Source organism: Giraffa tippelskirchi, chromosome 3, assembly GCF_054371585.1.
Source record: "Giraffa tippelskirchi isolate mGirTip1 chromosome 3, T2T-mGirTip1v1.2.pri, whole genome shotgun sequence".
NCBI lineage: Eukaryota > Metazoa > Chordata > Mammalia > Artiodactyla > Giraffidae > Giraffa > Giraffa tippelskirchi.
This window is the reverse complement of record NC_137277.1, coordinates 129,949,075-130,021,163: the sequence shown is the minus strand read 5'-3', so window position 1 is coordinate 130,021,163 and position 72,089 is coordinate 129,949,075. Positions and strand designations below refer to the sequence as shown.

The 72,089-nt window shown below is 39.7% G+C and overlaps 2 long non-coding RNA genes across 3 annotated transcripts; one reads left to right on the top strand and one right to left on the bottom strand.

The window, feature by feature from the left end:
- Positions 1-29,081: 29,081 nt before the first annotated feature.
- Positions 29,082-37,331, bottom strand: LOC145540957 (uncharacterized). Its single transcript, XR_014078668.1, has 2 exons — positions 35,226-37,331; positions 29,082-32,573 (listed from the first exon to the last, which is right to left on the bottom strand). It is a non-coding gene; the product is annotated as an uncharacterized LOC145540957 (long non-coding RNA).
- LOC145540956 (uncharacterized) lies at positions 36,029-40,121 on the top strand. Of its 2 annotated transcripts, XR_014078667.1 has the most exons (4): positions 36,029-36,133; positions 36,419-36,671; positions 37,988-38,128; positions 39,424-40,121. It is a non-coding gene; the product is annotated as an uncharacterized LOC145540956 (long non-coding RNA). The 2 variants fall into 2 exon arrangements; XR_014078666.1 differs by lacking the exon at positions 39,424-40,121 and having other exon boundaries at positions 36,035-36,133; positions 36,419-36,492; positions 37,988-39,070.
- The last annotated feature ends 31,968 nt before the right edge of the window (positions 40,122-72,089 follow it).

Here is a 72,089-nt window from a genome sequence, read left to right as displayed (position 1 = left end):
GACCTGTCCCTGATCTTCCTTTGGAGAACAGATTGGAAGCTCATAACACATAGCTTGCAAGTAAGTACAGATTCCTCTTGTGGATGGGGTTCTCAGTTAATCTCAATTGTCACTCTAGCCCACACTTGGCCTTAAGAATGTATTAAGTTAATGGAGGCCATCTCTTTCTCTTTCTCTCCTGTCTTGTTGAATGCAGTTTCTGTGACACATCGCCCTTCAAAGAGGTTTTACACTTCTTGGAACTTAATTCATTTGTTGTCTTATAACCTCAGTCTCTCACAGACTCAAGGAAAATTTTATTTTGTCTATTATCCAGTTTTGTTTTTTTTTTATTGATAGGTTAGGAGGTATGTTTTTGTGTGTGTGATTTCCTACTTTTTTAGAATGAGCACACACTTTGTGCAAGCTCTCTTTTGGAAAATACTGGCAAGGCCCATCTTTTTTAGGAATTTATATTCTAGTAGAGAGACAGACAATAAGCACATAGATAGGTAAATAAGCAAACAGGGAGTATTTGCTTATTTATAAGATATAGATAAATTCAATCCATGAAAAGAATTATAAGGAAAAACAAAGCACAATAAAATGACTGAAGATAACTTTGAAACGTTACTTTCCAGTAAATACTAAGAGACTTGAGAATTGACCAATTATGCACAGATGTGGGAGAATATTCCTGGCATAGGGCATAGTATACTAGGAAGTAAAAAAAGTGCATGAGGCATGGACTTAATATTTTCAAAGAAACAACAGAGAACTGATCTGGGTAGAACATAGAGAGTGATGGGGAGAATAGCAAGAGATGAGATAAGAAAAATGTATGATGTAGGGCTTTATGACCCACAGTAAGGAGTCTGACTTTTATTCACTGGAATGTTCTTGTTGTTCTTCAGTCATCAAGTCATGTCCGGCTCTTCCTAACCCCATGAACTACAGCACACCAAGCTACCCTGTCCACTACCATCTCCTGGTGATTTCCCAAGTTCACACACATTGCATTGGGCATGAGTATGACTTTCATTCAGTGGACTGGTTTAAGACAATTATGTCATGATGATCAGTCACTTGCTTGGTTATAGTAATCTTAGTCATCAGGGACTACATGAGATTGATTTCTTACTAAGACTAAAATCCCTAGTGTATTTGACCATTATTTCATATACTACTCAGATTTGTTGAGGTGGAAAGGATGGTAGAGATCACCCGGTCTCACCTCATTAGTAAGATTTCTTATCTTGCTCCCTCCTGGTTTCTTCATTCTACTCATGCACTTTTATGCATTTCTTTTGAAAAGGAAAAAATATAAAAATTCAGTCTGCAACCTTGAATTCAAAATTCTTAGACATCTGGATGAATCTCATATCCCAAGAAGAAATGCCTCTAGTGGAATTGCAGCACTTTCCAGATTAACTTCACAATATGGTTCCCACAAGATTAGTGCTCAAAGTTCAATGGTATGTATCAAATTTAAAATGGTAATATGCATTTTTGCCCTAATCCAACCTATAGTCTTTCCTTAAATGTGCATTTTCCATGGGACTGTCCCACTTTTCCATCCTTCAAATGAGGAAGAAAGACATAAGTATTTATAAATCTGATTTTCAAAGCCTCTGAGACTCAAATGCCAACCATCTCACCTTTTAAATGTAGCTAACAGCATTAGAAGCCACTTACTAGCTATACACTAAACTCTTAGAAAATATGAGTCACAGATTTTCAGAGAAGGCATGCTTTTGAAATACCATAGTACCCACTGTAGTCACTGAAGGCCAAAAATTTCAGTGCTGGGGTTCCTCTAAGAGAATATCTTGCTTTTCATTCTGTTCATTATCTTATTTATTCTTTTAGTAAGTGTTTATTGAGCATATACTACAAAATCACCATTTGAGTTTCTATGGGGCCACAAAAAACATGCAACACAGCTCCTACACTGAAGGAGCTCACACAATCTAAAACAGGGGATAAATCAGGCAGAAATAGTTATAGCTATACTAGAGGAGTCACTTCTATGCTGTTAAAAAGCTACAGAGAAAGAAAGATTCTTAGTTTTGGATCACTGCTTAAGTAAGAGGGCTCAGTTCTTTTGCTGTATGCAGCATTAGAAAATTCAAGGCTACTTCTTATTTTTAATATTTATTTGAGTGTTTTGGGTCTTAGTTGTGGCATATGGGCTCTTCATTGCAGCACACGGGCCTTTCTAGTTGCAGCGTGTGGACTTAGTTGTCCCACAGCATGTGGGAACTTAGTTCCCTGACCAGGGATCAAACCTGTGTTCCCTGAACTGGAAGCACACAATCTTAACCACTGTACCACCAAATAAGTCCCCATGGCTACTTTTTATTGAATGAGTTTTCTTAATGTGAGGATACCTTCCTCCTTTAAAGGCACCATTTCCAAAGATAAGAAGGTAGAAAGGGAAAAGGAGTTTTAGGTGTTGGAGAGAGTTGTGTGCTTGGGTAGTTGAGACAGTGGGTACATGGTAGGCACCTCACCTGAGTCTTTGAATCAGTGATCCAAATATAGCAAAAGGTGGAAAATACAGCTCCAAAAGGTTGCTCATATTGGGATGGTAATTAAAGGCACCAGGCCAGATATGTTCTCAAAAGGAGAGGGTATAGAATGAGAACCCTGAGAGCTGATCCTGGGGCTTTGGGGAATACTCATTCTTTCATGAAGTCTGCAGCCATGGCAGAGCTCTGCCTGGGTGGAAATCACATCCAGAGCCCTTGAGTCATTAACACACTTCTAACTAACTGCACCTTTGCCTGCTACAAAGCACCATGCAAAGCAATTATGTACCACTTACTCCAGACTGGATGTTTATGTGAAAACTAACCATGGATTCCAAGCTATTTAACTTGACCTCTTGTGTATAAAATCACTTCAGTCAAAGGTTGCCTGTTCCTTTTTATTTCATGTAAAGCAGAGCCCCCATTGTAAAGACCTCTCCTTCTTACTTTTCACTCCTAGGTAACTTTACCCTCCTGGTCCTCTGGGGAATTACCCAGGTAGATTGACAAAGCACATAAACCCAAATTGCCTGGGTCAAGTTTTGGTTTCTGTTCCTTCTTTGATTATAAGTATTTCTCTTTGTGGGGGCCTGGGGCTCAGAAGACAGATAGAATTTATCTAACTGCTGCCAGAATGTAATTTAAAATGAGTCCAAGAGGAAAAGAGCCTTCCCAAATATTCCCACTGTGTGAGAAGGAGTGGGCGGGTGCTTGATGGAGCCCAGTGGGAGAGAGGTGGAAGCTCGTAAGCTGTTTCTGCTGACAGCCTTTCAGGGACTTTAGAAAAGCAGCTAACATGACTGGCTATATCTTCTGCCCTTCTTCCTTGAAGAGTGGATGTTCTGTCCAAAAATGACTCTATCTGATGTATATTTAATTCGAATCTTGCAAGATTTTTCAATTTACAGACACATCCAGCATGGTTGTAGTGCAATTCTTTGCAAAATAGATTTGCTAAATATAGACTTCCCAGCTGTTTTGTGACCAAGCCAGGACTTAAATTCAGGCTTTGCACCTTTTCCAATGCTCTGCAATTTAATATTCTGTGCAACTGGAAGCATTTGATGTAGAGCATGAAAAATTGCTGGTACGAGAGTAGCTAAAATGTCATTCATTATTTGTGTAGGCCATCGATAGGAGAGGGAAAGGAAACGGAAATTAGCAAGCCAGGAGGACGGCAGAAAGCTGAGGAGAGAACAGAAGGAGAAAGCAGGAGGAGAGGAGTAATCCTAAGTGAGTGAACAGTCAGGGTGAAGGGACCCAGGAGGGTGTTAAACCCTGAACATTTGTGTTCTCCACAGTAGAGCAGGATTTGTACATCGTGGAGCATGAGGCCAAGTGATGCTGTAGAGGAGTCAAGGGGCTCCTCCTCTGTTCACTGAGGAATTTATTAAGCCAGAGTTGCTCAGAAAGGAGGAGTCGACAATGAGATTTGCCTACCTCATTCTGTCTCACACTGGAGGGAATCCAAATGGGGAGGAGGAAAAGGAGAAGAATCATCTTAATGGCTTGCTGGAAAAGAAGAGGAGGTCAGAGTATCTAACAGACAAATAAAACCTGCACTCAAGACTTCACTCTAAGGCCGAAGATTGCTTATACCAGCCAAGATGGAACTCAGAGAACACAGAGGGTGAGCAATGACAACATACTTTGAAGCCTCTCTCAAAAGTTCTTCCCAGAATTGCATGATTTGAGCACACACATCCCTTCAGACCACGAGGGCCACCCACAGGTGCTCCCTAGGCAGATTGCTTCCATGACAAACAGGGTGACCTTGGTCTATAGAGACCTAATGAGAGGAGGGAAGCACAGAGAAGGCAAACATGACCAGCAGTGATTCTCACTTAGAGCAATTCTCATTCAAAGGCGAATTCATGTTTATAAATATTTTGTCTTTTTTTTTCCCGTGAAACATATGCAGTGATCGCTTACCTAGAAAGTGAGTGTTCATTCTGTTTTTAAGGAGAGACACTTTCCAGTTGAAAGTGATTGACACAGGAAACTGTTTGCACTTATATATAATCCATAAATTTGACTACAGGTGGCAAAGTTTTTAAAAAATGATGGTTGACCTCTATTATATTTAGAAATAATTCATAAGAAAACCTATGAAAATTATCTTTGAAACAAAAAAAAGAGGGAGGAATTATATAGAAAGTAAATAAGTTTGCTAATTGTTTTATAGATATTAACTGGGAGTAGAATTCTGCTGTGAGGGAAAAGAGAGGTGTTAAATATTATTTATTGATTTATTTTAATATTGTTGATAGTTAGAAACCAAAGAGAAGTATCTAAAAAAGAGGGAATTAAAAGTAATGTATATTTTAAAAAAAAGTATTGTATAAAGATATTCACTGAAAAGTAATGAGAAAAAATGAGCCTTCTCAGCAAGAGAAATATCAATAAGAAAGGAAGAAAGCAAATGAACAGACCACATAGTATAATACATGTGCACACAGTGCAAGCTAAAATGTAGTTATTGGTGTGGGGGGGTACCTTTTACAATCCTATGGACAGAGGAGCATGGTGGGCTACAGTCCATGGATTGCAAAGAGTTGGACAAGACTGAAGCAACTGAGCACACATGCACACATTTTATAAATGCTAAAGTCTGTAATTCACCATAAACATATAATTATATATATGTATCCAATAAAAGAACAACTCAAAACAGAAACTACAGGAGAAACAAGGAAAAATGCATTAATACAGGATGATTTTAACACATTTCTTACAGTAAAAAGACAAACAAAAAAAAATTGTCAGCACAAAAGACCTAGGTAACACAATCAGCAATGTAGACCTTATGGCCAAATATCAAATTCTTAATTTCAATAGCAGAGAATAAATCTTTTGCATGCACATAAGAAGTGTTTTAATTTAAAAGAAAAAAAGGGAAGTTATCTGCTGACTCATGTTCCTAAGAAGTTTAGGGGTTAACCTCATTCAGGTGCCCAAACAATGTCAACAATCTTTCTTTAATTTAAACGCATTTATTTATTTTAATTGGAGGATAATTACTTTACAATATTGTAATGGTTTCTGTCATACATCAATAGGAATCAGCCATAGGTATACACATGTCCCTCCATCCTGAATCCTTCCTTCTTTATCACTTGGTCCTGCTTTGCTTTCTTTTGATTCTCAGGCAGACTTTTTCTAAGAGGTGACAAAGATGACCACCAGACTCTCTAGCTGGTGTTACTCCAACAGTTAAACATTGTGACTCCATCCTCTAATATCCATATCAATATCTTAAAAAAAAAAAACTCCTATAGGTCATTTAATTCATGTATCCATCACAGTCCAATCACTACAGACAAAGTACTCCATTGTTCAACATGAGTCATAAGTCAATTTCAAGAACAAGGAGATAAATCCCTGTGACTGGAAGCCTCTCTCGGTTCAGTTCAGTCGCTCAGTCGTGTCCAACTCTCTGTGACCCCATGGACTGCAGAACGTCAGGCATCCTTGTCCATCACCAACTCCTGGAGCCTGCTCAAACTCATGTCCATCAAGTTGGTGATTCCATCTAACCATCTCATCCTCTGTCGTCCCCTTCTCCTCCCGCTTTCAATCTTTCTCAGCATCAGGATCTTCTCCAATGAGTCAGATCTTCACATCAGGTGGCCAAATGATTGGAGTTTCAGCTTCAGCATTAGTCCTTCCAAAGAATATTCAGGACTGATTTCCTTTAGGATAGACTGGTTGGATCTTCTTACTGTCCAAGGTACTCTCAAGATTCTTCTCCAACACCACAATTCAAAAGCATCAATTCTTCAATGCTCAGCTTTCTTTATAGTCCAACTCTCACATTCATACATGACTACTGGAAAAACCAAAGCTTTGACTAGACAGACCTTTGTCAGCAAAGTAATGTCTCTGCTTTTTAATATGCTATTTAGGTAGCATAGCATAGCTATGTCATAGCTTTTCTTCCAAGGAGCAAGTGTCTTAATTTCATGGTTGCAGTCACCATCTGCAGTGATTTTGGAGCCTAAGAAAATAAAGTCTGTCACTGTCTCCATTGTTTCCCCATCTGTTTGCTATGAAGTGATGGGACCAGATGTCATGATCTTAGTTTTTTGAATGTTGAGTGTTAAGCCAGCTTTTTCACTCTCCTCTTCCACTTTCATCAAGAGGCTCTTTAGTTCCTCTTCACTTTCTGTCTCTCTAGCATCAGGAGGACAGGAGGAGAGAAGCCTCCCAAAAGAAAACTGGGGGCCTTCTTATCATAAGAGAGAAAAAAGTTGGGTAGTTCAATTGCTCAGTCATGTCCAACTCTTTGTGACCCCATGGACTGCAACATGACAGGCTTCCCTGTCCATCACCAACAGGGAACTCAAACTCATGACCATCAAGTTGGTGATGCCATCCAACCATCTCATCCTCTGTCGTTCCCTTCTCCACAAAACTAAAATTTATCTGCTTCACCTTGAATGCAAAGTGAAGAATATTATAACAGAGAAACGCGATGTAGGGGTAGAACATATAAAGACCTGATTAACTCATTTTGGAGCAATGTAAGGAACACTTAAACATAGAAGATAGTGAGGTGAGTTTTGAAAAATAAGTGTTAATTCTCTAGTGCTATCAAGGGAGAACATTATAAGTGGAAGGACCATTCACCAACAATGAAAGAAAATGTTACATTTGGAGAATTCTGAAGAGTTCAGTACAAATAGGGGGAGAGGAGCGGTTGAGGGAATGTTTTTAAAAGCATTTTGTATCTGGACCATTTTAAAGTTTTTATTGAATCTGTTACAACATTGTTTCTATTGGTTATATTCTGGTTTTTTGGCCATGAGGCATGTGGGACCTTAGTTCCCAAACCAAGGATCCAACCTGCACCCCCTGTGTTGGAAGGTGAAGTCTTAGCCACTGGACCTCCAGTGCTCATTTGTCTCTTGCTCTTCATCAAGTGGCCTTCCCAGTATCAGCCCCTTATCTCTGTGGCTGAAGCTCCTGCTGGAACTCCCTCTCAAAGAAATCAGCCCCACCTCTACACCCACCTGCTCCTTGCTAATGTCTGCATTTCCTTAGCATCCTCCATTTGGTCTTTTTGCTCTTCTATTAGCTATGAAAACAGTTTCCTCTATTAAGCTCCATCTATTTGAAAACCTAAAATAATTGCTCTTTTCCTCACTGGATTATGACTAATATAGTAATACTACAGAATTTTCACTTTATCCTGTGCCCAATAAGAAGGGTCTTATTCACGGAAATGATGTCTAATTTATGCTTTAGAAAAACCCTTGAGGCAACAGTTGGGGAGAAATTGGAAGAAAGAAGATGTTATGTAAGACAGAGATTATGAGAGTCTGAGAGAATGAATTAGATTAATAATATATTTAGGAGGTGGCATTGTTAAGTTCTCATGACTAATTAGATAAGAGTATTTGCACATAAGCATTGGCCATTTTAATATAAGCCTGTGAGGACTATAAGGGAATAGCACATTTTCTCTCTCATCCCCATCTTTCAGTTCACATCGAAGTCTAGTATCAAATGTTTTGTATCTGGCTCACTTGGTGAGTAGCCTGACAGTGCAATTAATAGAAAGGTCCTAGAGCTGATGAAGAAGGAAATGGCAACCCACTCCAGTGTTCTGCCTGGAGAATCCCAGGAATGGGGGAGCCTGATGGGCTGCCATCTATGAGGTCACACAGAGTCGGACACGACTGAAGCGACTTAGCAGCAGCAGCAGCAGAGCTGATGAAAGTGAAAGAGGAGAGTGAAAAAGTTGACTTAAAACTCAACATTCAGAAAACAAAGATCATGGCATCCGGTCCCATCACTTCATGACAAATAGATGGGAAAGCAATGGAAACAGTGAGAGACTTTATTTTGGGGGGCTCCAAAATTATTGCAGATGATAACTGCAGCCATGAAATTAAAAGACGCTTGCTCCTTGGAAGAAAAGCTATAATCAACCTAGACAGTATATTAAAAAGCAGAGACACTATTTGCCAACAAACGTCCATCTAGAAAACTATGATTTTTCCAGTAGTCATATATGGATGTGAGAGTTGGACTATAAAGAAAGCTGAGCACCGAAGAATGGATGCTTTTGAACTTGGAGAAGACTCTTGAGAGTCCCTTGGACAGCAAGGAGGTCCAACCAGTCTATCCTAAAGGAAATCAGTCCTGAATATTCATTGGAAGGACTGATGCTGAAGCTGAAACTCCAATTTGGCCACCTGATGCAAAGAACTGACTCACTAGAAAAGACCCTGATGCTGGGTAAGATTGAAGGTGGGAGGAGAAGGGGACAACAGAGGATTAGATGGTTGGATGGTATCACTGACTCCATGGACATGAGTTTGAGCAAGCTCCGGGAGTTGGTGATGGACAGGGAAGCCTGGCGTGCAGTTCATGGGATCACAAAGAGTCAGACATGACTGAGCGACTAAACTGAACTGAAAGCTGATCAAGGGAGGAACTCATTCCTGGTGAATATATTCTTGGAAACAGCAACATCTCTGGAACATCATACCTTACCTTGTATATAGGTGTGCTGCCTGGTGTATGGATGTTCTACGCTGAGACAGAGCAATCACCTTTGCTGCCTGGACCTAAATCCTCTGATGTAGACATGAAAGAGTCAACCACACTCTCCTACCACAAAGGCACATGTATGTATTCATGTACTTGTACATGAATATGTGTACAGAGAGAAGAACCTAGATGAATAAACTAGGAAACTAGTCAGAGGCAAAAAAGAGATAATGGATTATTAGAATACCACTGAATGGCCCAGAGTACACTGAGTGCAGAATCTTAGAAAATGGGTCAAGACATTTGGATCTTATACCTCTCAATTTGTGATAATCCTGTTCTCTTTTCCATTAGCACCGATAATTGAGCTTTAACAGGAAGACAGAGTGATAAGCTTTCTAAATACAACAGTTGAGCACTGACCAGTGATCAATCATAACTACTCTGACCCTTCTAGACATGAATATCCTCCTACTGTTACTCCTTTTCTCCTCATAGGCATAAGAACATCAGAGTCTTCTCCATGTTTCACCCAACCCATGAATTTATCTCTGACAGAGACATCAAGGCCTTTGTGGTAGGAGAGTGTGGTTGACTCTTTCATGTCTACATCAAAAGATTTAGCTCCAGGCATCAAAGGTGATTGCTCTCTCTGTCTCAGCCTAGCACATCCATACACCAGTCAACACACCCATATACAAGGTAAAGTATGATATTCCAGAAATGTTGCAGTTTCCAGCTTGGTCTTGTTGTGATCATACTTTTCCTTAATATTAAACTGATGACTGTATTTATCAAACCTGATCAAAGTGCCGATCCTTGGGTATTCCCTGACTCCAAGCTTTCCCTAATGGGCTTGGGCCTTTCTAGTTTTGGAGTGTCTCAGAGAAGGTATTCAGGCTTCTCAACCACATCTAGGAATTCAACCATCCCTGTTTAAGTTATCCATCTCTATATAACAAACTAACCCAAAACTTAGAGGTTTAAGCAACAAGTAATTTACTATTTCTCATCATTTTGTAGGTTAGGGATTGAATCAGAACTCAGCTGGGAGATCATTCCATTCTACATGACATCAATTGACATTGGCTGGAATGTTAACTTGGTACATAAGCTGGGTCTGGTGGATCCAAGATGACTGGACCCTTCTACAGAGTGGCTAACAAGATGTCTTAGTTGTTAATCAATATGCCTACATGCAGACTTGTCATCATGGAAGTTGTGGGATATGACATCTAACTAGATGTCATACTTAGTAGCTTAGGACTCCAAATGTGATGTGGCTAAAGCTATTTGGGCATGCATGATTTACTCAGAGCATGCTTCTATTGTATTCTATTGATTGAAGCCAACCAGATTCAAGAGGAGTAGACATAAACTATGAAGCCATGTTTTAAAACTACCATACTTCCTTTGGATACAAATCCACTATCTAAGTGCAGTTCTAGAAATAACTGTTGAACATCTGTGCCAAACATCACTTGGAGGGAACATGAGTTTGGCAAAAATGTAGTTATACAATGTTAAACAGTTTTCTTAACTACACAGGATTCTCAGAACCTTTAAAAGGCTAATATGCATTGGGAATATCCAAGAGTAGAATAAGGTGTCATCTTGCTCAAAATGCTTATGAGCAAAGTATTTTGACATTGAAATGTCCTAGAATTAGTCTTCTGCATTAGACATCTCAAAAACACTGACTTAAGACAATGACTGAAACAATGAGACAAGAAAGACATGTAAGTACAGACATGTAAGAAATGTAAGAACATTTTATAAATTTGAGGAGAACAAAAGCAAGAATAAAAATTGACATGCTTTTCTAAGATGACTTAAGTAACTATAAGGATTTAAAGATGAATGGCCAACAAAATGGTTATCATGAGTTAAAGAAGCAAGCTCATAGATGCTCCCAGTAACTGTGGAGATTAAAAAATTAGTGCCTGCTTAAAGAAATATTAGTCATAAACTACCCAGAACATTTTACAGGCTTTTTTATTCTTCCTGAACATCTTAATTAAAATTTAAAATGACTGACAATGTTAGCTTCCTTGAGAACTGAAGGAGCATCCATAGAAGTCCATGGAATGTGCAAAGTCTTGCAGTACTCACTGAGGGCAAAGCAACCCCATAAAACAGTAACATATTAATTATTTATTATAGGGCTATGGAAGAAGCCAAGGTATAGGGCCTCTTTTACTTTGGGGATTTGGGTTTGCAAGTTACAAGACAGAAGGGAAATAACTTCAAAATTACAGGAAATCAGAGACAGGAAATTTTAGTTTTGGTCAAAAGCCATAATGTCTTTTGGTGAGCTCCATTCGATGAACTTCAATAATAACTGAAGGGGGTGGGGGAGTCTATTAAGCTGTTTCAGGACCTGGATATATTTTTCTGGAAAGATATATGGCTTCATATTACTTTCAGCATATTAAGGTGCCATTCACAAACAAGATGATCTACGGTATTCATCATTCACAACTCACTTCCATATAGACTGGGAACAGTACCCTGAAGAGATCCCACCATGTAGCCAAAATGCAAAATACAAAGATATGAGCGGTCTGGTTTTAATTTGGGAACAGGATGGGGCTGCAGGAAGCTGCCCCAACACTGAGAGGACCTCTGGGCTCTTATTGCATCTTGGTGGGGACAGGCATGGAAGGTGAGGAAAGAGCCAGGACCACTGCAGGGGCAGATATCAGCAGCTTTGGCCCCTTTCTGTCTTTATCCTGGTGACGTGGTCAGCATCGTGTTGCTGCTTCCACTGAAACAATGAGGGAAAGGAAAGAAGAGACTCAGGGACAAGTGACCAGTTGACACTTGCAAAGCAAAGTGTTTGTCTCACATTTTTCCCTTTGCCAAAGGGAGTGACTTCTACAAACTCTTTTCTTCCACTTCCCTACCACTTGCTAGCCGAGTTCTAAAGAATCAGTGGGCAAGTTTCCACAGTGATACAGTAGCCCCCCCAAGGGTTATAAGGGTAATTCTAGGTGGTGTTCAGGCAAGGCATGAAACTGCAGTGGCTTGCACCATGACAAAATGAGTCCCTTTCAAATGTTCTGTAAGGCTTCTGATTATATCAGTGAGATCTCTAGCATTGGCTACTCTCTTTTGCTTTCCACACTCAGTAGGATCTAGCCAGAATATACCACAGAAACGCTGAGCTGGAAGAAACACAAGCTGGAATCAAGATTGCTGGAAGAAATATCAATAACCTCAGATATGCGGATGACACCACCCTTATGGCAGAGAGTGAAGAAGAACTAAAGAGCCTCTTGATGAAGGTGAAGGAGGAGAGTGAAAAAGTTGGCTTAAAGCTCAACGTTCAGAAAACTAAGATCATGGCATCTGGTCCCATCACTCCATGGGAAATAGATGGGGAAACAGTGGAAACAGTGTCAGACTTTATTTTTTGGGGCTCCAGAATCACTGCTGATGGTGACTGCAGCCATGAAATTAAAAGACGCTTACTCCTTGCAAGGAAGGTTATGGCCAACCTAGGTAGCATGTTTAAAAACAGAGACATTACTTTGCCAACAAAAGTCCATCTAGTCAAGACTATGGTTTTTCCAGTGGTCATGTATGGATGTGAGAGTTGGACGGTGAAGAAAGCTGAGCGCCGCAGAATTGATGCTTTTGAACTGTGGTGTTGGAGAAGACTCTTGAGAGTCCCTTGGACTGCAAGGAGATCCAATCAATCCATCCTAAAAGAGATCAATCCTGGGTGTTCATTGGAAGGTCTGATGTTGAAGCTGAAACTCCAATACTTTGGCCACCTCATGGGAAGGGTTGAATCATTGGAAAAGACCCTAATTCTGGGTAGGATTGGGGGCGGGAGGAGAAGGGGACGACAGAGGATGAGATGGTTGGATGGCATCACAGACTCGATGAACATGGGTTTGGGTAGACTCCGGGAGTTGGTGATGGACAGAGAGGCCTGGCGTGCTGCAGTTCATGGGGTCGCAAAGAGTCGGACACGACTGAGCGACTGAACTGATAACTAAACTGGTATATTTTTGTTGACATTGTATTTACGTCACCGTTTTCTTCTTTATGTTGTAAGTGATTCTGGTTTTTGTTTGGAGTAATGATATAGCTGCAGCTTATGAAGTAAATTTAAGTTGTAAAAGGGGAACCCATTTAAATACAAAGTACTTAGTGAAGTTCAGGTGGCATGAAAATATGGTAAAAATCAAAAAGATAGGAAGTAAATACTGAAATGTGAGAATACTAAACTGGTGTGACCCTCAAAGTTAACAATAAGAAAATTGAAGCTCAAAGAGTTTAAACTCCTTGATTACCACCCCTTGTAGAAGGAGATTAAGAACAGGCAGTGTCTTCTGCTATTTCTATGAACTACAACATGCATGTTGGAATGCCTACTGCTGCAGGTTAACAAAAGAAACAACTAAAATTAACTTAATATAGGGTTATTATTCTGTCACTTAACAAAAAGGTAAATATTGACCCAAATCAGATGCTGCTGCTGCTGCTGCTAAGTCGCGTCAGTCGTGTCCGACTCTGTGCGACCCCATAGACGGTAGGCCACCACGTTCCTCCGTCCCTGGGATTCTCCAGGCAAGAATACTGGAGTGGGTTGCCATTTCCTCCTCCAGTGCATGAAAGTGAAAAGTGAAAGTGAAGTCGCTCAGTCGTGTCCGACTCTTGCCTGCAGCCTACCAGGCTCCTCTGTCCATGGGGTTTCCCAGGCAAGAGTACTGGAGTGGGGTGCCATGGCCTTGTCCACCAAATCAGATAATAAGCTTTAAAAACATTCTAAGTAAGATCTTAAGTGAGAGATCATCTGTGGTATCTTAGGCATTAAGCGAAATAAGGTAGAAACAAAAAAATATTTCCCCTTTATGTTCCAGTGACATTGCGCACTAGACTCAGGGGAAGGGTATTGTATTTGGTGCGGACAGGAAGTGAGGTGAGACAAGAAGTTGGAATGAGGGACAGACACTGTGAGAATCTCAGGTGGTAGTCAGAGCCTGTGATCTAGACAGAGGCAGCTGGGCAGGAGAGAATACAGAACAAAGCAGCAAGGATGGGGCCAGATTGCCAAGTGGTACTTAAGGTATGCAGTCAGTCCCAATTTTCTGGGTCAGGGGCATAAGCAGAATGGAGTTCAAAACCTACAGACCTATAATGTCGCTACTTCTCTGCCTAGTCTTATATTCTGAACTTTTGATTGAAGTATAGCATTCATAAATTAAAGGTCATATATTTTAAGTGTGTAGCTTAATATGACCCAGATGATCACGATGGTGTGATCACTCTCCTAGAGTCAGACACCCTGGAATGTGAAGTAAAGTGGGCCTTAAGAAGCATCACTACAAACAAAGCTAGTGGAGGTGATGGAATTCCAGTTGAGCTCTTTCAAATCCTTAAAGATAATGCCGTGAAAATGCTGCACTCAATATGCCAGCAAATTTGGAAAACTCAGCAGTGGCCACAGGACTGGAAAAGGTCAGTCTTCGTTCCAATCCCAAAGAAAGGCAATGCCAAAGAATGCTCAAACTACCGCACAATTGCACTCATCTCACATGCTAGTAAAGTAATGCTCAAAATTCTCCAAGCCAGGCTTCAGCAATACGTGAACTGTGAACTTCCAGATGTTCAAGCTGGTTTTAGAAAAGGCAGAGGAACCAGAGATCAAATTTCCAACATCCGCTGGACCATCAAAAAAGCAAGAGAGTTCCAGAAAAACACTTATTTCTGCTTTATTGACTATGCCAAAGCCTTTGACTGTGTGGATCACAATAAACTGTGGAAAATTCTTAAAGAGATGGAAATACCAGACCACCTGCCCTGCCTCTTGAGAAACCTGTATGCAGATCAGGAAGCAACAGTTAGAACTGGACATGGAACAGCAGACTGGTTCCAAAGAGGAAAAGGAGTACATCAAGGCTGTATATTGTTACCCTGCTTAATTAACTTATAGGCAGAGTACATCATGAGAAACTCTGAGCTGGATGAAGCACAAGCTGAAATCAAGATTGCCGGGAGAAATATCAATAACCTCAGATATGCAGATGACACCACCCTTATGACAGAAAGTGAAGAAGAACTAAAGGGCCTCTTGATGAAAGTGAAAGAGGAGAGTGGAAAAGTTCCTTAAAGCTCAGCATTCAGAAAACTAAGATCATGGCATCTGGTCCCATCACTTCATGGCAAATAGATGGGGAAACAGTGTCAGACTGTATTTTGGGGGGCTCCAAAATCACGGCAGATGGTGACTGCAGCCATGAAATTAAAAGAGGCTTACTCCTTGGAAGGAAATTTATGATAAACCTAGACAGCATATTAAAAAGCAGAGACATTACCTTGCCAACAGAGGTCCGTCTAGTCAAGGCTATGGTTTTTCCAGTAGTCACTTATGGATGCAAGAGTTGGACTATAAAGTAAGATGAGTGCCAAAGAATTGATGCTTTTGAACTGTGGTGTTGGAGAAGACTTTTGAGAGTCCCTTGGACTGCAAGGAGATCAAACCAGTCCATCCTAAAGGAGATCAGTCCTGAGTGTTCATTAGAAGGACTGATGTTGAAGCTGAAACTCCAATATTTTGGCCACCTAATGCAAAGGGCTGACTCATTTGAAAAGGCCCTGATGCTGGGAAAGATTGAAGATGGGAGGAGAAGGGGACAACAGAGGATGAGATGGTTGGATGGCATCATCGAGTCAATCGACATGAGTTTGAATAAACTCCGGGAGTTGGTGATGGACAGGGAGGCCTGGCATGCTACAGTCCACGGGGTCTCAAAGAGTCAGACACAACTGAGCGACTGAAGTGAACTGAACTGAACTCAGCTTAATAAATGTTCCCAGACTAAACGCATCCAAGTAACCAGTACCCAGATCATGAAACAGAATATTGCCAGCATCCTAGAAGCCTCCTCATAACCACCTTCTGGTCATTAACCCTGCAAAGGAGAACCACTACTCAGCTTTTGCACCTTCTATAAGCACAATCATACACTGTACCCACTTTTTCTCTCACCCAACATTTTGTTTGTAAAACTCCACCATATTGTTGTGCACAGTTGTGGTTCATTTGCATTCTGAGTAGTTTTCCACTGTGAATGTACCACATTTCGTTTATTCATCCTTCTGTTGATATGCACCTGGGTAGCTTCCAGTTTGGGGATATTACCAACACTGACTGCTGTTATGAACATTTGCATACAAATTTTTGGTGCACAGTGTATGGTTTTCTGTGAAGTGTATACCTAGGAGGAAAATGGCTGGGTCATACAATCTAGCCTAATTTTAAACTATTCTGACCCATGCTCATTTTACTTCCCTCCTCAGGGTGTTCCCATACATGCCATTTTCTCTTTCTGGTGCATATTCCCCCTCATCCTTCACCTGGCTAATCCCCACTTGTCAATTGACGGGGCAAATAAAGCTGTTCAGAGGAACCTTCCAATTCCCTCGATATGACAAGCCCTATGTTGATCTGCTATTTCCTAAAATCCCACTGATAATGAACAGGTTTGTTTTCAGGGCTTGGGATGGAGCTAGATCTACAGGCAGGAGTCAAGTAGCACTTGTATGAGCTCTTGTCTATGGAGAGGGGAGAGCGGACTTGGCTCGTGGGTTTTACAAATAATCTTCAAAGAAGAACCTATTTCTAAATGAGTCAAACCAGATTTTCTCTAAGGAAGGTGGTCTCCAAGCTCTTTCCTCTACCTTTTTCCTTTTTCTCTTAGAACATTTTTCTTTCTTCTTTTCATCCTTTCTTTGAATTGTAACAGCTGTGGCCCCCATCAAGCCTGTGAGTATTGGCAGCCAGATCAGGGCCAGCTTCCGTTCCATCTTGGCCTGAGGACACTAATCCATAAAAAGATATTAATGTTGAAATAGTTCTTTTATGTATATGGGAAACAAAATGCAATTTCAGAAATGTCTTTTCAGAATTATACCCCCAACTTCATTTTTAATAGATGTCAGCGTGTTTGTGCTAGGTCAATTCAATCATATCCGACTCTTTGCAACCCTGTGGACTGTAGCCCACCAGGCTCCTCTGTCCAAGGGATTTTCCAGGCAAGAATACTGTAGTGGGCTGCCATACCCTCCTCCAGGGAATCTTCCTGACTCAGGGGTCAAACTCATGTCTTTTATATCTCCTGCATTGGCAGGCAGGTTCTTTACCACTAGAGCCACCTCGGAAGCCCTAGATGTCAGTGATTGGTATATAAAAACACACCATACAAATGTCAAATAAAATATGGTTACTACTTAGCATGTTATATGTCCCTAGATAATCACAGCAATTATTATGACTCTCCATGGGTGCTTGGAAGCTGACAGCACCACAGAGCACTGGAAGAGGAACCGTAAGATAGTGGTTGTTAGTTTGAGACACTGTTCTCATTGACACCCCAAAGCCTGGAAATGTGGACAGAGACAGATGCTGGGGGTTAAAGAGTTTCATGAGTGGGAATTTGTATATTTCATGTATGGGAAGTTGTGTATTTTCTCCAGAAATTCTTCCATGTTTGACTGGGGCTGCTGCTCAGATCCTCCTGAGGACTGAAGTGACTTAGCACAAATGCACTGACATCTTTAAAAATGAAGTTGGGGGTATAATTCTGAAAAGACAATATGAAACATATGGAAATATGAAATATATGGACGGTATTGCTTTTCTAAAACCTAAAGCTGATTTCTGAAACATATCAGACTCAAAGAAGTCCAGACAAGGGACTGTTTATGAGTCTCTCTACATTCAGGAGCCAAGGAACCAAAGTCCAGTAGATGCCCAAAGAGGTTCCAAGTAGAATTGATGGAAAATCTCAGACTATCTCAAGAGGTAAATGTCAGGAGAGAAAGCAGGACATAGAAGCCCCAAACCAGAACCCTTCCCTCCTGTAGACTAGATTCCATCCCAGGGGACATGGGTGCATGTCTCTGGATTTCCCTAGATCACTAACAAGAAATAGTTGTCCCCATATCCTGGCTTCCAGGTGACCACCATGGCTGGTTCCCTGTATGGCTCCACACTTTCATCACCAATGTTAGACTTGCTGGCCTTCTTAGCTTATTATTAATCATAACAGCAAAAGCCATGCCCTATGAGGCTTTCAGTGTGAACTCTATCTTAACTGTCCATTACCCACAGTGCCTCACTCAGGGTCTAAAGTAGAATAAACACTCAATAAATGGGCTCAATAAATTTTTAATGAATGTGTACAATATCTTACTCTTCATAATATGTTTTTATATGCATTATCTCATTTAATTCTCAAAATGACCCTGTGAGTCAGCCAAGTGAAATGAGTCCCAGGGAAGTTAAGGGACTTGCTCAAGATGACAGCAAGCAAACAGTTCTGCTGGGACTTGCACCAAAGTTGTCTGGTAAAAATTCTCCTCTTTTTTGGGCATCATTGTGCTTCCTTCCTATGTCAACTGAACCCTCAGAAAAAGATGGTCTGCTCTGCTAAAATACTTGGTCTCAGGAAAGACATGGGAATAAGAGAAACAGCTGGTGTAGGTGTCTCATGGACTTTAGGTAGGGCCATTGAGAGATAATGGCCTGGGGGGCCTGGTGTGCTGCAGTCCATAGGGTTGCAAAGAGTCAGACACAACTGAGCAACTGAACTGGACTGAACTGATTGGGAGATAATGCCCTTACCTGTGTCTGTGCTCTTGGGAAGTTAATTTGGTGAGAAATCCAGGACTGCCAAGAGAAGGGGTACTATGAAAGCACAGATAGAGGTCACAGAAGGGCCAAAGCCTGTTCAGGGCATCCCAGATCCCAGCACTGCTGCACCCCTTGTTTGCTCACATCTGAAACTGACCTGGGGACCAATGAAGGGATGGGGACTTTTGAAGGTTAATGGAGAAAACAGGAACTACGTGACAAGTAGACAGATGGTACCAGTGCCCACCTCAGGTAATAACTTGCTGCAAAACAAGAATTTCACAAACATCTTTGTTAGAAAAACTGTCCAAGGTAAGGATGCCATCTTCTTGTGTGAGAACAAGTCTGCAAAGGAGGTCCTAACCTTACATAAAATCATTCCAATGTTCCTCCAAGGGAAAGATGATTCAGCCTGGTACCCTCCTCTGTGGCCTCTGCCTGATATCTGGAGAACAGACACTGAGCTTGAAGGGAAAAAAGTGTGGTGGGCAGGGAGGGGCTCAGTGTCCTGAGGCCTTGTACATTCCTTAGCAGTAATCAGTGTCCTTGGAGGCACCCCTGCCCTGTGATTCCCCACCAAAGAAGGGAGAAGGTAATCTACACTCATTATGGTTCTTTTTCCAGTGACATCACTTGGGCTCCTTTCTGTCCTCCCTCTGAGCAACACAAAAGCTATGTGCTCTGTGAATTCCAGGCCAGTCTTCTAACTCGCTGATGGTAGAGAAGCCAGAAAACTGAGAAACCAGGTCCAGGTTAGGTCTCGGCCTTGATCTCATCTTTTACTCCTGTCCTGGCTCAGGCCATCCATCAGAAGACACTTCATGGGATCTTATTGTCTTCCCTCTATTTACAGATTCTTGTCCTCTTTATCCTGAAATTCTGGATTTTGTTTGCTTCTGGTGCCATGTTCACCACAGGGCTGTGTGCTTTAGAGTGGCAGTAGGCTTTGTGAAGGACACTGTAAAATTATAAAGATATCAATGCAAGAAGAAGATGTTACACTTGTTAACATACATGCATTCAATACAGGAGCATTTAAATATATAGAGCAAATTCTAACAGATGTAAAGGGAGCAATTGACAATAATACAATAATAGTTAGGGGCTTTAACACATCCCACTGACATCAATGAACATATCATCCAGACAGAAAATCAATAAGGCAACAATAGTCTTAAATAATAATAAGAGAACTGTTGGACTTAATAGATATCCACAGGACACTATATACAAAAACAGCAGAATACACTTTTTTTTTAAGTGCATAAGGGACATTCTCGAGGATAGATCATGTACTAGACCACAAAATTAAAGTGAAGTGAAAGTGTTAGTCACTCAGTCATGTCTGACTCTTTGTGCCCCCATGGACTGGGGCTTGCCAGACTCCTCTGTCCATAGAACAAGAATACTGGAGTGGATAACCATCCCCTTCTCCCAGGAATTTTCCCAAGCCAGGGATCAAACCCAGATTTCCTACATTACAGGCAGATTCTTTACCATCTGCACTACCAGGGAAGCTCACAAAATAAACCTCAACAAATTTAAGAGACTAGGAATTATGAGTAAGTCAATGTTGGAATCACCTACACTTCCAGGGAGTTGTTAAATGCAGCTTCTTTGATCCATTATAGACTCACTAAATCAGGATGTTTGGATGGGAAACTGATTCCAGGAATCTGCATTTTAACAAGCCCCTCTAGAAAATTTGATGCAGACACATAAAACATTCTTTGAGAAACACCTTTATGGGCTTTGGGAGTCAGGCCTAAATTAAGCCTTAGCCCCATCAGGTAACCTTGGAAAAAATGATTGCTCTGAGTCTCAGGTTCCTGGGGTAAAATGAGGCTAACAAGATTAAATGCTTGTGTGGATTAAATAGAATATGTATATAAATTGTCCAACAGATAACTGACAATAAAGAGCAACTATAACAATCCTGAGCTGTGGACCAGTTTGCCTGGCCAAATGGCCTTCTTCATTCCCTCAGCCTTGCAGTGGATCCCAAGTGCTTAACTCTGCTTCCACATTTTAACTCAGTGAGCAGAGTTCATATATTAATACCTGCAGTAGGCAGAATAATGCCTCCTCCCTAAATGTCCATGTCCTAGTCCATAAAACTGAGGGAATTAAGGGTTCAGATGGAATCAAAGGCTAGTCAGCCAATCTTAAGATAGGAAATTATCCTGAGTTGTCCCAATGTAATCACAGGGTCATTAAAACTGGAGGAAGGGGACAAAAGAGGTCAGGGTGATACAATGTGAGAAGGACTCAGCCCACTGTTGCTAGCTTTGATGACAAAGGAAGGTAGCCAGAAATTGCAGGTCCCTCTAAAAACTGGAAAAGGCAAGGAAACCATTCTCCCTGGAGCCTCCAGGAAAGAATATAGCCTTGCCAACATCTGGATTTTAGTCCAGTGAGGCCCACATCAGGTTTCTGACCTACAGAAGTGTGAGATAGTAAATCTATGTTGTTTTGAGCTACTAAGTTTGTGGCAGAGACACAGGTAACTAACATTATACCAAAAATTGGGCTGCCAGGTTCTGGAAACCTCACTCAGTTCCATGCTTAGGGGGTTTTCTGACTTTGTGGTGGCAAAATCACTGTTTTTTTTTACCATTTTGTGGTCCAAATGACTAAGGCCAAAGACATGAATGGGGTCTCTAGATGAATTTCCGTCCCACCAGGTAATAATACTACTAATAATCATAATGGCTATGATGCATTGAGTGTTTCCTCTGTGCTGAGTGCTTTATATCTCATTTAATTATCAAAACCATCTCTGTATCTACTATCAAACTAATTTTACATGGGGAAATGGGCTAGGCAAACTTTTCAGTTCAAAGTCACACATCAGTAAGAATTAGAGCCTGGATTTAAAGCCAGGTTTGCTGTTCCCAGAGCCTAAGCCCTTAACTGTATCATTAAACAGCCTGGTTCTGTCCTGGGGCCAATGGAGGAAGGAGTGTGTTCTCACAAAATCTCAGGTTGAACCATCTGTTAAATTTACCCATATTTGAAAAGATGCATCCTGCTAGCCAGGCAGCTTCCTGGTAAAAGATGGGAGGGTTCGATGGCCTGGGAGAGTGCCTGGAGTCATGCTCTTGTCATGGCTGATGGTATTGGTAGGAGAGAAAAATTCAGAGACCCAACCTTAGAATTCCACAGCCAGGCACAGCAGCAGTCATGTTAATTAGTCCCAAGTGTTCTGGAAGAGAAGTGGAGCTATTAAGGCTGGGGCCCAGACTCCACCACCCACTGATAGGCTGTGAGACCTTGAGCAAGACTATAGACCTCTTTCCATCTCTTCTGAAAATGGGGCCAATTGCACCAATGCTTCCCCATCACACCTGGCTGCTGTGGCAATCCTATGAGATCATGTTTGTGGGCACACTCTGGGAATTACAGAAGCATCACACCCTTACAGTCTTATAAAGGCTATCATTTAATTTTTATAACTTGAGGTGAATGTGGCTCATTATTGCTGTCATTAGTAATAATCATTGTACTAAACCACACCAGAGAAGAGAATGTTCTCTCACTGGTTTCTTCAGTAGAATCTGTGGAGTAAGCATTTAAAAAAAATATGTTTTTAAAAATCTACGAAACTGTAATGTTCTGGCACATTGTTATGCAGAATGTGCTTTGTTTTTCTCATTTTTAAAAGAGAAAGTTTGAATGGATGACACCTTGAATATTAGGTTAAGATCTGCTTCTTTAGGCTTCCCTGGTGGGTCTGAGGGTAAAGTGTCTGCCTGCAATGTGGGAGACCGGGTTTGATCCCTGGGTCAGAAAGATCCCCTGGAGAAGGAAATGGCAACTTACTCCGGTACCCTTGCCTGGAAAATCCCATGGACGGAGAAGCCTGGTAGGCTACAGTCCGTGGGGTCTCAAAGAGTTGAACATGACTGAGCGACTTCACTTTCACTTTCTTTGTAAAAAGAATTTTCAGTGAAAATGCCCTTTCCAAAAACACTTTAAAAAAAATTATTTATTTAACTGGAGGATAATTACAATATTGTGGTGGTTTTTGCCATACATCAACATGAATCAGCCATTGGCATACATGTGTCCCCTCCCTCCTGTACACCCCTCCCACATTCCTCCCCACCCATCCCTCCAGGTTGTCACAGAGCACAGACTTTGGGTTCCCTGCGTCATACATCAAACTCCCACTGGCTATCTATTTTACATATGGTAATATATATGTTTCAGTGTTAGTATCTCAAACCATCCCACCCTCTCCTCCCACTGAGTCCAAAAATCTGTTCTTTATTTCTGTGTCTCCTTTGCTGCCCTCCATGTAGCATCATTTGTACCATCTTTCTAGATTCCAAATATATGCATTAATATATGATGCTTGTTTTTCTCTTTCTGACTTATTTCACTCTGTATAATAGACTCTAGGTTTATCCACCTCATTAGAACTGATTCAAATGCATTCCTTTTTATAGTTGAGTAATATTCCATTGTGTATATGGACCACAACTTCCTTATCCATTCATCTTATTTATTCATCTGCCAATGGACATCTAGGTTGCTTCCATGTCCTAGCTTGTGTAACTAGTGCTGCAATGAACACTGAGGTACATGTGTCTTTTTCAATCCTGGTTTCCTCAGGGTATCTGCCCACTAGTGGTAGTTTTATTCCTAGTTTTTAAGAAATCTCCATACTGTTCTCCATAATGGTTGTATCAGTTTGCATTCCCACCAACAATGCAAGAGGGTTCCCTTTTCTCCCCACACTCTCCAGCATTTACAGCTTGTAGACTTTTTGATGATGGCCATTCTGACTGGTGTGAGATGATACCACATCGTGATTTTCATTTCTCTAATAATGAGCAATGTCAAACATATTTTCTTATGTTTATTAGCCATCTGTATGTCTTTGGAGAAATGTCTGTTTAGGTTTTCTGCTCACTTTTTGATTGGGTTGTTTGTTTTTCTGGTATTGAGATGTATGAGCTACGTGTACATTTTGGAGATTCTTTGTCAGTTGTTTCATTTGCTATTATAACAGATGGAAAGATATATCATGTTCTTGGATTAGAAGAATCAGTATAGTGAAAATGACTGTATTACCCAAAGCAGTCTATAGATTCAATAGAATCCCTATCAAACTACCAACAGTATTTTTTACAGAACTAGAAAAAAATAATTTCACAATGTGTATGGAAACACAAAAGACCCCGAGTAGCCAAAGAAATTTTGAGAAAGAAAAATGGAGCTGGAGGAATCAACCTTCCTGACTTCAGACAATACTACAAAACTACAGTCATCAAAACCATAGTGTATTGGCACAAAAATAGAAATAGAGATCAACGGAACTAAATAGAAAGCCTGGAGATAAATCTACATACCTATGGACAACTTATCTTTGACAAAGGAGGCAAAAATATACAATGGAGAAAAGACGGTCTCTTCAACAAGTGGTTCTGGGGAAACAAGTCAACTACGTGTAAAAGAATGAAATTAGAACACTTTCTAACACCATACACAAAAATAAACTCAAAATGGATTAAAGACCAAAAACACTTTTTCGTCAGGACCTGGAAGCAAGCTCAGCCATGAGTCCTGTGGCAATTTCAATGAGAAGTGAAATGCAGGCACACCTTAAAGACTAAACTAAAAGATACCCAGGGAACACCCCACCTAGAAGAGAGAGCACCACTATCAAGAGGGCACAGGGTCACTGCCAACAGTCCTAGAGTTACCAGGAGTCCCTGAGATCCACTGCAAAGCTCCAAACCCAGGAAAGGGTGGTCTTCTACCCGGAGATGGAGTCACTCCTCACCAAGGTCAGTCTTCCCAGGAGATTGACTCTGCTCAACTCTACCACCACTATTACTTCAGAACTGCAGGTAAATCATCTGCTTCTCACAGGCCGTTATATGGGAGCATTAACACACTGGGTCACAGTGGTTTTCAAGGCCCCGGGGCAAATTATAGGACCAGATTCAAGTCAATTTTTCCTTCCTTCCTTCACTCATTTCTTCCCCCTCCCTCTCCTCATCACCTCTCTCCTTTTCTACTTTTCTTTTGTTAGCTGGCAACATTTAATGAAAACATCATAATGGTTATAATACCAGAAGCTCAGAACAGATTAGTTAAGCATCATTCTAACTGTCAAGGAATTCTCAGACTAGAGACTGGCATGCAAACATACAGTACCATTTAATGACTCCATTGCTGCCACTGTGGCAGGTGCTGAGTACAATATGATCAGAAGAGAAGGAGGCACTGTGCCAGCCAGCCCAGTTGTGGAGCAGGGGAGCAGACCTCAACAATTTTGTGGAATATGTGCAAAAGCAGGGGTAGGCAAAACATAAGCATTGGGTCAGACTCATCAGACTCAAGCCTTGGGTCTACCCACTCACTCACTTGCTATGTGATCTGGAGTCTCAAAGATGACAGTAACATGGTTATGCACATGTCATGATGCTGTTGTAAAGGGCCTAAACGGTGCCTTGTACAGCACAGCAACACCAGTTAGCATCTATCCAAGTAGTGAGACCCAGGTGGCACACAGTGCACTAACAGATTCAAAATCACATGACTGTGACTGACAAGCCTCAAAGGCTTGCCCCAGTTCTTTCACAACCCTTGCAATAATGCAACCCCACATTAGATTATATTGGGTGTAGATGACTTCACCTCTAGCACTGTCACTGCCAGGAATGGTAGTAATAATGGTAGAATAGTAGTGAAAAATGTTCCTTAGCCTCAACTGTTACAAACTAATATTTGGAGGCAACTGTCTCCTACGTCTCTCTACTTAGCCAATACAGCACCTGGACAAATGTTACATTACCTATGTGTCCTTAGACTCAAGAACTTTGTGAACATTTTTAATGAGCGTGTGCCTAATTTTCACCAAGTTTTCTCTGGGTAGCTTTTAGTGACCCATCAACAGAATTTCAAAAATTCAAAATTAAAATCTGAGTTTAATTATAAATAAAAGAGCTAACAGGATTTTTAAAATTCTAATACAAATTCTAATGCATATGAATGTGTGGAGACATGAGCACTCTTGGGTACTGCTGGAGAGAGTAGGTTTTATACAACCTTTCTGGAGAGCAACCTGTGATGTGTGTCAAAGGAATTACCTATGTTTTTACTTTAAACTTTAAAAAAGTAAACATTAATTTAAATTTTACCAGTGATACTACTTGCAAAAATTTATCCTAATAACCACAAGTGTACACAAAAATTTGTCTTCAAGTATGCTTGCTGCCTGATCCTTTAGAACAAGAAAATTTAGAAACAACATAAATGTATAATAATAAAGTCTCATTAAATATATTGATTTCCTAAAACATGAAATTTACATGCAACCATTAAAAATTACCTATATAGAAGTGTGTAACAATACAAAAAGTGTTTATGATATATTAGAGGATGAAAGAGTTTTAAAAAACTTTGATGCATGTGACAAGGGCTCAGGGCCGGGGCAATGGGATGATCCAGAAGGATGAGATGGGGAGGGAGGTGGGTGGGGGGTCCAGGAAGGGGAACACATGTAAACCCATGGCTGATTCATGTCAATGTATGGAAAAAAAAAAAAAAAACTTTGTAGTCTAGTCTAATTTTGTAATTGAAAAAAATGTTTAAAAAAGAAACTAGACAGATCAATTCCAAATGTCAGCAGTTTTCTCCAAATTGTGGGATTACTAACAATTTGTGTGTGTGCATTCCTACACTTTCCAAATTTTCCACAGCCAATGTCTTATACAGTGAAAAAAAGGAAAACAAAAAAATTAAAGCCCAAAGCTTAAAATTTAGGAGGTTTAAATTCAAATGATCACTTTGCTATGTGTCCTAGGATAAACTACTTAACCATTCTGAATTTCATTTTCTTTCCATCTACAGAAAGCAGTTAATCATACCTACCTCATAAGGTTGTAGGAGATTATATTAGATAATACATGTAATGGGCTGTACATATAACGTGAACCCAATAAATTCATGTTCCTCTCACTTCTTCCTCTAGGAGTTCACTAACAAGATGTTTAATGCTTAACACAGGAAGCAGGATTAGACTGTAGGTAGGATCTTAGTTTAGGCCTGAAGTTAAACCAGGTGTGATGACAGGAAAGAGGAATATTTGTGATGGGAGAGCACAGAAAAGGCATGGAAACACACAAAACAAGTAACCTGGGTACTGTTTCTCTGCTCTGCTTCCCCATTGAGCAGGTCCCAGGAGATATCTCAATGCTGACTCCTCATATTTAGCAATTCTGCTGAAAAAAATTTTCACTATTATACTAATCAGTGTAACAAATTATGCCAAGATTTAATGGCTTAAAATGGCAATCAGCATTTATTATGTCATACAGTTTCTGTGGTCAGAAGTGAGAGAGGAACTTAGCTGGATGGTCCTGGCATGGGAATCTCTCATGAGCTTGCAGTCAAGAAATAACCCAGAGGTGCAACCTCTGAAGGCTTGAGGATCTGATTCCAAGATGGCTCATGCATATGGTTGGCAAGTTGGTACTGGCCATTGGTAGGAAGTCCCAGTTCTTCCCTATGTGGACCCCTTTACAGAGTGCCTTGACTGTCCTCATGACATGGCGGTGAGCTTCCCACAGAGTGAGTGCTCAAAGAAAGAACAAGAAAGAAGCTGCAATGCCTTTTATGAACAAACCCTGGAAGTCAACCCTAGTTCCACAATGTTCTATTGGTTATACTGATCAGCTCTAATCAAGGTGCAAGGGACTACACTGGAGCATGTGTATTAGGAGGCAACAATCTCTGGGACCTTCTTGGGGGCTGGCTACCACAATTACACTTATAGTCCTTCTGCTCGGAGTGTTCTTCCCCAGATGTCAGCACAGGTCATTTTCTCACTTCTTCCAGGTCTCTGCTCAAGTTACTTTACTAGAGAGGCTTTCCCTAAATGTTCTCTCAGAATGGAACCCCTCTCACCATACTCTCTCTCCTCTTATGCTGTTTTATTTTTCCTTATTGCACTTAGAACATCTTACATGTTCAGTTCAGTCGCTCAGTTGTGTCCGACTCTTTGAGACCCCGTGAGCTGCAGCATGCCAGGCCTCCCTGTCCAACACCAACTCCTTTATAGGTAATTTGTAATGATTGCATGTAAATTTCATGTATGTAAAATACAAGCATCATGAAAGGCTTGCCATGATCTTTCCTGATACCCATGAGGAGCTCAATAAACAAATGAATGAGGCATGACATCACCTGACACTTCTGATACTTCACCCACAAAAAATCAGTAATTCCCTCTTTGGTGCCACCACCCTAGCTTGTAAATTTCCTAAAACTGGTGAATTTAGCTTTCTGAATGCCATTTTCTTGCTTTACATCCCTCCCAATCGACCTCCTGAGCCTTTCCTAGCTGCCCTGATCCTCTTAGTGCTCTGCCTCCTCTATCCAGACGTCCCCCTTCACTGGCTGCTTTCCCCTGACATTCACACAGTTGAGGCTTCCTTATTCTAGTTCTTACCTCCTAAAGGCCTACAGAAAAGGATTACAACTAAGAAGCATATATGCTCACAGTCCTCCTCCCATATCCATGGCAAATATTGCTATGAGATCAGACCACCTCCAACTCTATCTGGGCCAACGAGATAATGACACTTTGCCAGGAAGATAATTGATCTCTGTTGCTTAATGCACCATCAGTTCTAGTAGCAGGCACTGTAACAATGAAATCATAAAGATATTTGAATATGAGAGGGACAAATGAAACTACATAAATAATGTATACTAACCACCAAGCAATTATGTTAAGCAATTAATGTGGATTACCTGTAACATTTAATCTTCATGACCATCTACAAGGGAGTTACTAGTATACCCATTTTTAAAATGAGGAAACTGGGGCTCAGAGAGGTAAATAATTTATACAGGATCACTTAGCTAAGAGTTGGTATGAATTCAGGCCATCAGGTCTGGAGTCTGCTCTTAAAACATCTCGATATTGCCTTAAGGTCTTCAATAACCAACTGGCTCCATGGGATCTTAGGATTAAATGTCTAGTTGTCAGGCCTGAATGAGAGTCCCCAGGAAATTGTCTCTGTCTGAAATAGCCCCCAGAGAAACCTCACTCACCCTTAGAGATCCACTTTACTTCTAACCACCTCTATGAAGTTTTCGTTGATGTATTTATGCTAGCACTGCTTGAACTTCATACTATTATTTCACTTACCAACCTGGAGTGTCAGCCCACATTTTCTTGTAGGTCTTCTTTACTGCATCATGAGTGCATAAATTTCTCATTTCTTTATCCTCACAGTTTTACAAAGTATCTAGCCTATAATAAAGCCGATAAATAAATAAATATCATCCCTACTTCCATGATATACTTTCCATTTCTCAAAGTTAGGCTTAAGTTTTATATGCATGTATAACTGAGTCACTTTGCTGTACAGAAGAAATGAACACACACTGTAAATCAACTATAGTTCAATCATTTTTTTTTAAAAGATAAGCTATGTTATACATTTGTATAGCCTGGGTATTATGGTCTTTACATCAAAATGAAGAAGTTCAGTAAGTGATGGCTTCCCAGGAAATGCAGCACTGAAATCTTCTCTAGAAGCGAACTTCACGGAGAGTCATAGCCCAGAGCATGAGTGTGAGCATTTCAGTTCTGTCCTAGGAAGGTAATGAGACACTGAACTTAAATACCACTCAACATGGCATCCCCAGGCAGAGTTTCTCCTCTACTGAGCTTATAAATCCCCTGCCTCCAGCTTTCTAGTTGCTTTGATAAAAGGAGGTATAGAATAGCTCTCCTTGGGAGGTCACAGAACTGACACCACAGCAAGAAATCAACGTTAACTTCCACCAGCTCTTTCTAACAACAGGGCTCTGTTGAGCTCAGAAGTATTCACGGTCTTGCCAGTAGACCTGGACAGATATGGTAATGGAATGGGAAAGCTGTGAAGAGTGAGAGGTGCATTCTTTTAAAAAGTGGGAAAAGCTTCCAGACTTACTAAAAGAAAGTGGACTTAAAGCATAAATGAATAGGGAATTAGTGCCAAACTGCCCAGGATGGGGCATCAGAAGGCATGATATGGTGCCACCTATGTGGAAAAAAAAAATTCCATAATCTGGGGGACAAAGAAATGTGACCTTCACTAAGGCCATCCTCATTTCAGAACCTTGGTTTCTTCCCCATAAAATGTAGGGAATGGAGCATGTGAGGAAACATCCCAGTCTTAGTGAAGGTCTATAGAACGTGAAGTCAGGTCATTCAAGATGTCAGAGTATAATTCCTAGCACAGCCCTTACCCCACCCAGCTTGGCTATGGTCTGCATCTCTCTGCTCCAGGATGTATATATGACTCACCTCTGTATGTGGTCCTCATTGTACCTTGAATAGCACTTGCCCTAAGATAGGTGCTTAGTAAATGAATAATGAATTTCATTAGATTGAATTGAAATCAACTTTGAAACACTCTTTCCTATCAGAAACCCCACTGCATTGGGGTTGGACCAAAATATCTTTACAAACATAGGCTGGCTCTCAATCATGATGGGAAAAGACAGAGAGGGACCTGTTTTTCCAGAAATATAGTGAGAAATGGAGTATTAAGATTACCTAGCTTACTTAAGGTATCTCTCCAGTAAATGGTAGAACAAAATACAGTTCTGTCAAGCTTAGAAATCTGTAGTTTTCTACTATACAAGGGGGATAGTCTTCCATAGTCACAGAAAGTTCAGTGTTCTATGTATAAAGTCTATAGACACAATTTGAAAATCCCTAATACTTGAATGTCCCTAAAAATGAGTTCTCCATTAAAATATAGAAGGGCATTTGACAGTACTAAAATTATGATGGATAACAGAATTTTGGAATCCCAGATAACCTTATTGCCTGCCATCAATGTGAATAAAGTGGGCCAACCATATCCTTTATGCACATTCTACGCTTTCTCTAGTGTCCCTTATGATACAAAGAGGGAAACTGAATGGACAACCTCTGCCATAGCTATTTATCAGCAAAGATGTCAGCATAATGAACTGTGGATACTCTGTAGATTTTTCCGTAAGTGTAAAGCTCATCAGGATAATGGGGAGGCGGTGAAAGCTCTGTATTAGGACATGATGCGCAATTCTGGCTGTGGTAAGCAAAGACATGGTGTTGAGGGATGAGGATCCTAAAGTTTTAAGATCTGACATCCCTGTTAGCACTGAAATTTGACCTACAGCAATGATTTCCAACATTTTAAAAGTCATAGTGCCCTTTCTCACATAAAGTCTTAATGAAACCCCAATATATAAAAAAGATACAAGCAGACTTGATTGAAACTGGATGGGAATCGTGTGGCTCCACCTCCTCATTTGTTACCTCCTTTTTGAGATGGCTCAAGATATTTCACGGGAAACCTAGGGCTTCACAGAACTGCATGAAAATCCCTGACCCAAAAGACACGTCTCTCAAGTGACTTGTTTACGTATCAATGCCTAATTCTCTCTTGACATCATAAAATAAGAGGTGGTAATTTATTGTTTTGGTAAACAAATTGACATCAATATGGAAAAACATAATACTTAAGAATGGACTAAGCCTTTTCTACATATTGAAAAAGGACAATGTGAAATACTGCTCAAAAAAATTTTTTTAATCATTGCAAAGTGCCTAGGGATATTTTTCTTGTGGCCAACAGTCTAAAGGTCTAAGGGAGACACAACAATGTCAGCTTAACTGAAGCGTACACAGAGGACAGGCGAGACCCTTGGCGTCTAGCCATCTCTGTGCCCAGTATTCAACAGGAGGGCAGCATAGAAAGAAATCTAGTAAAGTGTTGACAGAATTAATCACCCTGCATTTTCCAGCTTTCTTTTACTTCCTGAGCTAAGAAATTAGAAGGCTCTGGCTGAATCAGCTACATAGTGACATTTCCCCAGAAGCACAGATTTCCTGGGGAAATAAAGCTAACGAAAGAACAGGCTAACTATGTTTGATTTCCTCAAAGCCCACTGCCTAATTTTATATGAATTGTCTGATTTCTTTTAGACCTTAAGTCCATGGCCCAGTGACACTGCATTTCTCAGAGAAGACAGAGAAAATCACCTGTGAATAAACTGAAAAGTTAAAGTACTGATGTCTTGCACATGGATGGCACTTACCTAATGTCAAAGCCCTTCCGCAGATTACTTCAATGCATAGTAATAAATACCTACCACTTATTCAAGTCTGTCTCTAATCCGTATCATGATAGGTGAGTTAGATATTATCCCTCAATTTTACAGAAGTGGAGACTGAGCCAAAGCAAGAATAAATGACTTGCCCACAAATGGCAGACTTCCATTTTGAATTCAGGACTTTCGGACATCTGATCCCCGAATCTGATTGCCTCTCCAGGCTCTCTTTCAATCCCAGTCCTTCTCAGGCATGATGCAGTATTACAAAATCACCTCAAGAGCTACAGATGGGGTCCTAGCCAAGACAAATTCTCTTCAAACATGAGCGTGGAGAAGTGTGTTGATCTTCAGAACTCAGAGTAGACAGAAGGTATCATCCTTTCTCAGGGATGGGGAGACTAGCCAGTTTAAGCTTTCCAGGTGTTCGGGGAAGATTGTGGTCTCTGTAAGCATGACGGATTTTGTCTGTTATTCTAAAGGCAACAGGGAAACACTGAATCTTCTGTAATATTTTACAGTAGTGGGAATCAAAGGTCCAGAAAGGCTTAGCATCTTGTCCAACACCCCTAGTTTCAACCCTGGCCTCAGTATATGATTCATGTTCCCTGTAGCATCCAGTTTCAACTGGTCAGAAATGCATAATCTCAGGCCCAGGCTCATTGAATCAGAAAATAGTTTGAACAAGATCCCCAGGTGACTCATAGGTGCATCAAAGCTTGAGAAGCACTGCTCTGAAGTATGTATACTTTCCCGAATGCTGGGCCTCTGCCTGCAGTCAAATGTTTGTATATTTGGGCTTCCTGCAAGTCAAGGAGGCAAATGGAAAGTGAGAAGGAATATGTGGTTTCATTTAGGGGTGGTTATGTCAACGCCCTCCCCTACAGGCTCCTTCCCCCCAAGCAAACAATTATCAGCTCCTGGGCAGGTGGAGTCCAAGGCCCCTGACTGACCCATTCATCAATCACCACCTCAAGGCACCCAGGAGAAAGAGGTCCTGGTAGATGAGCGCTCAGCACTGAGAAAGACTGAGGTCCCTGGTCGCTGATAAGATGGGCACGTGGAGTTGGGATGAGGAAGGTCGGGACTAAGGAACATTAGGCATTCACCCCGCTGCTCTGATTGGTAATTAAGTGACTCGTCTACTGGCGGACAGTCCTGCATGTTCCCCCAGGCATCTGTTAGTTCTTCGAAAACCACTACTGACAAAATGAGGTTTGCCCTTGGTACACAGATAATGACTGAGCTTGACAGGTGTGGCGCGATTAGAAAATTTCTACATGAAGCTCATTCTGCTAGCCATTCCACAGTAAACAGACTCATTAGAACTTGCAGGTCCCTGGAGGCAAAGCATGTTTGACATTATTAATTGGCTTTTCTGTATAAGGAGTCAAATAGATGAAAAGGTTTATCAAGCTGAAATAATTAATTTTGCCTGAATTCGCTGACAGTTCATTTCTCCTGTAAAAGACCATTTTAAGGTCCCCCCCCTTTTTTTTTTGCAAATTTCAAAGTTCAAAAGACATAATAGTGGCAAAAGTGAAGCTTTTTAGTAAATTATAATTAAAGGGAATTTAATTAACTTAGACCTGGGGAAGGGGAAATAAAGGAATTGCTATCTGTGTCTATACAGAGGTCTAGATGGTTGAACATCTCATGACTTAATAATGCATAAATTTTAATCTAATCAAAGTATTATAAAAGAGGTAATTATATGTTTAAAAATTACCAGGCTCCAATAGTGGGATTTTTAAACACTTAATACTTACCCAGTTTCTGGTTAGCAAAGTTATAATTGTTGTTCTCAGATTCTGCTTATTTAAAGAAGGGGGTTACAGGCAAGAGGTTAATTGAATAAATCATTGTAAGAACCCATGTTGAAACTATGATGAACTACAAAGTTTGCATTCCCTGGCTGCAAAAGATTTTTTTTCTTCCCTTTTTTTCTCTGTGTCTTTCTGTGTCTCTAAAAATAGCAAATTATTTCCATTCCTTTATATGTGCTCCTGAATGCTCCCACACCCACTCTTTGCCCCACAAAGCCAAAATCCAGTTCACATAAGATTCTGCAAAACTTTCATCTCCAATGTGATTTTGTAGTTTCAGTGTGAGACTTCTTAGTCTTAAGCAATAGATGATAAGATGCCAAGAATTGGTGAAAAGAATCATGATATCTCCAAGTGGTCATTAAACAGTAGGGTTTTGATTTCTGTAAAGGTCAATGTGTCTGGACATTTCACTGATTAGACTGAGTTCTTAGGAATATCTGAAAGAGTATAGCTGTTTTGCAGCCAAGAAGTGTCTTGCCACATAAGCCCACATACTCAGTTTGTAGTTGAAAGATGATTCGATATTCCCTAAAACAGTCTGACCCTGATGAAATAAAAACTGGTCAGGGAGGAGAACTAGGCAGAGGAGTTATGGAGAGTGGTTCTTCCATATCTAGTGGTATGTATTAGACCAGTTCCTCGGGCTGTTACCTCCTTCCATCATAGACTCAGCTCAGGCAGCCTGAATATCTTCACCCAACTCACCCCTCCTCCTATTCTATCCCATGATGACTGACCTCCTAAAAATCTAATGGCAATGTTGGTTATTTTCAGCTTGTCATTGACATTTTTATAAACAGAAATACCTGTTGGCTATCTTCATTAAATACCAGGGCATTTATGGAGTCTCTCTGTTTGCTCTTCAACCTCAATTGGAGGCAAGAGCTTGGTTACCTGAGACTCACTATTACCTTTCTTCAAGCAGTGTCCTTAAAAAAGTGATCACATTCAAGTGAAAATTAACACGGAAAGATTCTCATCCTGTTGCATCATTTTGAAAAATACAAGAACTCTTCTACCTTTTGCCAAAATGTCCTTAGGTACACTCTTCAAATGAGGAAGGAGAGACAAAGGGCACACATAGTGGCCACTTTACACATATCATCTCAGTTCTCAGAACAACCAAGTGATATTGTCCCCATATTAAAGATAAGACAGTTGAGGCTCAGAGATAGGGGGGAAAAAGCTCCTTAAGGTCACACATTTCAGAAACAAAGCTGGTCTGCTTGACTTCAAGACCCATGTAATTTCCATTAGAAAGGAGTAACCCAAAAAGTTACAGACATCAGATTCCCAAACTGTAAACACTTGTAACATTTACCCGAGAGTTAACATTTGGGGTAAGAAATGTCATAACCCAAAAAGCAAATATCTATTTCCTTGCTCAGAAGAATACTCACAAAGATGTATTAAAAAACTGGGAAACTTAAGACCTTCCAGTCCAACAGTCACAAACTTATTGTTGATCATATTTCCCACTCCTGCTTCCTTATATTAGTTCCCTAATTAACCATATATTAATGTCCAGGGGCCATTGTGATTGAATAGAGGGCTGGACATGAGTGGGGCGGGAAGAGGGAGGAGGTTTTTGTGCAAAGATTCAGGGCTTGTGCTGCTATCACTCACCAGCATGTTTTCTTCTGAAGTCAATACGTTGTTTCATTTCAAACATGCTTAAAGAAAACACAAATTGATTTATTTACAATTCTGAACTACTTATCAAACACTAATGATCAGTGCCTAGTAAAACACATGCTGAAAATATGCCATGCAATGCTTAGTCATTCTGCTAATGTAACTAATGTTTTTCCACTGTGCCTCTCATTCTACTCTCTCATCCTTTGCCTCTTTTTATTTCTTTCTATAATTCTTCCTGGTAAGAGTTAGAAACCCAGAAGGGATCTATGTTAGTGTGGTCAGTTCCAAAGACTCCAGAGAAAGCCCAAATCTACCCAACACCTCCTTTTCATTCATTAACCCACCAGGGGCCAAGACTAATTAGATCAGCCTGCTCATTTTGAGCCGATAATTGATTTAAATAGGTTGCTCATTTAAAGTAGAAGAAAAGACTGCTAAACATTTGGTGCTGGGATTTTTTTTTTTTTCTCCTTCCCTGCAACTTTCAATTGCTTGTGCAATGTAGCATAAAATGTAGAGGTCTCCCTTTTCTTTTCTCTCTTTTTTTAAAGGGGCCATAAAATTAATTACAATAAGTAGGCAACGGGCAGGGGCAGGGGGTTAACTGATGGCTCTAATGAGCTGCGGAGCTTTGGGAAAGCTGGACCACTCATGCTGTTTGTTGGCTGCAAGGGGCCGTGGCTTCCAACAGGAGCATAGCGTAAAGAGGTCCTTTGGACTGATTCTGTCTTCATGGCAACCAAAGTAGCTTTGCTAAGCTTCAAACAAAAGGAGCCTTCCTTTCAGAAGGTGGGGACATTCTGGAATTGTTTCCTTACCATTAAGCAAGAAGAGACCTTCAAAAGGCCATTCCGTGATACACTCCCACCCCCAATCTCCTGTTTTTTACACAATTTGTGAGTGGGAAAGTTAGAGGCAAACTTGGACCTACTCTATATTCTGAAGACCTTTCCTTTCTCAAAGGGTCTTTCATGACCTGTCCTGTACCATATTGATTTATTTCAAATGTGAATCAAAAATGTTTAGACTAGGCTCCTCTTGGAAACTAAATCGCCCTGTTAGTTTATACTATTCGGCTGACTATATCCCTTTGACACAATGAAAAGAGCTTTTGTCTGCAGCCTGGAGGGCAAGAGGTGGAAGCCACACTTGTAATTTGTTCTGTAAATTTTATTTTGCAGTGTTTTCTATCACAGGAAGAAGGGAGTGCTCAACCTGGTGAGGGGAACTGACGAGTGCTGCAAAATCTTTAAAGGTAAATAAAATTATTGGAAATAGAAAAGTTACCCCCCAAACAGCACCATGCTATATTTCAGATGTTCCTAAGTTCCTATTTTACAAAAGCAACATGATCCACATAAGAAGCACATGGGCTTTGAAGGCAGAGCGACAAACCTGGGTTTCTACCCTGATTCAGTCACTTCTGTGCTCTGTGTAAGTCATTTGTTCTCTCTAATAATCTCTTTATCTTTAAAATGAAGACACTAAAGTCTATTTTGGAGGCATATCCTAAGGGTTAGAGATAATGTCAGAGCCTAGCATAGGGCCTAGCTTTAATAAGCACTCATAGATACACATTATATATACTAATGCAAAACTGGCTTCCTAAAAACCAGGGAGGGTCATTCAGCCTTGTTTTGTTGTCTGAGGCCAGGCAGTTCAGAAGAAAGTGTTGTATTGCACACAGGGCCAGCCTCGAGGGTATACAACCTGCACAGTGACACAGGGCCTGACACTCAGAAGGATCCCACTGTTGCTGTCTTGAAATGCTTAATTTTTGAACAGAGGACCCTGCATTTCCATTTTGCACTGGGTCCTGCAAATTATGTGGCCCATCCTGATGGCACATTCCTCTTGGCTAACGCTGTCTCTGCCAATCTTGGTCTCTTGAAGAGTCTCCTTATATGAGGTCATGTCTGTGTTGGTGGTGCACTGCTTTCACACTTATAAATCACATTCTTTCTGCCTCTTCCACAAATTAGAACCAGAGGTGTAGCTTCTCCATTCCTTTGGGCCCAGGGCCTGACTGCCATGAAAAACTATTCAAGAGCACATGCTAGTGGCCGCAGGTCAGAACGGCACCTTTGCAGTCCCATCGCTGACCCACTGAGAGAGCTCCTGTCTCTTAGAGGATGGAAGCCTGAGTCAATGGATGACAATGAGGACTGAGCATCCCTTTGTTAATTCAGCATTCTTGTGGCAGATCATTTTCACTGTTAATGACATACGAGTTGAGTCCCAGGTAATTTTTTTCAAAGCAACCAGTTGTGAAATATCTTGAGAAAACACTGCCAATTTCCAATCCTAATGACAGAGACACTGAAGGTAAAGAAGATGAATATTTATGGGATACCTGATTGCCTAAATGAGTTCCCTAAGGTATGAATAATTGAATGTATGCTAATTAATTGGGAAAAGCCAGTAGGTAACTCTTTTTTATTTACATTAGCCTCATTTTATTTCATTTCTTAGAACTATTACAGTTCCCAGTTATTTCCTGTGCTTCAGTAAAGTTGAGTGTCATTGAGGGAATTTTTAATAGACATCATGAGTCTTGACTTCAATAAATGTATAAGCTAAGGTAGAATATGTAATGATAGTTCTTAGGACATAGTTACTTGGGTTTTCCTAACAAAAGCTATTTGTTCATTGGTGCCTCATGCTAGCTAGTTTTTTACATATGTCTCCTGACTTAATCCTTATACTAATCCTATAAGGTTAGAAATTGTACAATTGTCTCCATTTTACAGGTGTGGAAACTGAGATAACAGTTACGTGAGCTGCTCATGGCTATGTGACTATAAGTATTAGAGCACAAATTCAAATTTAGCCTGCTTCAAAGTCAAAAGTCCTTCCAGAAAGGGAACACAGACTTTCACCTGGAACAGAAGGTTTGGAAAACACAAGCCTTTCCTTACCATATTGTAAACATGATCCATGAAGACTTCACCCTAATGTCTGATATTGTTCTCAAAGAGCCACTAAAGTCAAACCAGTCAAAGTGACTAATTTTTTATTAGAGTCTAGACTTTTAAAATAGTTTTTATTTTAAAACAGTTTTAGGTTTATTTTAAAAAATACACAGAAGGTGCAAACAGATATCTTATGCCCCTCTCTTTCCACATCCAGGTTTTTCTATTACGATGTTGCATTCCTGTGGTATATCTAATTGATGAGCCACTACTGATATACTATTATTAAGTAAAGTCCATAGAGTTCACTTTTGCCTTGTACTTTCTGTGGGTTTTGACAAATGCATGTCCTATATCCACCATTATGATGTCATATGGAATAGTTATACGGCTTTTGCTCCACCTGTTCATTACTCCACCCACTTTCCCACCATCCCCCCATCTGAAACCCTGGCAATGACTGATCTTTTTACTGTCTCTGTAATTTTGCCTTTTCCAGAATGACAGTTGGAATCATACACATATAGTCTTCTCCAGCTGTCTTTTTTCACTTAGCAAAATGCATTTGCTTCCTCCATGTTTTTCCATGGCTTGATAGCTCATTTCTTTTTATTGCTCAATAATATTCCATTGTATGGATTATCATAGATTATTTATCTATTCACCTATCAAAGCACATCTTGGTTGCTTCCAAGCTTTGGCAATTATGAATAAAGTTGCTATAAACATTCATATACATGTTTTTCTGTGGACATAAGTTTTCACTTCATTTGAATAAATACCTGGGAGCCTGCTCGCTAGATCCTGCAATAATACTATGTTTAGTTTTGTTAAAAATTGTCAAACTGTCTTCCAAAATGACTTCACCATTTTGCATTCTCGCCAGCAATAAATGAGAGTTTCTTTGCTCTGCATCTTTCACCAGCATTTCCTGTTGTCTTTGTTTCAGATTTTAGCATTCGAATGGGCATGTAGTAGTATCTCATTGTTGTTTTGATCAACCATTTGTTCTTATTCAATTAGGAGTAAGCAGCTGTCTCCCAAGTAGGATGTGTATATCCTATCATTTGCACAAGATAATGCATTGAAATATGCAGAGAAAAATGGCAACCACATTTTTTTCATTCATTATGTGAAACTTTATATTCTTTGCATATATTCTTAATGTATATAATATTTTATTAGCATATAAATTCTGTATATTAATATTTTATAAATTAAAAATTCTTATATTGTTAAGATTCATGTCTTCTCATTTTTTTTTAAATTGGCAGAAGTGTTCTATTAAAAGAGGACCCCACTGCCATAGAAAACCCTGGATTTCAAAGACATCAAAGACAGAGACCTAATTTCTCTCTCAAAAAGTGAACCTTGATTTCCATTCAATATTGTATTTGATGTTTAAAAATTCTGAAGTTTATCTATGCTATTTTGTACTGGATACATCTACTAGTGTGACAAATTAGGTGTTTTCCCAGAGTAGCAGTTGTCTGAATTCATCTGCAGGAAGGATACATACAGGTGTGTTTTCAGAATATTGTCAGAGTGGTCTTAGCTTTTCAAAGCAGTTTCTCCTATACTATTTTGTTAGGGGAAGCACACTGACTGAAATTGCCCTGGCCAGGCACCATAGTAACCATTTGCATGAGTTATTTTACAACAGGAGGTCCTGGTAAGGAACACAGAACTAATAAGCCACCACCAACCAGAAGAGTTGGGGAAAGGTCAAAAGGAGACACCACATGTCCGACCACCTCCCAGAATCCTTCTCTCTGGCATCCATCTTGGCTGAACAAGGCATGTACCACCAGGAAGGACTGAGTCAGAATGATTGGCTAAGGACAATCCGGAAACTAGTCCCATCACCATAAAACCTGCAAGCCATGTGGCAGAGCTGTTCTCCTGGGTTCCCTTACCCTACTGCTCTCCACCTGGCTGCCCGATACCAATAAAATCTCTTGCTTTGTCAGCACATGTGTCTCCTCAGACAATTTATTTCCAAATGTTACACAAGAGCCCAGTTTCAGGCCCAGGAAGGGTTCCCTCTTCCTGCAACAATTTCACCTCACATATTAACAGAATGACTACCACTGTTTTATCGATAGTTTCCTTTTCAAAACTCATTTTTTTAAAAAAAGGACCAGTGTGAACTGATAATCCTTATAGAATGAGTTTTATTGTTAATCCCATTTTATAGATGAGGCAACTGAAGCGTAGAAAATTTAAATAACCTGCCAAAAGCACCCAATTTGTAATTGGCAGAACCATGATTCACACTCAGGTGTAAATGCCAGAGTGCAAGCTCTTACTCATTAGAGTATTTTGCCTAAAAACATCTATGTGCCTTATGAGGAGGCTTGTGTCTACATAATTTAGAGAAAAACTTGATCAGTTTAGCAAAAGGAAAACCAAATTGTGGACTTCACCATCTGTATAGATCTTTGTTTTCAAGCGCAAATACATGGTTTTTTCAAAAGCAATATGTATGCAGGGCAGACACTGGCAAAAATTTTAATCTCTACACATCTTGTGTGTTTGATGGGAAATACTCAATATCTTCTGTATATACAGAGAAAATCTAAACCAAAGAGATCATATTAGTAAAAAATATCACTTTTCACATCATGAAGGCAGTATGAGAACCTGTTAAAAAAAAATACCAAGGAACAAGTTGATACAGCCAGTAGAGGAAGAACTCTAAGTTTGGAAATTATTAATGGGCCTGATCCTTCAAAATGAGATACTGGAAAACACTATCTTCAGTATGACAATTGGACTCCAGAACACTTTAAGAAAAAAGATCAAAAATATTAGGTAGGGTTTTCCTCCTATTGACTAAAATGATGCACAATTTGAGAGTCGTCAGTTAAGTTTTATTTGGGGCAAAATGAGGATTGAAGTCGGGGAGGCTGTACGCCATATAGCTCTGAAAGAGTGCTCCAAAGAGAGAGTGGGAGGAAGGTCAATACATAAGACTTTGGTAAAGGCGAAGTTCAATACCATTGAGCACTCATTTTACAAAAGGTTTTTTGCTAGTCATGAGGATCTGATGTCCTCATACAGGGATTTAGTACTTTTATACAAATGAGGAGATGCAAGGATTGAGATCATAAAATCTGATCATAAAATCATCCAACTATCTAAAGACCTGTCCCACCAGATTCTCTGGAGTACAGAATGCCTCACTCCACCCTGAACTCCCTCAGGGGGTGTTGAAGGTCAACAGCTGCAACAGCACAGGGTTCAGTTTCCAGAGGGTTCTTCTGCAGAGGCAGATGGCAAATGATCTTGTTCAATCACTGGCAATGCTCTTGGTAAGTGCCAATTTGTAGTTGATGCTCCCTTCTTTCTTTCTTCTCTCCCTCTCTCCCTCCCTTCTTTCTGAAATAAAACAGGATATTGAGGATTTCATTGAGAACCACTGGTTGAGAATAACAGCTCTAAAGAAAGTTTAGGAGGAAAGTAGTTTCATAAAATACAACAGAACCTTTATTCAGCTGAACTGGCCAGAATTTTAGAGTTAGAACCACTCTTGAAACCTCAATGAAGCATGATGATTATGTGGCTGTCAGTCTTTGATATAGCATTCAACAATCTAGTACCTTCTAGTATTCTCTCCTTTCTGTAGTCTCCCTAGAGATCTGCTGGTGAGACCTTCAGAATATGAGGGAAGTGATGGTTTGATTGCCTAGGCTTGGACACAACAGACATTGAAGCTTCTGATTTGCTCTCTTAGATTTTTTCTCTGAGAGAAGTCAGTCACCACGCTGTTATGAGACTCAGGATGTCCTCTGAAATGACCCGCATGGAAAGGAACTGAGAACTCCTACCAAAAGACAGTACCAACTTGTTAGCCACATGAGTGAGCCACCTTGGAAGAGGATCTGCCAGTCAGTCAATCAGTCAGTCAGTTCAGTCGCTCAGTCGTGTCCTACTCTTTACCACCCCATGAATCGCAGCATGTCAGGCCTACCTGTCCATCACCAACTTCTGGAGTTTACCCAAACTCATGTCCATCGAGTTGGTGATGCCATCCAAACATCTCATCCTCTGTCATACCCTTCTCCTCCTGCCCCCAGTCCTTCCCAGCATTAGGGTCTTTTCCAATGAGTCAACTCTTTGCATGAGGTGGCCAAAGTATTGGAGTTTCAGCTTCAACACCAGTCCTTCGAAAGAACACCCAGGACTGATCTCCTTTAGGATGGAATTGTTGGATCTCCTTGCAATTCAAGGGACTCTCAAGAGTCTTTTCCAACACCACAGTTCAAAAGCATCAATTCTTTGGAGCTCAGCTTTCTTTATAATCCAATGCTCACATCCATACATGACCACTGGAAAAACCATAGCCTTGACTTGATGAACCTTTGTTGGCAAACTAATGTCTCTGCTTTTTAATATGCTATCTAGATTGGTCATAATTTTCCTTCCAAAGAGTAAGCGTCTTTTAATTTCATGGCTGCAATCACCATCTGCAGTGAATTTGGAGCCCAAAAAAATAAAGTCGGACACTGTTTCCACTGTTTCCACATCTATTTCCCATGAAAGGATGGGACTGGATGCCATGCTCTTAGTTTTCTGAATGTTGAGCTTTAAGCCAACTTTTTCATTCTCCTCTTTCACTTTCATCAAGAGGCTTTTTAGTTCCTCTTCAGTTTCTGCCCTAAGGGTGGTGTCATCTGCATACCTGAGGTTATGGATATTTCTCCCAGTAATCTTGATTCCAGCTTGTGTTTCTTTCAGCCCAGCGTTTCTCCTGATGTACTCTGCATATAAGTTAAATAAGCAGGGTGACAATATACAGCCTTGACGTACTCCTTTTCCTCTTTGGAATCAGTCTGCTGTTCCATGTCCAGTTCTAGCTATTGCTTCCTGATCTGCATACAGGTTTCTCAAGAGGCAGGTCAGGTGGTCTGGTATTCCCATCTCTTGAAGGATTTTCCACAGTTTATTGTGATCCACACAGTCAAAGGCTTTGGCATAGTCAATAAAGCAGGAATAGAGGTTTTTCTGGAAGTCTCTTGCTTTTTCGATGATCCAGCAGATGTTGGCAATTTGATCTCTGGTTCCTCTGCCTTTTCTAAAACCAGCTTGAACATCTGGAAGTTCACGGTTCACGTATTGCTGAAGCCTGGCTTGGAGAATTTTGAGCATTACTTTACTAGCATGTGAGATGAGTGCAATTGTGGGGTAGTTTGAACATTCTTTGGCATTGCCTTTCTTTGGGATTGGAATGAAAACTGACCTTTTCCAGTCCTGTGGCCACTGCTGAGTTTTCCAGATTTGCTGGCATATTGAGTGCAGCACTTTCACAGCATCATCTTTCAGGATTTGAAATAGCTCAACTGGAATTCTATCACCTCCACTAGCTTTGTTCATAATGATGCTTCCTAAGGCCCACTTGACTTCACATTCCAGGATGTCTGACTCTAGGTGAGTGATCTCACCATCATGATTATCTGAGTCGTGAAGATCTCTTTTGTACAGTTCTTCCGTGTATTCTTGCCACCTTTTCTTAATATCTTCTGCTTCTGTTAAGTCCATGCCATTTCTGTCCTTTATCGAGCCCATCTTTGCATGAAATGTTCCCTTGGTATCTCTAATTTTCTGGAAGAGATCTCTAGTCTTTCCCATTCTGTTGTTTTCCTCTATTTCTTTTCATTGATCACGGAGGAAGGCTTTCTTATCTCTTCTTGCTATCCTTTGGAATTCTGCATTCAAACGGGAATATCTTTCCTTTTCTCCTTTGCTTTACACTTCTCTTCTTTTCACAGCTATTTGTAAAGCCTCCTCAGACAGCCATTTTGCTTTTTGCATTTCTTTCCCATGGGGATGGTCTTGATCCCTGTCTCCTGTACAATGTTACAAACCTCCTTTCATAGTTCATCAGGCACTCTGTCTATCAGATCTAGTCTCTTAGGTCTATTTCTCACTTTCACCTGTATAATCATAAGGGATTTGATTTAGGTCATATTTGAATGGTCTAGTGGTTTTCCCTACTTTCTTCAATTTAAGTCTGAATTTGGCAATAAGGAGTTCATGATCTGAGCCACAGTCCTCTCCCAGTCTTGTTTTTGCTGACTGTACAGAGCTTCTCCATCTTTGGCTGCAAAGAATATAATCAATCTCACTTTGGTGTTGACCATCTGGTGAGGTCCATGTGTAGAGTCTTTTCTCTTGTGTTGTTGGAAGAGGGTGTTTGCTATGACCAGTGCGTTCTCTTGGCAAAGCTCTATTAGCCTTTGCCCTGCTTCATTCTGTACTCCAAGGCCAAATTTGCCTATTTCTCCAGGTGTTTCTTGACTTCCTACTTTTGTATTCCAGTCCCCTATAATGAAAAGGACATCTTTTTTGGGTATTAGTTCTATAAGGTCTTGTAGGTCTTCATAGATTCATTCAACTTCAGCTTCTTCGGCATTACTGGTCGGGGCATAGACTTGGATTACTTTGATATTGAATGGTTTGCCTTGGAAACGAACAGAGATCATTCTGTTGTTTTTGAGATTGCATCGAAGTATTGCATTTTGGACTCTTCTGTTGACCATGATGGCTACTCCATTTCTTCTAAGGGATTCCTGCCCATAGTAGTAGATATAATGGTCATCTGAGTTAAATTCACCCATTCCAGTCCATCTTAGTTTGCTGATTCCTAGAATGTTGACATTCACTCTTGCCATCTCCTGTTTGACCACTTCCAATTTGCCTTGATTCATGGACCTAACATTCCAGGTTCCTACGCAATATTGCTCTTTACAGCATCGGACTTTGCTTCTATCACCAGTCACATCCACAACTGGGTACTGTTTTTGCTTTGGCTCCATTCCTTCATTCTTTCTGGAGTTATTTCTCTACTGATCTCCAGTAGCATATTGGGCACCTACTAACCTGGGGAGTTCCTCTTTCAGTATCCTATCATTTTGCCTTTTCATACTGTTCATGGGGTTCTCAAGGCTAGAATACTGAAGTGGTTTGCCATGCCCTTCTCCGGTGGACCACATTCTGTCAGACCTCTCCACCATGACCCATCCGTCTTGGGTGGCCCCACATGGCATGGCTTAGTTCCATTGAGTTAGATAAGGCTGTGGTCCGTGTGATCAGATTGGCTAGTTTTCCGTGATTATGGTTTCAGTGTGTCTGCCCGCTGATGCCCTCTCACAACGCCTACCATCTTACTTGGGTTTCTCTTACCTTGGACGTGGGGTATCTCTTCACCACTGCTCCAGCAAAGCACAGCCACTGCTCCTTACCTTGGACGTGGGGTATCTCCTCACGGCAGCCCCTCCTGACCTTGAACATGGAGTACGTCTTCTTTGCTGCTCCTGCGCCCACCCAGACGCTGCTTCTTGGACGTTGGATAGCTCCTCTCGGCTGCTGCCCCTGACCTCCGACGTGGGGTAGCTCGTCTCGGCCGCCACCCCTGACCTCAGACATGGGGTAGCTCCTCTTGGCTGCCAGCCACAGTCAAACCTTCAGATAACTGCAGCCCCAGCTGCCACCTAACTGTGACTTCATGGAGATCCCTAGTATAGCCTAGTCATGCTTCTCCTGTATATCTATCCCACAGAAACTAAGAAATAACAACAATTGATTTTTTACGTTACTTAAGTACTAGGGTGATTTTTTATGCAGCATTAGTTAACTGATTCTGTCAGGAAGCCTGGATATTTGGCCAGAAATACAAAGGAACTGAGGCTACTACTGAGTTGAAAGAATGCAGGTTGCGAAGAAGAATACTCTTTGATGGGAGACTTAAGATATGTGGAGCTTTGACCTGAGAGCAAAAGTGTGAAGTAAAGGATGTCCTGAAGGCTGCAGATGAAACCAACTGGGTCAAAAACCACATGTCAGCACCAAATCAAAACTAAAAAATGCCTGAACTAAAAAGTAAGTGACGAAATTAATGCAAAACAAATGAATTTTTTTTTCAAATACTCCTTTAAACATGGTCAGTTATCAAATTAGTGAAAAGAGAGAAAAAGAAAGAAAAGAAATAGAACATTCTTAGGAATATTTTACTTTTATCAACTAAGCATTTTTCCAAGTCTGTGTTCTTTAGATAACAGTAATAGTAATAAAACTATTAAATTAGTTCAAAGACCAAAAATTTCTAAGGTAGAGAAGATGCAAGGTTAACTGAAAATGTTAGAATGAAATAGATACATCTATTGGGCAAGGGATACAGATTGTAGTGTCTTTCATCTCCCCTGTGGGACGTAGCATGTCCCAAAGATGGCTTGCCGGCATGAGATACCTAGATATAAAGCCAGACTTGACATAAACACTTTCTCCCAGGTGTGACCAGAAGGGATGTTAGGTGAAGCCACCTATTCAAGTAATAGCAGCCACAACAAAAATAATAATACTAAGTAGCATTTATTTAATGCTTACTATGTACACAAGCCCTGTTCCAATCCCTTTATGAGTATAAATTCATTATTCATTTAATTAACTTAATAACCTAAACATCTGTCAGTCTGCTGTTACAGCTTCCTTCCTTTGAAGTCTGATGCATTTCTATGTCTAAAAATATCCCTTTCGGCAAAGGGTTCCATTAATTACCACTATTCACATGCCTACTGTGTGCCAGGAATTGTACTTTATGTTTTACAACAACATCACCGTATGCAATCATGTAGGTTATGCAGATATATGTGGTCCAAACTCATATTAGCATATCTCATCCTTTTAAAAACCTATGTCAGAATTATTATCTTTATTTTACAGAATAGTAAGCCTTGACTTAGAAAGATGAACTCACTTAATATGGCCTCAGAGCATATAAATGGCAGAAATAGAATTTAATACCCAGAATTTGTAACCCCAAAATATATGCCCTTTCCTCTCTAGCATGCAGATTTAACAAGAAAAAGACAAATCATAAGAGTCTCATTTTAAACAAAGGCTAGTTTCTAAAGTTAGCTACAAAAATGAAAACTTCTTTTAATCTCAGTTAGATTCATGAAAATATATTAAATTGTCTCATAAGTAATGTGGCATTTTCATATGACCATTCTTCCTCCCAGCTCTCCTACAAAAAAAATCTTGGTGACTTAAACCAACAACAATTTTTGTTTACTTATGATTCTGCAGTTTGGTTAGGATGTGGGGAAGGCTAATATGTAGTGTTGCTGCTGCTGCTGCTGCTGCTGCTGCTAAGTCGCTTCAGTCATGTCCGACTCTGTGCGACCCCATAGACGGCAGCCCACCAGGCTCCGCTGTCCCTGGGATTCTCCAGGCAAGAATACCGGAGTGGGTTGCCATTTCCTTCTCCAATGCATGAAAGGGAAAAGTGAAAGTGAAGTCGCTCAGTCGTCTGACTCTTAGCGACACCATGGACTGTAGCCTACCAGGCTCCTCCATCCATGGGATTTTCCAGGCAAGAGTACTGGAGTGGGGTGCCATTGCCTTCTCCGAATATGTAGTGTTAGTTGGGCTCAATTGGGTGACTTTTTGCTGATGCAGTATAGATTGGTATTATGCATGAGATTGCACTTTGCTGAAGCTAAGCTGGGGAGTCTTAGTGTTCCACTATATAGCCTGTATTTCCTTGTGGTCTATCGTATTCAGTGACTTAACCTAAGATTCTTTACATGATGGCTGAATTAGAGGTTGAAAGTAGGAGATAGAAGATCTTTTAAGATCTTGGCTTGGTAGTCCAAGAGCAACATTTCAACAGTATTCTAATGATCCAAGCAAGTTTAAAAGCCATCCCTGATCAAGGGAGGGGGAAACACACCACAACTCTACAAATAAGAATTAGTATATATGTTCAAGAAAGAAAGAATTTATTTTTGACCATTTTTGAAAAAGATCTACCACACTATGAAAGTGAAAGTATTAGTCACTCAGTAGTGTCCCAATCTTTGCAACCCCATGGAGCCCACCAGGCTCCTCCATCCATGGGATTATTCAGGCAAGAATACCGAAGTGGGTTGCCATTACCTTCTCTAGGAGATTGCCCCAGCCCAGGGATCAAACCTGGGTGTCCTGCATTGCAGATAGATTTTTTACCATTTGAGCCACCAGGGAAGCACCTGTACCATACTATGCATGTATTCTCAGTAGCTAAGTCATGTCTGACTCTTTGCAATCTCATGGAGCCCACCAGGCTCCTCTGTCCATGGAATTTTCCAGGAAAGAACACTGGAATAAGTTGCCATTTCCTTCTCCAAGGGATCTTCCTGACTAAGGGATCAAATCTGCCCCTCCTGCATCTCCTGCAATGGCAGATGGATTCTTGACCACTGCCACCTCTAATAAACCTCTAATAAAAGCTTTCATGTCTACCACATTTGAAATACATGTACTCCTCTTTCAAAAATTTCATTCCATTATGGTAACAGCTTGAAGTTCAAATCTCATCACTTGCCTCAAATCTGCATGTGTATGAGGCTCCTTTGTGCAACACTCTTGGTCTGGAAATCTGTAGGCTAAAACAATGTTATCTGCCCTCAAATGTTCAACATAAAATGGTAAGACATGGATTGAATAACTGTACTAGAAGCTTTCATTCAAAATAGGAAAAATGAAGTGATATCAGCAAAATAACAAACTAGGAACTTCCAAGCCCTTGTTTTCCCCATGAAAATATTTTAAGTAGATGAATAAAGTAAGATAAAACAGAACTGACTGAACAAATATACAAGCTTTAGAAAAGAGTGAAAAATCTACAGCAACCAAAAGAGTATCCAAATAAAAATCCACATTCAAAATGGCAGGAAATTTTGTGACATAGTTATTCAAACTTTCCCTACCCTTTTTATCTATGGTGTGGTCTTGATCTAAAGCAAACAGTGACATAATTTCCAATTTTCACCCTTGGACTGGAAGGAGCAGAGTAGCTGATACTCACAATGTTCTAGCCTGTCTGGGGGCTGCCTAAAAAACTGTTCTTTGTCTTGTCTGACTCAGATCTTGGATGAGAAAGATCAGCAGCTGCTATTTGTGAAAGTTATGGGGTGAAGGGGGGTACTGCAGACCCACATATACCTAAGCAAGAGACTGTGTATGGAAACATACAGTAATCATGTAAAGTCCCAAGGAGAATCTAGATAAGAATGTTTGGGAAATTAAAGCATTCAAAAGCAGATGTGTGTAAAGGGAATATAGAAAGTCACATATAACCTAGGCAAGATGCATGCTCAGAAAAGACCTGAGAAGAATTTCAGATTGCACTTCAAGTTTATACCTACGCATAGGGCATGCCCAGCTACTCAATGAATGACTTTTCAGGCACAGAACCAGTCTGCAGATGCTATTTTTACAGATGCCCAGTTTTCGACAAAAATTACATTACAAGGCATACAGCAAAATGAAAAGTCAGAAAACAAAGTTAATTGGTAAATACCATCCATGAAGAAGCACAGACATCAGACTTACTGGACAAATACATTGAAAGAACAGTTTTAAATATGTTCAGAGAGTTAAAGAAAAGATGAACAAGAAAAACTAATGAACTCAGTAAAAAATAAAATGAACACAATGAGAATATCAACAAAGAGACAGAAATTATTGTGCTGTGCTTAGTCACTCAGTCATGTGCAACTCTTTGTGACCCAATGGGCGATAGCCCACCAGGCTCCTCTGTCCATGGGATTCTCCAGGCAAGAATACTGAAGTGAGTTGCCATGCCCTCCTCTAGGGGATCATCCTAACTTAGGGATTGAACCCAGGAGAAATTATTAAAAGGAACCAGATTCTGATGCTGATTAAAAAATAATAATTGAATAACAATAATCACTGGAGGATTTCAACAGCAAATTGGAACAGGCAGAAGAAAGAATATGTGAAAATAAGCCAGAAATTAAAATTATCAAGTCTGAAGAGCAGAAACAAAAACAATGAAGAGAAATGAGCAAACCCAAAGGGACATATGGGATACCATCTAAAGGAACAATATATTCATTATGGGAGTTTCAGAAGAATAAGAGAGAAAGAAACAGGTAAGAGATTATTTGGAGAGCTAAAGTGAAAAAAAACTTCCTAAATTTGATTCAATACATGAATCTACAAATACAAAGAAGCTCACTGAACTACAAGTGGAATAAATCCCAAAGAGATACATTTTATAATTAAACTGTCAAAGGCAAAGACAAATAGAGAAACTTAAAAGCACCCAGAGAGAAGCAGCTTGTCAGATACAAGGAATTCTCAATAATATTATCAACTGATTTATCAGAAAACATCTTTCAGGCCAGAATACAGTGAGATGATATATAAGTGCTGAGTCAGTGAGAATAAAACTCTGTTAACCAAAATTATGTATCGAACAAAACTGTCCTTCAAAAATGAGGGAAAAATTGAGACATTCCCAGATAGATAAAAACTAAGGGAGTTCATTAACATCAGACCTACAAATAAAAATTGCTGAAGGGAATTTTTCAGGTTGAAATAAAAGGATACTAGGCAGTACCTCAAAACTATATGAAGATATAATACTCTCTAGTCAAGGTAAACACATGGGCAAATATGAAAATATGTATTATTGTAATTTTGGTTTGTAACTCCACTTTTTATATTCTTCGGGGCTTAAATAATAAATACAAAATTACAAATCTATGTTAGTGATCGGTATAGTTACCATCTGTCAATAACAAAATTAATGTAATATTATTGACTATATTCCCTATACTGTATGGGAGCTTCCTTGGTGGCTCAGACAATTAAGAATCTGCCTACAATGAAGGAGACCTGGGTTCAGTCCTTGGATTGGGAAGATCCTCTGGAGAAGGAAATGGCAACCCACTCCAGTATTCTTGCCTAGAGAATCCTATGGACAGAGAAGCCTGGCAGATTACAGTCCATGGGGTAGCAAAGAGTTGGACACGACTGAGCGACTAACACTCCTTTATTATACCTCCTCATGACATTTATTTTATAACTGAAAGTTTCCACCTCTTAATATCCCCCTCCTATGTCATTTACCCTCCTCCCTCCTCTGACAGCCACCAGTTTGTTCTCTGTATTTTTGAGACTGTTTCTATTTTTTTATGTTTGTTCATTAGGTTTATTTTCTAGAATTGATATATAAATGAAATCATGCAGCATTTGTCTCTCTGACTTACTTCATTTAGCATGATATGCTTAGGTCCATCAATATTGTTGCAGATGTTAAGATTTTATTGTTTTTAATGGCTATGTAATGTTCCATTATATATATGCATATATATACACATTATATACTAAATGCTAATATTATACATATATAATATTGTTAATATATATATAATATATATGTTGTTGTTGTTGTTCAGTTGCTAATCCAATTCTTTGCGACCCCATGAACTGCAGCACACCAGGCTTCTCTGTCCAACACTGTCTCCCTGAGTTTGCTCAGACTCATGTCTACTAAGTCAGTGATGGGTAAAGAAGACATATAAATATATGTGTATGTATATATTATATATAGGAGAAAGCAATGGCAACCCACTCCAGTACTGTTGCCTGGAAAATCCCATGGACAGAGGACCCTGGTAGGCTGCAGTCCTTGGGGTCGCTATGAGTCAGACACGACTGAGCGACTTCGCTTTCACTTTTCACTGTAACGCATTGGACAAGGAAATGGCAACCCACTCCAGTGTTCTTGCCTGGAGAATCCCAGAGACGGGGGAGCCTGGTGGGCTGCCGTCTATGGGGTCGCACAGAGTCGGACACAACTGAAGTGACTTAGCAGCAGCAGCAGCATATATTACGTATACTCATTATATACATATATACATATATATTATATACATTCATAATATTGTAACAATATTACATAGTATTGTAACAATATTATATATATGTATATAAAGAGTATATATAATATGTATATATATATGTATGTGTATCTTCTTTACCCATTTATCTCTCAGTGGGCACTTAAGTTACTTCTATATATCTTGGCCATTCCACATAATGCTGCAATGAGCATAGGAGTGCATATATCTGTTCAAATTAGTGTTGTTGTTTTTTTTCTTCAGAAAAAATGCCAAGATTTGGAATTGCTGGATTGTATGGTAGTTCTATTTTCATTTATTTTAGAATCCTCCATACTGTTTTCCATAGTGGCTGTACCAATTTACATGCCCATCAACAATGCACAAGTGTTTCCTTTTCTCCACAGCCTTATCAACACTTGTTACTTATTATCTTTTTGATAATAGCCATCCTGACAAGTGCAATGTGTTATCTCATTGTGGTTTTGACTTGCATTTCCCTGATGATTAATGATGTTGAGCATCTACTCCTGTGTCTGTTGACCATCTGTATGACTTCTTTGGAAAAAATGTCTATTTAGGTCCTCTGCCCATTTTTAATCAGTTTTCTTTTTTTTTACATTGAGTTGTATAAAATCTTTGTATATTTTAGATACTAATCCTTTATCAGAAATATTTTCAAGTATCTTCTCTTATTCAGTAGGCTGCATTTACATTTTGTTGATAGTTTGCTTACCTGTGAAAAACACTTTTTAGTTTAATGCAGTCCTATTTGCTTGTTTTGCTTTTGCTTCCATTGCCTGAGGGAATATATCCAAGGATATAGTTAAGACTGATGTCAGAGAGCCTATTGCCTATGTTTTCTTCTAGGAATTTTATGGTTTTTCAGGTCTTACATTTAAGCCTTAGATCTATTTTGAGTTTATTTTTTGTTTATGGTATGAGAAAGTAGTCTGGTGTCATTCTTTTGTATATAGCTCTCCAGTTTTCCCAATACCATTCATTAAAGAGGCTTTCTGTTCCCCTTTGTATATATTTGCCTCTTTTGTTATAGATTATGTGTGGTAGTCACTCAGTCATGTCTGATTCTTTGCAACCCCATGGACTGCAGCCCTCTAGGTTCCTCTGTCCATGGGTTTTCCAGGCAAGAATACTGGAGTAGGTTGCCATGCCCACCTCCAGGGGATCTTCTTGACCCAGGGATCAAACCCACATCTCTTGTATTGCAGGTGGATTCTTTACTGCTAAGACACTGGGGAACCCCTGTGATTTTTCTTTAATCACTTACTATTGTTTATTTTTATAAACTTATTGAAAGAGTTATTTTAGACATTACTTACCCAAATTTGTATCAACTATCACTATTGTGCATACAGAAAATAAATAATAAAAGCAAAGCAAATTAGTTGTGGTATTTCCAAAATTTTCTCACATTCAGAGTCTGACTTGAGAGTCAACATTTATGTTTATCCACAAAATGTCACCCTCCATGCCATCAAGTGCATATCAAAGCAGCATTTCTTAAAGATTACTGTTACTTCTAGAATTTTCTTCCAAGCTGTTAACATGCATTATTCAAGTTTTGATACTGATATTTTCCTGATTGACTAAGAGGTAGCTTGAATCAGTTGCATTAGCTCTGTGTTGCTTTGAATTTCCTCCAGAGACTTGGCAGTTTCTTTTGCCTTGGGTTGTATTGCTTGGACTATGATAAGTAATCCTTTTGCACATATTGTTAAGTGCAGACTTTTTCACAGCTTCATATACCTGTGGGTCTCTTCCTTTTTGAGCCTCCATAAAGTACTTGGTCTTCACATTTCAGGAAGATGCAGACTTGTGGCCATTGTCCAATCATATTTGTTTTTCATTCCACTTCTTTATTTCCATGTCTTCTGTCTTCACTATAACATTTTGTATCAGTATCAAATCACAATGTAAAATGTATTTAAGTTACAATTAAACTCAATAAATGTAGTGCTAGCGAAGCACATAACTCAGTTGAAGTGATGATAGTGATGCAGTGATAACCAAGTTCATGCTTGTGCAGTTAAAGGCAACTATGTTTTGAATGTTACTTGACTGATGGTGTCAAATGCTATAAATTGTAATGTGCATCTCAATTTCAAAGATATTTAAGTGTTAAAAAATATGATATTTATTGAGTTTCTCCTGTATATCCAGTGATGCGTTAGGGACTGTCAGATAGATATATTTAAACATTTTAAAAATACTGCTTGTCTCAAGAAATTTAACAAAGAGAGTTGCTCAGATGAAGTAGATAACCATGACAAATGGCATAGAATAAATTTTAAAGGAAATAGCAGGACATATTGGAGTTTGAAGGGATGTGAATAGTGGAGGCCATTCATCATGTCTCTCTACATTTTATCACCTCTTCATATATTTCCCTATTTTCCATATTTTGGTCTTTTTATTATTAATGAAGAGAAAGAAATAAATTTTACTATATTTAAAATATTAATATTTGTAAGATAAATTTTTGAAATACCTTGTTCTAGCCTGTGACTTATTTTTAAATTTGTCTAGAAGTCTTTGATCATACATAAGTTTGCAACTATAGCATAGTAAAATGTATCTATGTTTTTCTCCATGACATATAATTTTTATCTTATTTTAGAAATAATTCTGGATATTCTCCAATATTTCCTAAAAATTTTTAATTTTGGCTTTTCACAATTAAGTTTTTAACAGTCAGAATTAGGCTTTTGTGTATGGTGTGAGGTAAGGTTTTAATTTTCTCCCAGGGTAGTCTGTCAAAAGTCTTCCTGACCCTCCTGATTTGGAGTGCACTCAATTTAGGGAGCACAGTTGAAGGAATAAAACCCTGACTTGAAAAATAGAATTTTCCTTTGAGAACATAAACTAATAGTCAAATTATTATGTAAGTATTTAAATAGGGATGGAATATACTCTAATATACTCTAATCTGATAATTTTTAATATTTTAATGTCAGAAATAAGTTCTGATTAAACCTATGGACCTCTCTCTAAAAGGAAAAAAAAATACACAAACACATTAAAAATATACTTGAAGCTTGTGCACTGGCCTCTTCCCCTCAGTTTAGAGTTGAGAAATTCGGGGAATGTTAATATATCAATCAAGAGCTCACAGGTACTACGTGTCATAGCCAGAAAAAGAAGCCATATCTCCTACGTCTCCCATTCCACATGCATACTTACAGTTGAGCCATAAAAGTAGAACAGGGGAACACCACAAATTGTGATCACATGCTCAAAATAATCAAAGAATCGACACCAAAACAGTAACATGAATTTTATCTGTGATCTAAATTTAACAGTTAATTGTATTTGACAGGTGAAACTGTATGGTTATAAAGAAGAATTGAATTTGAGAGAAGGATTTAACTTTAATTTGTTCATTGGGTCTGCTCCCCCATCCAATGGGAAGGACTTTAGTAGCAGGTTATTTCTAGATTGATTTATGGCTTTGGCACCATATAAATAATCATTGGAAGACCTAATTTGTTTGTTATATGCAAATTACCTAGGTGAGCTTATTAAAGATAAGGTTGGACTGGTATTGAATTTAATTCAGGACAAACCAAGAAGGATTAGGGTACTTCGTGATTGATTGAGTTGGGAAGTTGAAAGTCAGCAACTAGACAGATTGATGTGTTCAGCAGGACATTTTGAATCAAGAGCCATCACATGCAATGTAGGAAACTCAGTTAACCAAGAAAAGAATGATCTCACTTTGAAGGGGTAGAATGATAGGAACTCCATCTAAGATATTAGAGAAATTTGAGATTAAAGATGTTTTAAAAGTGTAAAAAATTAAAACCAGTAGAAATGAAGCCAGTTGGGCAGTAAATGAGGATTGAAGGTTATGACAAATCTACTGGTGGTTTTGGTGGTATTGACCTAGGTATTTCTATACCTTTATCATTCTGGGGGAAGAATCAAACTACTCAGTTCTTAGCTGAGCCCAAACTGCCAAACCCACAAAGCTCTAGTTCCCATCCAAGCTGGATTGATGTGAAGTGAAGCTATACCTTAAGAAGCACTTGACCTCCATGACCCCTGAAACAGTTCCAAATTATGCCAATGAAACTGAATCACTGAAAGAATAAAGCTACATCTCTGAAGAAGTGGTTTTATAGACTTGACAAATCCTGCTTCTTTGAGCCATTTGTCATACTTGTTCATGGGCAAACAGCCTCTGCATCTTTTATAAGACTGAGGGGTTAAATGTCTTCCCACCCATGGGAATAAATTGTATTACACCATTTTTTTGTGTAACACATTTTTTCTTTATCTCATTTTAATTTTTTTCATTCCCAGCATTCTACCCCATCAGGGAATGAATCTCAGTCCTCCTTTCTTTCTCTTCCCCCCCCCACAGTATTTTTTTTTCTCCTCCAGCCTTATTCTTTCACTTTCAGAATTCTCCCTCTACCTGCTTTCAATACCACTACTCAATAGTCTTCTTACCCCCAGTTTTATTAGAAGGTTCTGCTCACATCTCCTGTGTTTCACTTTTTTAGACACTAGTCTTTTTTAGACCTTTTTTAGAGGCCTTTTTTAGACACTAGCAGTAAAAATAGTACTGAAGTGGCAATAGTAAAAATGGTAGTGGTGGAGTGGGTGTGTGTTAGTTGCTCAGTCTGACTGTTTGTGACCCCATGGACTGTAGCTCACCAGGCTCCTCTGTCCATGGAACTCTCCAGGCAAGAATCCTGGAGTGGGTAGCCATTTCCTTCTCCAGGGGATTTTCCTCATGCAGGAATGGAACCCGGATCTCCTGCATTGCAGGCAGATTCTTTACCATCTAAGCCACCAGGGATCTTGTGTGTGTGTGTGTGTGTGCGCGCGCGCGTGTGCGCACGCCCTCAATTGCTCAGTAGTGTCCAACTCTTTACAACCCTATGGACTGAAGCCCACTAGGTTCCTCTGTCCATGGGATTTTTTCAGGCAAGAATACTGAACTGAATTACCATTTCCTCCTCCATGGGATCTTCCCAACCCAGGGACTGAACCTGCCTCTCCTGTGTCTCCTGCATTGGCAGGCAGATTCCTTACCACTGAGCCACCTGGGAAGCCTGTATAGTAGTAATAGTAATGGTATTTATTATTTTTATAGAAGTGCTGCAGCAGTAACATCACATTCTTGTAAAAGCATTCAACACACTTTCCCATTGTTAACCCTTTGATCTTACCAAAACCTACTCTCACAAATCTTTATATGGTTAGCCATCAACTAATGAAACAACATTCACTCCCTATTTAAGTCATTGGGGATCCCATAGACATATAAACTGAGGCCTCCAACCAGAAAGAGCTCCCACACAGCTCAATAAAAAGCCAATGGACTAAGAACCATGTAAGTGAACAGACTTCAGTGCTATAAAATTTTAGAGCAGGTAGATACAATGCCCTGAGGTGGTCAGGAGAGGTATCTAAGAGGTGTCAATCTCTGCCAGGCACTGAGCTGAAACTGGGCATTCCTAATAATGGAAACACAGTCAGAAAACACACAGATATGGGGAAAGGGCCAGGGAAAATGAAGAAGACAGATTAAAAATCTAGTCCCATTATTAGTGGCAATTATGAAGATATGATAAGAAAATGAGCTCTTTGCTAACAAAGCCACAATTACATATGCAAGTTAAATGAAGTAAGGTAGTGGAACCTAAACAAATCTAACTCAGACTTCTTACTTTCCATGGACCACTCTCTTGCTTGCACTTGCCAAGAATCCTACCTGTCGCACTGTAAGAGTGTATTTGTTCAGGTTGATGTTTGTGTTCTACTGAGACAGATGTGTAGAGTATCATTATGGCAACAAGGGATATGCATTAACTTGCACGCAGTTGACACGATGGCTGTAGGGTACTATTTACAGAAGGATTTCAGTACTCCTTATTAATAAAGGCCTATTTGTAAGCCTAATTACATCCTTGCCAAATAATAGAGTTGACTTTTGTGCCGTTTCCTCTTCGGTCTAAAATGGACATATCCCTTATTGATAGATTTGGAAAGTCAGCCAAATTTGTGTTCAGGGCTCCTGCGGCACAATTGTATATACTTGTTCCATCTTTCCAGCTCTGTTCTCTTGCCTCACCCCGTTATCCTTCCAGATTCAGTGGCTACAGAGGACCAAGGATCCCTCTGAATGGAGGAATTCACTCACATGTAGGTGGAACTCTTTGAAGACAGTTTTATTGTCTAGTTGTCTTGTAGGAACATGCTCTTATGAAGAGGATACTGGTCAAAGTCATGTTTGACTCTCCACATGCCTACAATGCACAGCCAACAATCCTACCCAACCCTACAACATGAATTATCCAGTCCAAAATGTCCATAGTGCCAAAGGTGAGAAACCCTGCTCTAGCCAAAAGAGTGTTCTATAAGACTATTTTTGGTTTTTTATTCATTTATTCAACAAATATTTACTGAATGTGTACTATGTAGCAGGTGGTCTTCCTTGGTGGCTCAGCAGGAAAGAATCCACCTGCAATGCAGAAGATGAACGTTCCATCTCAGGTTGGGGAAGATCCCCTGCAGAAGGAAATGGCAACCTACCAGTATTCTTGCCTGGAAAATCCCATGGACAGAGGAGCCTGGAGTGCTACAGCCCACGAGGTTGCAAAAGAGTCAGACATGACTTAGCGACTAAATAACAACAGCAACAATGTATCAGGCATGTATGGAGTTTTATATATATGTCCTTAGTGCACACAATAGATCACAACATGGATGTTATTATTACCCTCATTTTAAAGGTGAAAAAATCTGAAGTCCAAAAAGGTTAATTTACCTGGAATCATCCAATTGTGGTGAAAAGGGGGATTTTAGTAGTGAAAGAGGATTTTTAATGCAGTGCTTTACAAGTACCCTCTACTTTGATATACAAGGATGTTAATGGAAAAAGTAGCATTCTGAAGCCAGCCAGACCTGCACTGAAATGTTGGTGCTTCTACTTACTTGCATATTTAGTGGAGACAAGACTACCTTCTCTGAAAGAGCTGTGAGGATTGAAATAGGTGCTGAAAGCATTGTATGACAGAGCCTGTAATAGTGGGTGCAACCAAAATGCTAGCTTCAATTATTTCATTTTCAGCCCGTAATGTCGGGGACATCTGGAAACCACCTCACCCAGCCACATGCTAGAATTCTTGAGTGCTGAAATGAAAGAAGGAGGGGTGGGGAGTGATTTTTCCACTGAAATGTGAGCAGATTTTCTTGAGTATTTCAGGCCCAGGGGACAATGTGGCTTCTTCGCCAGGTGGTGAAGACCCCTTCCCTAAAGTGGACTCTAGGGTGAGGAGAAGGCTGCTTTCTGTGGAGGGCATTCTCATGTCTGTCCAGCGCTTCCTCCTGCGGAGCTGCTGGGCAGGGATTAACCCGGGAGTGACAGACTGTCAGCCAACCCTGCTGCAAACACTCCCGCCGAGCACTCACAACTGTCAAGAAGGTTTTCTCCTGACGGGAGAACACAGTTTCATATTTTCAGAGTTAAGGGATAAACGCACGAGGCAGCTGGAGATGCAAAGCCCGCTGCCCTCAGAGCAGAACTTCACAAAGCGTCAGCAGACAGGACACTCTACCCGACTTTAAACAGCGCACTTTTTTTTTTTCTTTTTTTCTTAGTCTCTTTTATTTCTCTTTTTGCCCCAAGGCTTGACACTTTACAAAGTCTATTGCCTTGGCTATATTATTACTGGGAAAACAGAACAGCTTTTTTGGCTCTGGGATAATTAGAGCATCACAACCTGACCTCCAGTTTGAAGAGGGAGAATTCACCAGGGCTTTTCTCCTCGGTTCAACTCTGCAACACTCCTCAAGTTTTCCCCCTCCTCTAAAGGTCCCTTCTTTTCTCATCCACATAATCATTCATTCTTCTACTACAGATCTCTGTGCTTAATTCAAAATTAAAAAAGAACACCAAGGATCAGCACATGTTTGAGAAAACCAGCAATAGAGATGGAAAGGATTAGAGAATACTAGACTTCAGAGGAAAGGGAAGTTTTAAGAATAATATGCTCAAAGGAATTTACAAAACAAGAGTAGGTTACAACTAAACAGGAGCAATAAAATTTTATTTCAAAAATTAAAAATAAGATGGCCTAAATAAAAACATACCCAAGTATTAAAAGAATTTATAACAGAAAGCTACTTAAAAAAGAACTGCCAAAGAACAAGGAAATAGAAATCTGAGATTTAAAAAGGGTAGGAATCATAGAGGGATAGTGCAGGAAGTCATCACTCTCTAGTTAGATGTTACAGGTAAAAAAGAAAAGAGAACATGAAGGGGAGAAAATAACCAGTGAAAGAATAAAGGATAAATTTTCCAGACCTAAGAAAAGATATTGAATCAAGATTGATTGGATACTGGGGGATAACAGAGCAATTTTTTCAATGTTCTGAAGAAAAATGATATTGAGACTCAAATTCTATACCCAGAAAAACTATCAAAAAAAGAGTAAAGATAGGTATTCTCAAGGCTTCCCTAGTGACTCAGCAGTTAAGAATCCACCTGCAATGCAGGAGACACAAGTTCAATCCCAGGGTCAGGAAGATCCTCCGAAGAAGAAGGGCAAGCCACTCCAGTATTCTTGCCTGAGAATTCCCCTGGACAGAGGAACCTGATGGGCCACAGTCTATGGGGTTGCAAGGGTTCAATACAACTCAATGATTAAACCACCACCAGATATTCTCAATCATACAAGGCCATGAAGTTTACCCACCACACACTATGAAAAAAAATAAATTTGCGTAAGGAGATACTTCAGTACATACGAAAAGGAGTCTAGGAAATATGAAGTGATGGGTTCTAAGAAGCAACTACAAGGAGACTACTATAGAGAGCAACAAAAGCAATACCAGCTTCATGTGAGTTGGAACTAGTCTTTGAAGGGTTTAAAGGAAAGTTTCTTCAAAAGTAATACATTTTATTCAACAAAAATTGATTTTGAAACCGAAAGATCCAAGTACCATGCTAAAACAGTACAGCTTTTTTTCTCAAAAAAGAAAAAATATGTAAATATAAGCCTAGTAAAAATGAAAATGCCAAGGAAAATTATGAATTATAAGGAAAGCATGCTAAATTATGGCATTAATTTAAGTACTTTATGGCATATTAAAAAAGAGAATCTCATTGGCCTTGACACTTGGACTATTCTTTTATAAACAGCACATTTTTGATGATATGAAATTACTTTTTTCTTCTCCAGGGATCTAATCACACTACTTAATTCTGTAGTAAACAATAGTTACAGATAATGATATTATAAATTTTATTTATGGATTTTTAATATTTGTAGTAAACCCATGGACAAAGCACTTAGCATGTAATAATAATTACAGAAAAGAATATCCATGCCAAAACCTTGATAATGTTAAAAAAATAATAAAACTGATGGAGAATGGGAAGTGGGCCAGGGAAAAACAATGGAATATAATACAAAGGTAGTTTATTTCTGAATAATGTTGAATCAAGAAAGTGTGTGTCTCTAAAACAGATAAAACCAAAAGTAGAGGTTCCATTACATTAAGAAACATTTTGAAGATCATAAGTACAACTGAAAATAACAATTTAACCAACAAATTCAGAAGACATATAGAAACAAAGATAGAGTTAGTATGTATAAATGTATGAATGAGTTATTAAATTCTTCATCTTCAAAATGAGGTAACCTATAAATCAAAAACTGGTTTATCATTTAGAATTATCATGGAACCAATGGAAAAAAATTTTAAAAAACTTCTAGGAAATGAAAGTGGGGGTGGGATGACTATTATTTTCTCAATTATTACTATTCTGTACTACATCAATTAATTTCTTCTAGGTTTATTATTTCTATATGCTTATTTAACTTATATGTCAAGTACATCATGAGAATGCTGGGCTGGATGAATCACAAACTGGAATAAAGATTGTCAGGAGAAATATCAACAACCTCAGATATGCAGATGATATCACTCTAATGGCAGAAAGTGAAAGAGGAATTAAAGAGCCACTTAATCAGGGTGAAAGAGATTGAAAAAGCTGGCTTGAAACTCAACATTCAAAAAATGAAGATCATGGAATCTGGACCATAGTTTCATGGCAAATGGAAGGGGGAAAAGTGCAAGCAGTGACAGATCTTATTTTCTTGGGCTCCAAAATCACTGTGGCTAGTGACTTCAGCAATGAAATTAAGGGACACTTGCTCCTTGGAAGGAAAGCTATGACAAACCTAAACAGTGTATTAAAAAGTAGAGACATCACTTTGCTGACAAAGGTGCATATAGTCAAAGCTGTGTTTTTCCAGTAGTCATATGTGGATGTGAGAGTTGGACCACAAAGAAGGCTGAGTGCCAAAGAATTGATGCTTTCGAACTGTGGTGCTGGAGAAGACTCTTGAGAGTCCCTTGGACTGCAAGGAGATCAAACCAGTCAATCCTAAAGGAAATAAACCCTAAATATCCATTGGAAGGACTGATGATGAAGCTGAAGCTCTAATACTTTGGTCACCTGATGTGAAGAGCTGACTCATTGGAAAAGACCCTGATGCTGAGAAAGATTGAAGGCAAAAGGAGAAGGGGGTAGCAGAGGATGAGATGGTTAGATAGCATCACTGACTCAATAGATATGAATTTGAACAAACTGCAGGAGATAGTGGAGGACAGAGGAACCTGGCAAGCTGCAGTCCATGGGGTCACAAAAAGTGGGACACAACAGGAACTGAACAACAATAGCAAATTATTTCTATAATTTATAAACTAGGGTGTAACAACAAAGTAAATACATTTTTTAAGAAGTGAATGTGGAGACATTCTGGATTAGTGCAAGTGTTGGACTGCCTTGCATAGCTCTTATCCACATGTTTAAAGTTTATTATGTTTAACTAAAATTGTCATAATGACTCTATAAGAAGATAAAACTAAAATCCCACTGGCATAAGCCCAGGAGCTGAAGTAGGTGCAGTGGTATAACAAGCAATAATACCAGAATTTGCAAAGCTGTATAAGAGGCTTTGCATTCATTCTATAATTGGGTTATGGAACACTAGCAAACAAGAAATTATGAACCCTAATGTTAGATCCAGAGACATAACCAAGGTATATAACATGTATCAGACCCAGCATTATTATTTATTGCCATCAGCAGCGGGTACCTCACTCCCAGTAACAAACAACTGTTCCCCTTCACTGAACATATCTAGATTTATATAAGACACATTTAGTGCCCTTTACTCTCTGCCAGCACTCACCTCCTCCATACTCTTCTCCTGCTACTCCCATTGTGAGCTGGAGGTAAAACTAAACCAAAACAGCATCCAGATGCAGGGGCAATAAAAGGACTCAAGTGAGATTTTTTTTTTTTTTAATAGTCTCTAGTATCTAGATTATTTTCTTTTTAAATACCACTTCCCTGGTGGCTCAGACAGTAAAGAATCTGCCTGCAATGCAGGAGACATGGGTTCCATCTCTAGGTGGAGGAGGTCCCCTGGAGGAGGGAATGGCTACCCACTCCAGTATTCTTGCCTGGAAAATTTCATGGACAGAGGAGCCTGACTGGCTACAGTCCATGGGGTCACAAATAGTAGAACAGGACTGAGCAACTTCTACTTTCACTTTTGCACTGTGAGGAACCAGAAGTTGTTGGAGAAATGCCTGATTCTAGGTTTAGGGCAGTTGATGTAAGAAGTGAACTAGGCATGTCTTGTTGTGCGTGAGTGTGCTAAGTTGGTTTCAACTGTGTCTGATTCTTTGTGACCCCAAGGACTGCACCCTGCCAAGCTCTTTTGTCCATGGGATTCTCCAGGCAAGAATACTGGAATGGCTTGCCATGTCTTCCTCCAGGGGATCTTTTCCACCCAGGGATCAAACTTGTGTCTCTTATGTCTCCTGCATCAACAGGCAGATTCTTTACCATTAGCACCACCTGGGAGCTACATTTCTTTTCTCTTATGTGGAAAATCTTGTCTCTTGACAACAGTGGTATAACTTATTTGCTTTACCCCCATGATCTCCACGGAGAAGGCAATGGCACCCCACTCCAGTACTCTTGCCTGGAAAATCCCATGGACAGAGGAGCCTGGTAGGCTGCAGTCCATGGGGTCGCTAAGAGTCGAACACGACTGAAGCGACTTAGCAGCAGCAGCAGCGTGATCTCCATTAAATAGTCTTTAAAATTATAACATCAGTATTACTTCTAACATGAAAATACTGAATGAATTCATTTCTATTTGTTCTAAGAATATATACTCTATGCTGGCTCAGTCAGAAGCCAGTGTTCAATTGTCCCTTGGGATTATTCTTTAATTTTAAGTATAATTATATTGTTTTCTTTATTTTTGACTTTAATGTTTACTTTTTCTTAATTCAAGACATTCACAAATTTCAAAAGTAAAACTGTACAAAAGGACATATGTAGAATAGTATAGTTCCCATCTACTACCCTCCACTTTTCTCCTCTACCCTATCCCCAAAATAAGCATTTTTTTTTTATTACTTTCTGGTTTATCCTTTCAGTGTTTCTTATTAAATAGCTAGACTACTTCTACCTGTTACTTTGCTTTATTCTCTTAACAATATGCCATGGAAATCGGTTGATATCAATTCAAAGAGATCTTGAGAGATTATATCCTAGAGTCTTTCCTAAAGCAATGTTTGTTTGTTTTTTTTAATGCTAGTATACATATATATATAACAAAATAGTCTAGCATCCTTTACTGTATCCTGAGAACACATAGGTTTTTCGTTGGAGCCATGTTTTCTTAAGCCACAGATGAAAATCTTCCACTGTGATTCAGCGGGTCTATTTATCATAGGCTAAGATGGTCCTAGTCTCTGTATCCTTACTCATACTTCTCCGCATGCTTGGCATGTGATCCTCCTCCATTTGAGGCAAGGCCAAGTTCAAATCCTAACTCCTTCCTTCTGAGGAACTGTGCCTGTGCACCCCAGTGTCTTACATGATGGCCAGCACACTGGAAATGTTCAGTAATGTTGAGGATGACTTTACAGTAATGTGGAAAGAAGATAGTTTTGGGGGTCAGCTTAGTTCTCAGTTTAAATTCTAGCTTAGCCACTTTGTAAACTGTGTTAGTTATCTATGGCTATATAACAAATTGACCCCAAACATAGCATATTAAAATGACATACATTTATTATTCCACAGTTTTTGTGGGTCAGGAATCTGACACAGCCTCATTGGGTCTCTCACAGGCCACAATCAAGGTGTTGTTCTCTTCTGAATGCTCACCTGGGGAAGCTACTTTCAAGTTCATGCCTTTGGTTGTGGGAGTTCAGTTTCTTGTGGTTGTGGGAATGAGGTCTCACCTTCTCCTGAGCTGTTAGCTGGAGGCTTTCCTCAGTTCCTTGTCACATGGGCTCCTCTACATAGTATTTCACAGCATGGAAGTTACTTCATCACAGTGAGCAAACAGAAAGGGAAGAGAAGTACCAGAGAGAGAAAAAGCAGAAATCACAGAATTTTGTAACCTAATCTGGAAGTGATAGCCTATCACTTTGACCACACTATGTTCCTTAGAAGAATATCAGGGGTCCAGCCCAGAATCAGGTGAACGGGATTGTACAAGGGGCTGAACACCAGGAAGTAAGACAGAAGTTGTCCACCATAGAACCATTTAAATTCAGCTATAAAGTGCTCTAGCTCTCTTTCTTCGCCTGCAATATGGGAATAATAATAGCAACACTGTGATATTATTGTAAAAAACCAAAAATAATGCATATAAATCACTTGACACTAGTAAGAGCTCAATATATAGTAATCATTACAATATTAACTATGTTGTCTGACCAGCTACAACTTTTTTATCCTTTCTACCCAGTCTTTACTCCTCATACTTCTGCTCCTTAGAATCTAAATATTCTTACTTCTTCTCCTCCTTAATATTTTATTAACAGCATGCTTCAAGTGACCAGTGTGATAGGGTAATTTCTAGGACAAAATATGTTTTTCACAAGGTGGATTTACCAGTTGAGCTTTACGAAATTACTTTGATTCTTTTCATGACTTCCTATTTGAATCTAATACCTCTAGAAAAAGACAAACCAAGTACACCAACACACCAGGAAATACTGATTTGTAAACTAGAATGCTCTTTACTTTTTTTGCATACCTAGGTTTACAGATTTACTCATTATAAATCTGCTAGAGAGATCATGGTTTTGCAAGACATAGTAGTATATTTCATAATTATGTGACATTCTAAGAGATTTTTGCTAGATTTTGTTTTATCTTTTCTTTCTTTCTTTTTTCTATTATGTCAAGAACTTTTCCTGTTAGATCTCAATAGTTTACCTTTGTTAGAGTCTGAAAAACTCTTGAGAAACACATGTCCGAAGAAAGAAATTTTTGCAGCCAAACTTTAAGGAAACTGCCACCACCTATGTGAATCTATTCTAATGTGTCCTAAAATATTTTGCTTATGATACATACAGGAAACTATCTCCATTCCAGTTCTTCTTCCTAGTCTCCTATGAATCAGAGCACTGACTTGGGGAGTTAAGGTGATTCACTCCATGACCTTTCCAAGCAAAATTCCCCACCCATAGAATGAGCCTCATGACACTATCCTCATGACTTGTCATTTGATCCCTTTTGCAGGATAAGCAGAGCTGGGCAATGTTCTAGGGCCTCCTGAGAAGAGCCCCTAGAGACCCAGCAGTGGAAAGAGGGTGCTGTGTCTCTTTTAACTGTGATCAGAGTGACTGATTTTGAAAAAAAAATCAACTCATGGGAGTAAGTATCAAGTTAGAGATTAACAGTTAGAACTAAGTTCCTAATCGTTGGCGACATGGGGAAAAGAGGGGAAGTCCAGATGCAAAATCCACATAAAAGACAACAAGAAACAAAAAGGAAAAAAGAGGAAAGATAAGTTAGCTCTAAAAAACTAGAATGGCCTGGAGCTGAAAAACTGGGCAGTGATTTTCTCCTCTTTCTTTAGCTCCATGGGGGCCTGCTGGAAACATTTAAAGGGAAATCCTTGGAACAGACATCTACCACCTGTGGCTATTGAAAAGATATATATCATCTAGATATCACTGCATTAAAAAAAAATGCCTTAGAAGGAAACATCTTGACTAACAGCAAGGTGCAAAATTAATTCATTTTGCTCAGCATTCTTGGAAACAATTGACTTCAAACCTCCATAACTTTGTGCCTGAAAGTCTCTATCACAGCTGTGGAGAAATTCTTCACGTTCTCTGCTCTGACACTCGAGATTTTTGCAACCATGAATGGACACAAAAAGATGTCAATCATATCCAGTAATGAAAAGTTCATTTCTCACTCCCTATTGTGAAGGCAGTGCCTTTGTGATAGCCATTGTATGAGTCTGTGTTCAAGCTCATTTACCTTCACATAGAGAATATCTGTTTTATATTAAAAGTTTAGACTATAGTCACCCCAGATCACACCTAATGCATTAGAATTGTAATACCATTATCCTCTATTAAATCTGTGACGACATTATAATATCTATGTCAGAAATAATGAAGAGATTAATGTGGAGAAAGAGATCCTGGTGTCACCTCCTTCTGCATTTCAACATCAAATATTCTTGGCTCTAAAAACTAGTCTCTGTCAGCCAGTGAAATGGGGACTTTGACCATGGAGAATCCATTGAGAGACGTAAGGGGAATTTTCCAAGTTATGTAGACAGCTGCTGAAGTGATAATTTTGAATAAAAGTGAAAATTCTTCCTTTTTCTCCTTTTCTAGAAAAATCTATATTTCTTCACTTAACTTCACAGAACATACCCTCCTCAGGGGGTGGTGATATATGCTGAGAAAGGTTTATTTGATGTGGTTCCTCCACAGCTGGATTTGCAAATGGATACAATAAAGACACTTAAGGAGAAGGAAAGTCAACACTAAACATGCTGGTCCCAGATTGTGAAGCAGCAGACCCTCAAATTTAAGGGGCTAGAAATGGTCTCCCCCACTGCTTTACCTCCCCTCCCATCCAGTGGGTTTGAATGGGGAACAGAGTGACAGAGACAATTCATTTATCCCCTCAAAAGATAAGTATTGAGCAATAGATTATTATCATTCCTTACTTCATAAAACACTTTACATTATATATATCTGATAATATTTCCCCCCTCATTACAAAATAGAAAGAACATGCATTATCATTCTCACTTTATAGGTGAAGAAACTAAGTCTCAGAATATCTTGTGTATATTTATGTAGCTATTAAAGAGAAGATAGAAAATATGAACACATGCTTCAGAGTTTGAGCTTCATTCCATAGTCAGTTGGGGCCAGTAATGGACTTAAAGTGGTAGTATGGGAGTGGAGTTTCATTTCAAAAGCTTTCTCTGGCTGTGGAATGCAGACTGAGTCTTGCGGAAGGAAAATGGGAATTATGAAGGCTGGAAGCTGCCATGATAATCCAGGCAAACCATGATGATGACCTGAACTATCAAAAGAGAATCAACTAACTGCATATTTTGGGAGTACGTAGTAACTATTGGATATTGGAAATTGGAAGGTGAGGAAGCACAAACTACTGAAGATGTCTTGGGTTTATCATCTGAACAACTGGTTCCACAGCAACGTCCTTATCTGAGAGGAGGAGGAGAAGGGGATGACAGAGGACGAGATGGTTGGATGACATCACCGACTTGATGGGCATCAGTTTGAGCATGCTCCAGGAGTTGGTGATGGACAGGGAACCCTGGCACGCTTCAGTCCATGGGGTTGCAAAGAGTCAGGCGTGATTGAGTGACTGAACTGAACTGAATATGTTATTTTCACTTCCCTCATTTTGAATGGCAGCCCTCATAGATAAAAAGAGGGTGCTGATGGGTGTTAAAAATCAAGGGAGGAGGGACTTCATTGGTGGTCCAATAGTTAAGACTTCACCTTCCAATGCAGGGGTTTGGGTTCAATCCCTGGTTCAGGTGCTGAGATCCCATGTGCCTCTTAGCCAAAAAACCAAAACATAAAACAGAAACAAGTTTTTATTTTATTGTAACAAATTCAACAGAGACTTTAAAAATAGTCCACATCAAAAAATCTTTAAAAAATGAAAAGAAGTCAAGGGAGGGAACCAGGGCCTGACCTAGGAAAGACTTGGAACTGAGCAGAGCTGAGGCTGGACCTAGAAGCTGGTAGTCACTGTGACCCAAGAATTTGGGGCCAAATGCCAATTTCTCATGGTAAGTAAGAAATCTAATATGCAAAAAAAAGACTTGAATAATCAAGCACACAGAATTCCAGGTAGTCTAGTAGTAAGAATTCAGAAAATCAAAGAGGCTGATTTGTCTGAAACTAGACAAAGAATCTAGAAAAGAGTCTAGAAAACTGGTAGAGGAATAACAGGGACCACAGACTGGGCCATAGACGATCAGAGTCCAAGTTGTCCACTTAATGTCCTCTCTGCCTAGAGCAGTGGCTAGAGATGAGCCAAGGAAAGGACAGTTTCTGACATTGACTTTGTTGAGGAAAGCATCCCAAATGCAGGCGTCCCTGCCAGGCAATCACTTATGAGACATGTGGAGAAGAAAGTATTGTCTCTTTGCAAACAGAGTCATTTCTGAGTGTGTTCACATTACTATAACTAAATACCATAGACTGCGTATTTATTAAACTACAGATTATTTATTTCTCACGATTCTGGAGGCTGGGAAGTCCAAGATCAAGTTGCTAGCAGATTAAGTGCCTGATGAGAGCCCACTTCCTTGTTTTTAAATGGCATGGTCCATATATCCTCATACAACAGAAGAGACAAGGGAACTCTCTGGATCTCTTCTATAAGGGCACTAATCCTATTCATGAGGTCTCTACCCTCATGACCTAATCACCTCGTAAAGGTTCCACCTCCAAATACTATCACATTGGGGATTAAGTTTTCATATATGAATTTGGGGGACATAAACATTTAGTCAAAATGGTTTGCTAGCACACTCTCAGTTCAGGCACTCAGTCGTGTTTGACTCTTTGTGACCCCATGAACTGCAGATGGCCAGGCCTCCCTGCCCATCACCAACTCTTGGAGCTTATTCAAACTCACATCCATTGAGTCAGTGATGCCATCCAACCATCTCATCCTCTGTCATCCCCTTCTCCTTTTGCCTTCAGTCTTTCTCAGCATCAGGGTTGTTTCAAATGAGTCAGCTCTTTGCATCAGGTGGCCAAAATATTGGAATTTCAGCTTCAGCATCAGTCCTTCCAATGAATATTCAGGACTGATTTCCTTAAGGATGGACTGGTTGGATCTCCTTGCAGTCCAAGGGACTCTCAAGAGTCTTCTCCAACACCACAGTTCCAAAGCATCAATTCTTCAGTGCTCAGCTTTCTTTATACTCCCACTCTCACATCCATACATGACTACTGGAAAAACCATAGTTTTGACTACATGGACCTTTGCTGGCAAAATCATGTCTCCACTTTTTTAATATGCTGTCTAGGTTGGTCACAACTTTTCTTCCAAGGATCAAGCGTCTTTTAATTTCATGGCTGCAGTCACCATCTGGAGGGATTTTGGAGCCCAAAAATATTAAGTCTGTCACTGTTTCCATTGTTTCCCCATCTATTCGCCATGAAGTGAGGGGACCAGATGCTATGATCTTAGTTTTCTGAATGTTGAGATTTAAGCCAACTTTTTCACTCTCCTCTTTCACTTTCATCAAGAGGCTCTTTAGTTCTTCTTCACTTTCTGCCATAAGGGTGATGTCATCTGCATATCTGAGGTTATTGATATTTCTCTCAACAATCTTAATTCCAGCTTGTGCTTCATCCAGTCCAGTGTTTCTCATGATGCACTCTGCATATAAGTTAAATAAGCAGGCTGACAATATACAGCCTTGATGTACTCCTTTCCCAATTTGGAACCAGTCTGTTGTTGCACGTCCAATTCTAACTGCTACTTCTTGACCTGCATACAGATTTCTCAGGAGGCAGGTCAGGTGGTCTGGTATTCCCATCTCCTGAAGAATTTTCCAGTTTGTTGTGATCTACACAGTCAAAGGCTTTGGCATAGTCAATAAAACAGAAGTAGATGTTTTTCTGGAACTCTGTTGCTCCTTTGGTGATCCAACAGATGTTGACAATTTGATCTCTGGTTCCTCTGCCTTTTCTAAAACCAGCTTGAACATCTGGAAGTTCACAGTTCACATATGTTGAAGCCTGGCTTGGAGAATTTTGAGCATTAGTTTGTTAGCCTGTGAGATGAGTACAATTGTGCAGTAGTTTGAACATTCTTTGGCATTGCCTTTCTTTGGGATTAGAATGAAAGCTGACTTTTTCCAGTTCTGTGGCCACTGCTGAGTTTTCCATATTTGCTGGCATATTGAGTGCAGCAATTTCACAGCATCATCTTTGAGGATTTGAAATACCTCAACTGGCATTCCATCACCTGCACTAGCTTTATCCGTAGTGATGCTTCCTAAGGCCCACTTGACTTTGCATTCCAGGGTGTCTGGCTTTAGGTGAGTGATCACACCATTGTGGTTATGTGGGTCATGAAGATCTTTTTTGTATAGTTTTTCTGTGTATTCTTGCACCACTTTCTTAATATCTTCTGTTTCTGTTAGGTCCATACCATTTCTGTCCTTTATTGAGCCCATCTTTGCATGAAATGTTCCCTTGGTAACTCTAATTCTTGAAGAGATCTCAGTCTTCCCCCTTCTATTGTTTTCCTCTATTACTTTGCATTGATCACTGAGGAAGGCTTTGTTATCTCTCCTTGCTATTGTTTGGAACTCTGCATTCAGATGGGTATATCTTTCCTTTTCTCCTTTGCCTTTCACTTCTCTTCTTTTCATAGCTGTTTGTAAGGACTGCTCAGACGATCCTTTAGCTTTTTTGCATTTCTTTTTCTTGGGGATGGACGTGATCACTGCCTCCTGTAGTGTCATGAACCTCCATCTATAGTTCTTCAGGCACACTGTCTATCAGATCTAATCCCTTGAATCTATTTGTTACTTCCACTGTATTGTTGTAAGGGATTTGATTTAGGCCATACTTGAATGGTCTAGTGGTTTTCCCTACTTTCTTCAATTTAAGTCTGAATTTGGCAATAAAGAGTTCATGATCTGAGCCACAGTCAGCTCTTGTTTTTGCTGACTGTATAGAGCTTCTCCATCTTTGGCTGCAAAGAATATAATTAATCTGATTTCAGTTTTGACCATCTGGTGATGTCCACATGTAGAGTCTTCTCTTATGTTGTTGGAAAAGGGTGATTGTTGTGACCAGTGCATTCTCTTGGCAAAACTCTGTTAGCCTTTGTCCTGCTTCATTCT